The 67,548-nt window shown below is 42.2% G+C and overlaps 1 pseudogene; it reads right to left on the reverse strand.

Moving 5' to 3' along the window:
- Positions 1–13,010: 13,010 nt before the first annotated feature.
- LOC145417573 (proton channel OtopLc-like) lies at positions 13,011–44,407 on the reverse strand (annotated as a pseudogene).
- Between the last annotated feature and the right edge of the window lie 23,141 nt (positions 44,408–67,548).

The raw sequence follows: 67,548 nt of genomic DNA on the forward strand, positions 1-67,548 counted from the left end.
CTTCCCTATCTTATCTTGCTCTTCTGCCTCCCTTCCCTTCATATTCTAGCCCCATTTCCTCTTCTGCCCCTCCCCCCTTCCTCTCCTTCTCTTCTACCCCTACCCCCCCTTCCTTTCCTTCTCTTCTGCCCCTCCTCCTTCCTCTCCTTATCCTCCACCCCCCCCCCTCTTCAACCCCCCTTCCTTTCCTCTCTTCTATTCCCCCTTCCTTCCTCTTCACCCCCCCTTCCTTTCCTCTTCAACCCCCCCCCCTTTTTTTCTCTTCCTCTTCTACAACCCCTTCCTTCCTCCTCTTCTACTCCCCCTTCCTTCCTCCTCTTCTACAACCCCTTCCTTCCTCCTCTTCTACTCCCCCTTCCTTCCTCTTCAACCCCCCCTTTCCTCTTCTGTTCATATGTCCTCCCTTTCTCCCCCTCCACCATTTTCTTCCTCTTAGCCACTTTGTCCTCCTCTTCTACCCCTCTCCCCTTCGTCTACTACTCCCTCATCCTCTCCTCTATCCCCCCCCCACCTTCCTCCTCTTACACTCTCCCTTCGTCTCCTCCCTCTTCATTTTCTCATCTGCCCTCCCTCTTCAGTCCCCTAACGTCCCTTCATCATTCTCTCCTACCCCTCCCCTTTTCCACCCCTCCTTTTCCATCCCACCTCATCTACCCTCCCTCCTCTTCCACCCCCCTGTTCCTTATCTACCCCCCCCCCATTCTCTGTTCTACTCCCTGTCCATCCCTCCCTGTCGTCTTATTCCCCCCATCCTGACCTCTTTTACCCTCCTCCCTCTCCTATCGCCCTTCTTTCCTCTTGTACCTCCTCCCCTCCTTTATTGCCTAGCTCCTTCATCTGCTTTATCCTTCTCCACTTCTACCTCCTCCCCCCTCCTTTTCTAATTATCTTTAAAAATACTCTTATGTATCGCGCTCTCTGCAGAAGGAAAATAAAATGATGCGAGGCTCAATACTCTTATCTTCCATTTTATTCTTGCTAACTTCCGACGATTTTACTTAATTCTTGCTAGCTCCCGACGATTTTACTTAATTCTTGCTAGCTCCCGACGATTTTACTTAGTTCTTGCTAGCTCCCGACGATTTTACTTAATTCTTGCTAGCTCCCGACGATTTTACTTAATTCTTGCTAGCTCCCGACGATTTTACTTAATTCTTGCTAGCTCCCGACGATTTTACTTAATTCTTGCTAGCTCCCGACGACTTTACTTAATTCTTGCTAGCTCCCGACGATTTTACTTAATTCTTGCTAGCTCCCGACGATTTTACTTAATTCTTGCTAGCTCCCGACGATTTTACTTAATTCTTGCTAGCTCCCGACGATTTTACTTAATTCTTGCCGATTTTATTTTAATTCTTGCTAGCTCCCGACGATTTTACTTAATTCTTGACGATTTTATTTTAATTCTTGCTAACTCCCGACGATTTTACTTAATTCTTGATTTTATTTTAATTCTTGCTAACTCCCGACGATTTTATTTATTGCTTGCTAACTCCTGACAATTTTATTTAGGGAGTAGGAGGGGGGGGAGAGAATACGGGGAAGAGAAGAGGGAGGGGGAAGAAATAGGAAATACAGAGGGGGAGGAAGGGGGAGATAAGTGAGAAGAGGGAGATGAGGAAAAGGGAGGAGCTGAAGAAAGGATGAGATGATGAAGAGGATAAGGAGGGGAGGAGGTAGAAGAATGAGGAGGGAGAGGGGAGGAGGAAAAGGAAAGGGGAGGAAATGAAGATGAATGGGGAGGGGAGGAGGTAGAAGAATGAGGAGGGAGAGGGGAGGAGGAAAAGGAAAGGGGAGGAAATGAAGATGAATGGGGAGGGGAGGAGAGGAAGAACATGGGATGAAAGAGGATGAGGAGGAGGAAAGACGGGGAGGGGAAGAGGAAGAATAGGGAAGATAGGTGAAGAGGAAGAGGGAGGAGGAGGAGAAGGCGAGAGAGAAAGGAAACGGGAGGAGGAGGAGAAGGCGAGAGAGAAAGGAAACGGGAGGAGGAGAGGTGAAAACAAAGAGACAGGAGGGATGGAGGAAGATGGATGGGCAGAAGAGAAGGGAAGAGGGAGAAGGAGAAGGAAGGGAAGAGGGAGAAGGAGAAGGAAGGGAAGAGGGAGAAGGAGAAGGGAAGGAAGAGGGAGAAAGGGATTAGAGGAAGAGAGAGAAAGGGATTAAAGGAAGAGGTAGGTGGAGGGGGGGAGGATAGGAAGACGTAGGTGGAGGGGGGGAGGATAGGAAGACGTAGGTGGAGGGGGGGAGGATAGGAAGACGTAGGTGGAGGGGGGGAGGAGAGGAAGAGGTAGGTAGAGGGGGGAGGAGAGGAAGAGGTAGGTGGAGGATGAGGAGGGGAGGAGAGGAAGAGAAAAGGAGGGGAGGAGAGGATGAGGGAGGGGGAGGAAAGGATGAGGGATGGAGAGAAGAGGGAGGAGAAAAAGATGAGCGAGGAGGGTGGGGAGGAGAGCAGGAGGGGATGAGGAAAGAGAAGGAGTGGAGAAGAGGTGGACTGAGGAGGAGGAGGGGAAGAAAGGAAGAGGAAGGGAGGATAGGAAGAGGGAGAAGGGGAGGAAGTGCAAGGGAGAGAAGGAGGAGGAGAGGGAGTGGGAAAAGGAAGAGGGAGGAGGAGGAAGAGGGGAGAAGAGGAAGGGGGAGGAGGGGAGAAGAGGAAAGAAAATGGGAGGTGAAGGGTGGGAAGAAAAGAAGAGGGATGAAGAGACAGAGGAAGGAGGAGGAGAAGAGGGAAGAGGAGGGGAGGAGAAGTAGGGGATGAGAAAGAGGGAGGAGGAGTAGGGGATGAGAAAGAGGGGAGGAAGAGGGAAATAGAGAAAGTGGGAGGAGGAAGAGGAGAGGAGAGGAATAGGGAGGAGGAGAGAAGAGGAATGGGGAGGAGAGAAGAGGAATGGGGAGGAGGAGAGAAGAGGAATGGGGAGGAGGAGAGAAGAGGAAGGGTGAGGAGGAGGAGGGGAGGAAAGAAAATGGGAGGTGAAGGGTGGGAAGAAAAGAAGAGGGAGGAAGAAGGATGAAGAGACAGAGGAAGGAGGAGGAGGAGAAGAGGGAAGAGGAGGGGAGGAGAAGTAGGGGATGAGAAAGAGGGAGGAGGAGTAGGGGATGAGAAAGAGGGGAGGAAGAGGGAAATAGAGAAAGTGGGAGGAGGAAGAGGAGAGGAGAGGAATAGGGAGGAGGAGAGAAGAGGAATGGGGAGGAGGAGAGAAGAGGAATGGGGAGGAGGAGAGAAGAGGAAGGGTGAGGAGGAGGAGGGGAGGAAAGAAAATGGGAGGTGAAGGGTGGGAAGAAAAGAAGAGGGAGGAAGAAGGATGAAGAGACAGAGGAAGGAGGAGGAGGAGAAGAGGGAAGAGGAGGGGAGGAGAAGAGGGAAGAGGAGGGGAGGAGAAGTAGGGGATGAGAAAGAGGGAGGAGGAGTAGGGGATGAGAAAGAGGGGAGGAAGAGGGAAATAGAGAAAGTGGGAGGAGGAAGAGGAGAGGAGAGGAATAGGGAGGAGGAGAGAAGAGGAATGGGGAGGAGGAGAGAAGAGGAATGGGGAGGAGGAGAGAAGAGGAAGGGTGAGGAGGAGGAGGGGAGGAAAGAAAATGGGAGGTGAAGGGTGGGAAGAAAAGAAGAGGGAGGAAGAAGGATGAAGAGACAGAGGAAGGAGGAGGAGGAGAAGAGGGAAGAGGAGGGGAGGAGAAGAGGGAAGAGGAGGGGAGGAGAAGTAGGGGATGAGAAAGAGGGAGGAGGAGTAGGGGATGAGAAAGAGGGGAGGAAGAGGGAAATAGAGAAAGTGGGAGGAGGAAGAGGAGAGGAGAGGAATAGGGAGGAGGAGAGAAGAGGAATGGGGAGGAGGAGAGAAGAGGAATGGGGAGGAGGAGAGAAGAGGAAGGGTGAGGAGGAGGAGGGGAGGAAAGAAAATGGGAGGTGAAGGGTGGGAAGAAAAGAAGAGGGAGGAGGAGGGATGAAGAGACAGAGGAAGAAGGATGAAGAGACAGAGGAAGGAGGAGGAGGAGAAGAGGGAAGAGGAGGGGAGAAGAAGAAGGAGGGAGGAGGAGTAGGAGATGAGAAAGAGGGAGGAGTGCAAGAGGAGGAGAATGAGGGGAGGGGAAGAGAGGCAGGAGGAGGAGGAGGGAAATAGAGAAAGAGGGAGGAGGAGAGGAGAGGAATAAGGAGGAGGAGGAGAGAGGAATAAGGAGGAGGAGGAGAGAGGAATAAGGAGGAGGAGGAGGGGAGGAAAGACAATGGGAGGTGAAGGGTGGGAAGAAAATAAGAGGGAGGAGGAGGAGAAGGGATGAAGAGACAGAGGAAGGAGGAGGAGGAGAAGAGGGAAGAGGAGGGGAGAAGAAGAAGAAGGAAGAGGGAGGAGGAGTAGGGGATGAGAAAGAGGGGAGAACAGGAAGAGGGAGGAGTGCAAGAGGAGGAGGGAGTAGAGGGAGGAGTGCAAGAGGAGGAGGAAGGGAGTAGAGGGAGGAGTGCAAGAGGAGGAGGGAGTAGAGGGAGGAGTGCAAGAGGAGGAGGAAGGGAGTAGAGGGAGGAGTGCAAGAGGAGGAGGAAGGGAGTAGAGGGAGGAGTGCAAGAGGAGGAGGAAGGGAGTAGAGGGAGGAGTGCAAGAGGAGGAGGAAGGGAGTAGAGGGAGGAGTGCAAGAGGAGGAGGAAGGGAGTAGAGGGAGGAGTGCAAGAGAAGGAGGAAGGGAGTAGAGGAGAAGGAGGGGAGGGGAAGAGAGGCAGGAGGAGGAGGGGAGGGGAAGAGAGGCAGGAGGAGGAGGGGAGGGGAAGAGAGGCAGGAGGAGGAGGGGAGGGGAAGAGAGGCAGGAGGAGGAGGAGAAGGGGAAGAGAGGAAGAGGGAGGAGGAGAAGGGAAATAGAGAAAGAGGGAGGAGGAGAAGGGAAATAGAGAAAGAGGGCGGAGGAGGAGAAGGGAAATAGAGAAAGAGGAAGGAGGAGGAGAAGGGAAGTAGAGAAAGAGGGAGGAGGAGGAGAAGGGAAGTAGAGAAAGAGGGAGGAGGAGGAGAGGAGAGGAATATGCAGGAGGAGGAGAGGAGAGGAATATGCAGGAGGAGAATAGGAATAGGAAGAAGGAGGGGAGGAGAGGAATAGGAAGGAGGGGAGGAGAGGAATAGGAAGGAGGAGGTTGAGGAGGAAGAAGAGGGGAGGAGAGAAAGAGGAAGAGGAAGGAGGAGAAGGGGACCAGAGGAAGAGGAAAGAGGAGGAGGGGATGAGACGCAGAGGGAGGAGGATTAACGATAAGAGTGGAAGGGGAAAAGGTTGGGAAGAAAGGAAGAATGAGGAGGAAAGGGGAAGATGGCAAGTGTAAAAGGGGGAGAAGGAAGAGGAGGGAGGGTGAAACAGACAAAGGCATTTTAAAAGGATGGAGGAGGGAGAAAGACAAAGGCATTTTAAATATATCTAGAATTAAGTTCATACATCAAAATCAATACACAAATACCTGGGGGGAAAAAAACGTAGCAATAATGTTTACTGTTAACTACCAACCACCTGGTTGACGATAAGCACACATGCAGACAGTACAATTGCTCCACTTTTCGTTTTTACAATTATAAAACTCTCCAAAACTGCATTATTGGTACAAGAAAGCCATTGCTGAATCATTATTTACTTTAATTACATCAGTATTTATGTCTGCCTATGTACATTACAGTGCTGACAATAACAAAAGTTAATGAAAAAATTAATCACGTAAAGACATTTGGCTATCGTGGAAAGTGTGAACCATAAACTGCATTAATAAGATCCCTGTGGTACATATATCAAGACAAAAAATAACATCTACATACCAGTGTACTATACTAGTTGAAAAGATCCACTAAAACAATTTCTGTTACAAATATTTACCCACTGAGCAAGATGTTATTTTCACATTATTATTATTATATCATCATCATCTGTGTTGCCACATGAGGAGCATAGAAACCTGGGGCTAGGCAAGTTGCTCCTGACATTTGAGTGACCGGCCTCACTCATCCCTGAGTGGCATTACGTGAGCAATAAACCATGATCATCCCTTGGATATAAACCTTCACTGGCCCAATCCAGTTGGAGTGCCTTAATGACCCACTAAACCACTTGGCGTCGTAATTTGGTTATATAGTTACCACCCAGCACAGTAAATCTTTTCCTGGTGTACAGGAAACCATTTGGCTTGTCATTCAGTGTTGAGTCACCCATAGGCAAAAGGAAGAGTAAAAAATAAAGGAAAGAACGACAGAAGAGGGAGTGTAGTCACCCGTAGCCAGAAGGAAGACGAAAGAATGAAGGAAATAGAGAGGAGGAAGGAAGGAAAGAACGAAGGAAGGACATGGCAGACACCCGCGAGTAGCACTACATCGAGTGAATGATATTATGATTATTATTATTATTATTAATTATTACAGCAGTTGTAGTAGCTGTATAATTAGTCTTTATTCTATCTTGGGATAAACCCTTTAATTTGAAGGCGTTCAAATACAGCTTTGATAAAAACTTTCATAAAGACCCTTCCCTAGTTGAATAAAACAATCTTGCTGCAGCAAGAACAAACTGAAAAGGATTTTACCAAGATTCAAAAACTGACACAATGAAAAGTTAATCATTGTTACCATCCCACATTTTTTTTTTTTTTTTAAGATGAGTACAATGAGGTCCAGAAAGCAAGGAGGGAAAACAACAGTGGGAGAAATTATCAACAAAATTACCAATGAAGAGAGCCAGATACTAACATAGTCACCAAGCCCTCAAACCCCGAATTCTGCTTCATGTATATTTTTAAAAAGATGCACTTCACATTACAACAACTCATTTGGATGACTGGAAAGATTAATATGGGACATTAAACTTTTATCATATGCTCCTCCATACATCAATCACCCAAACAACTCAACCCAGTCAATTCCATAGCCCTACCATCTTCTTTACCTGTTTTTGTATACAGTACTCATTCATTATATCCATCCATATCTTGGCCTACAATACCTCCCGTCCCATCTCCAGGCAAATACCTTAAACACGTCCACATGTTACCCTACTCAAGCAACCACTCCTACTGGAAAGACCCCTAAAAATCTAAGATTAACTCGAGGCACACGACCTTTTCTCAGTACATAGAAAACATCAGTACAAAGGCATCTCATAAACTTAATGTCTTGAAAACAGTAACAGGTATTACCTTCATACAAAATGAATTAAAAAAAAAATTCATTGGAACTGACTTACACTAGCACTGGCTGAGCCCTCAATTTAACCACCACTAAAATGGAAAAGCTTAAGACAACACAAAACAAAGCATTTAGAATAATGACTGGATGCACAAAGACCACAAATTCAGACCACCTCAGTCATGAAACAAATGTACTTCCAAATAAGGATCAAATGAGAGACATAGTTCATCACTTCAGATTAACATCCTTTTCACCCCTGCAACTATACTGTATGCTGCATCACCTTCCACCACAAAGACAAAAAGGAAAACCACTAAACACTATATAAAGTGCTTCACCAACATTCCTCTTTCTCCACTCAGCACAATACTTCTCTCTCTCTCTCACACACACACACACAACCACACATTAACACATAGCCACCACAGCCATCCAACACCTTCAACCAAATAGCACCCTTCACAAACCTCCACCAGACAACACCCCTAAGAAACTACCCAGCCGAGAGAGACAAGACTACACCTAACCAGAATGCAACACAATTACTACCCTTCCCTACTACAATGCCAACACAAAATACAACTCTCGGACAGTTCAATCAGCACACACTGCACTGCAACCACTCATCAAAACACATTTTCTCATATCAGGTACCACGCTTTCACAACACAGGCAATCTTTGAACATACAACCTCAGCTAAACATCTCTGAGGATGGCTACAAAATGCATTCTATAAGTTTTCTACATTCATCTATTCCCAATTAAGGGACATTCAGTCACAGCCAACTGCATTCTGTTTCTTCCACAGGTCTGAATCATGCTCTTAGCAAACACTTCAGACTTCAAAACTGCATAGCTTACAATGTCATAACGGTCAACCTACACAAAGCCAGAAATTCAGAGTTGAAATGCTGCAAGCACTGCAAATTTAGTCCATAACACAGATAAATAATCCACACACTGCTATGCTCATGAGACTGAATTCATGGTATAACACGATATAAAAATGTATTTGAGGTGAGACAAAATATATCTGAAAAATATAACAAACAAAATACCAGACTTGTGGTATAAATAAAATATACCAAATGAAGTGATATGAGGTATAAGACAAAACATACCTGAAAAATATAACAAGCGTAATACTGGACTCGAGGTATAACAGTTAACATACCCAAATAAGCGATATGAGGTATAACAAGGCAACAAATCAGAAAATATAACAAGCAAAATACCAAACTAGTGTCATAACAGGAAATATACCAGAAGAATGTATGTGGTATAACAAGACAAAACATATCTCAAAAATATAACAAGCATAATACTGACCTTGTGGTATAACAGAAAATACCAAAAAGAAGCAATATAAGGTATAAAGAGACAAAATATTGTGCCCTGATACTGACCTATTAAAGTCCATCTCAAATATATATATACATATACAATATTATTACACTAAGCTTTGCTGCATGATGATTTTTTTTTATGAAGCTGATATGCTTTAGGATGTTACCATTATTTTAAGATGTCACCAAACCACAAAGTAATCCAAGTACCTCTTATCACTATACCTCTAAGCAATGTCACCAAACCTCTTAGTAATGTCACCAACCTCTCCACCTGTCACTAAGAACCTCTCTGTGTCACCATGCATATACTGTATTTTATTACCACCATGAATATATCCTAATGTCACCAAGCATATTGTCTGATGTCACAGATCATATACTTTAATGCCACTAAGTAACTGTGTACTGCTAGACAAAGTTCGTCAATAAATTGCAGGTTTCAGGTAAAGTGATCTTCATTCATGTGCTTCTAATAGCTCTGATATATGGTCGTGAAGAGGGACGCCTTCACGTGGTGATGCTGATATAACGGGGTGCTTCTACTGCCCACCTACACAAACATCCCTCGACTCATCTCCCAAACAGAGGTCATGGGCTGCAGGACAATTTCAACATCCCTCATCTCCCAAACAAGGGTTGTGGGATGCAGGAGGGCAATTTCAGGCTGCACTCCACAGCATTCATATTTCTAATGAACCTGGAGCCAAAGCAACAATACAGTAAAAGTCCATTAATCCGAATGGCAATGGACTGAGAATCATTCAGATTATCAGATTTTTAGGTGGGACCCCTAAGGCAATTTCACATTTAAACTGAAATTTTACCGAATGGATCACTTTTCATTCATTCATAATACAACAGGGCACATATTAACATTACTTTACGTATTACACAAATTTTGTGCTTAATAATGTATTACTGAAGACACGAACTGTAACTGGCAAATTAAGAGATGTTATGGGTTGCTTAACTTACCAGTAATGTGTAGTGTTGAAAACAGCCATTGTAGGCAGGTAAATCCAATTAGAGAAAATCCAGGGTTAATAATAATATGCACGTATTGTAAAAGCACAATACGCCATCAGACAATTCCCCGTCGTTTATTTACATATCAATTTATTTAGCAAGTACACTAGTTTTTGAATACTTGTAACTCTTCAAAGTCATTTTAAAATATACTAAGGATGTGGTAGTACCAACGGAAATTAATGACGACAGCTATAGGTGACGCTAGAATATAATTCAAAGTCAACTACAGCGAGGTAGAAACAAGTTAATTGTTGTCTAAAAGTGCAACTTATAAATGTTATCCAAAGCTTATGCTATTGAATGAACATAGACTTTGATAGATCCACCTGAAAATTAGTTACTAAAGTATCAATTAATCAATAATAAGTACACCTGGTTTATAGAATGACGGGGAATCGTCCAGGGTGTGAACTGCCCAGACAATGAGGTCTTGTTATTTTTGTTACAGCAAACTGTTCCAAAACCATCAGTGGATTTACCTCCCTGGTTGCTCATGCACTTTAGCCAGTCATGGATATCAGCCTGCCTGACAGCCTGCACATGTTTCTTGTAGAACTCGTTTCACAAGATATGGATATTGATTTCCTCAGCCCCAATGTAATGATTATTTTGTTCAATGAAATGCACCTGTTTATCAAAGTATACAGAAGCTTCCTTCCATGAAACTTCCAAGACCACATCACTCAGCACTTTGGCACCCAGTTTAAATGTTTTAATTGATTTCTTTTTACTATTGGAGTTTTTGTCAGCCTTCTTCAAATATTCGGATTATTGGGATTTTCAGATTAATGGACTTTTACTGTATATACATGAAGATCACTCTACCCAGGTCCACCATGAGGAGGTAAGCCGCTCGGACCCACACCATGCCCATCCCAACTACTCTACCACTGGACATGCTGCCATCATCACTGCATAGGCCTTGCAGTTTTACATGATAGTCTGTCTCTGTGTTGACTGACGGCAGTAAACACTTGAGTTTAGGAGAAACGTTTCAAACTGGAGGCATTAAATATAGCCTTCAATTTCTTCTTGATCATCTTGGTCTTGATATTCTTTAGAACACACCAAGAGCAGAATCTGGTGTCTGAGAGAAGGAGAACACACACCAATAGGAACTGGTGTGTGTGAGGAGGAGGAAACACACCCACAGGAACTGATGTATGTGAGAAGGAAGAAACACACCAACAGGAACTGGTGTTGTGTGAGGAGAAAACACAAGGAGAAAACACACCAATAGGAATTGGTATGTGTGTGAGAAGGAGAAAACACACCAACAGGAACTGACGTGTGTGAGAAAGAGAAAACACACCAACAGGAACTGGTGTGTGTGTGAGAAGGTGAAAACACACCAACAGGAACTGGTGTGTGTGTGAGAAGGTGAAAACACACCAACAGGAACTGGTGTGCCTGAGGAGAAAACACACCAATAGGAACTGGTGTGTGTGACAAAGAACACACACCAAGAACAGGAGCTGGTGTGCGCAGAATGGTGAGCTTATACTAAGAACAGCATCGAACACCAGCCGCAAACAAATATCCAGTCGCGCACACGGTCATGCATGTGGCACCTTCTACCCAACTAATCTACATCAAAAGAGTTCTGCGGTCTGCTAAGCAAATCAAGCCAGCCACATCACAGGCTTTGCGCAAATACTCTTGTAAGGTGTAGCTTGGTGACATTTTGGTGACATCTTACTTTTCAAACATAGAAAAGTTAGTCCAATTTGGAAACCTAATCACTTGGTGACATCCTACTAAAAAAAAAAAAAAAAAAAAAAAAAAAAAAAAAAAAAAAAATGGAGGCACCCTAGGTATATATAAACACACACACTCACAAATGCCTTTCAGCTTTCTAATAAATGATGTAGAATATTCAAGTGCTGCACGTGGACGTGGCCAAAACAGATCTGAATCACAACAGGTGGTTGGGGTTTCTTGCCTAACTGGCCAACGGTGCATAAAGACTGAGTTGTGAAATATGTATCAGCGTCCCACATGACATTCAGATAAGCACTGGTGCCCTGATTATGGGCAACACATCAGCCCAGGCTACACATATTTCAACAAGTTTGACACCACCAGTGATGACATAAGTGCTACAGATGTTGACGACCTCACAGATATGGTGCCAGACAGGGTGAAAATGGCATACAGCCTGATTGTTTGTTGTGCCCAAGGGTTATGGCCTCAAAAGCGTCCTCTCAGGTACATCCAACACCCACACGGCATATAATAAACATTTTAGATAAAAATCATAAAAATCTAAATTCCAAAGACATTATTCAATAGAAAAAATAGTAAAAAAGCAACCACGTGATTGTCACACGCAAGGGCCGAGTGCATGTGATGGCCGGAATGTCCCCCCTTTGTGACATCTCGCCGTTCACCTTAAGTGCCTGTTGTGGGTTCGCATGGTACACCCTAGGGCCAGGGCATCGCTTCCGTGACCCCACCTTAGCGACCCCCTGGTCAGATGCCCATCCCACCACCAACACACGCATGGTGGATCGACATCAAATTGACGGAAGCTGGCGGGGTGTGTGTGTGTGTGGACTATTCTAAGTACCCAGCCACCCAGACTTCACATGAAAAAGAGACAGTGAGAGAGATAAGAGGGAGGGAAGGGGGGGGACACTTACTCAATTTAGCCAGTGAAAACACCTGAAATCCAGTATGCTAAATGACATGGTAATGAACCACACCGTGCCGGGGCTTGGCAAATTTTTACGATCGGATACCCAATCCTGACACTAACTCTCCCCTATTTATCCGGGCTTGGGACCGGCACTGAGTTGAGCTGGATTCCTGACCTTGGAACAAGCGCAACTCAATGGCTGGGTTAAAATGTCATATGCTCCTTTCAATTTAACTTGGCCTAAAACTGCACTCTTACTTCCATCCAACTATAAACAGAGAAATAGGACATACTGTAATTTTGATAAACTTCAAAAAGAGTACATGAGGCAAAAAGAGGAAATGTAACATGAACTTTACGACAGAAGCGAAAGGAGGGAAGAAATCCATGGAGAGGTTATTTAAATACCTCCATCTCTATGATTCTCACCTTAATGATGCTGCTACACCAGACAAAGCGGATTTAACTTAGATGCTGACAAAGGAAGTGCACAAGCAGCAACATCTCAACAACAAATGCATGAGTGGCAACATCTCAACAATAACAACGTGATGCTTGATTGCAGGAAACAGAAGATTGATCAGACTAGTAACCAAGGAGATTCTAAAGCTTGACTGCAGAAAACAGAAGTCTGATTTGACTCATAACCATGGAGATTCTGGAGTACAACTGCAAGAAAGAGGTTTGATTTGACTAGTAACTAAGGATATTCTAAAGCTTGATTGCAAGAAATTGAGGTTTGATCTGGCTAGTAACCAAAGTGATTCTAACATTTCATGGCAGGATATATACAAACTGAAAGCCTGATATGACTAGTAACTAAGGAGATTCTAAGTGTTAACTAACTCCTCCAGTACCTTTAGCTAGTATTCATCTGTAAACAAGGAGATACTTAGTGTTAACTCCTCCAGTACCTTTAGCTAGTATTTATCTGACACTGCTTCTTTTTTCAGCTTCTCCACTTCAGTTTCACTCAACGTACTCCTCTGCCTACGAGTATATTCACCACACTCCTCTCAATTTTACAATACAAAACAGTCATATAATCAGATAAACCTCTACATCCCTCTCTCTCATTCAACAGGGACACTTTTGAATGGTAAGTTGCCAGGGCACGATAGTAACAACCTCCGAGTCGCACGCCGCGACTATAGTGAAGCAGTAGCCACACACTCAAATGTCTGGTACCACTGTGCGGGAGGGGAGAGGTTAAGGGGGGAGGAAGGCTGGGGGAGCTGACAGTTCCTATCAGTCCCTCTTCCATCCCCATCCTTCTCACACAGTTACCAGACAGATGAATGTTGGCTACTGCTTCACTAACACTTGTCTCACATTTACTATTTTGAAGTCGTGAGCAAGTGTATAACGCAGAACTTTCCTCGGCTGCACATATTGCCGTCCTTCCTCCAACTCACAAACCCCCTCTCATCTCTCTCCACTCCATTCCTCTATCCATCCAACCATCATTCAGTTCTACACTGCCCCATGAGGAGCACAGAAGCCCGGGGCTAGGCAAGTTGGTCCTGACATTTAAGAGAGTGACCAGCCTCACTCATCCCTGAGTGGCATTATGTGAGTAATAAACCCCAATCACCCTTTGGATATAAACCTACATAGGCTCAATCCGATTGGAGCACCTTAATTATCTATTAAACCACCAGGCACCATAATTTGATTATATGGTTACCACCCAGCACAGTAAATGGTCTCCTGGTGTATGGGACACCATTTGGCTTGTCACTCAGTGTAGTCACCCATTGGCAGAAGGAAGAGGAAAGAATGAAAGAAAGATCGAAGAGGGACTGTAAAGTCACCTTTATGCAGGAGGAGAAGGAAAGAATGAAGGAAAGGCAGATGAGGAAGGAAGGGAGAGAGATAAGGGCAGGCACCCATGAGCAGCACTACATCAGGTGAATGGATGGTGAATGCCCCCACCAACCACATCCATCATGGTTATAATGTAGCAATGAGTCTCCTCGGTCAATTCAACCTTCCATGATTCTCTGACTCACTAACTGAAACGCTTAAGAAAGTTATCAGGTTAAAACAAATGCTCTACAGTACTGTCCTTATATGAATAGACTTCTGCCATTCTCTAAGCTGTCACTGCCCCTCCATTACTTGGGCTCTCCAAGCAGTCAAGGCTCCTACACCCCCCATCTGACCTCTCCAAGCAGTCTCCCACCACTCCTTGAACAAGACAGACTGTCCATCTCGGAACCAGATACATTATGTCGATACTTCGGTCACTCCCACACAATCCCAGGGCTGCCATAGAAACACCCCTGCAATGATTGTAGAAATTAGTTAGTACAATTTATTTACATTTACATTAAACAGATAACATAATGGGTTATAATGGAGTGCCAGGAGAAAATGATAACGGATGCGACTAAAGGATGTGTCAGGAGAGGATGTGGTGCACTTGTAACTCATATTTCAAACCAAAATATGCACATAAATATACATGGTATAGAAGGAACGGGGATCGTGCTGAAAGAAGCCTGATTGATTACGTGCTCATAGAGAGGTCGATGATGGGAATGGTTGCTGATGTGAGGGTCATGAGAGGTCAATGTAGAGGTCTGTTTTATGATTGTGGTATGCAAGATCAAGCTGAGAGGAGTGAGGCAGATCAGGAGAGAGAGAAGCAGTCAGGGAGAAAGACTGAAAGTTGAGAAGCTGAGGATCAAAGAAATGTAAGATGATTACAGGACCAAAGTAGAGGAGTTAGAATCAATGAACTGGAGTGAAATGGATCTGGACTGCCTGCGGAATGCATTTAGGGACCGCTTAGTTAGGAATGCTAAAGCGGTGTGTGGTGTGGAAAGAGTAACAACAAAGAAAGGTACGTCATGGTGGGATGATGAGGTTGAGAGAGCAGTGGAGGAATAGAAGAAGTGGCTAAAGTGGTTACAGGACAGAGGTTCAGTTGAGGCTAAAGTAGTTACAGTACAGGGGTTCAGTTGAAATAACTGAAAATACTGAGAGCAAGAAGCATGTAAAGAGACTAGTGAGGAGGAAAAAGGTGGTAAATGATGATCTAGGAAGAAAAATGAAAGCAAACTACTCTGAAAATAGGAAGTTATTCTGGAAAGTGGTGCAGAAAAGTAGAAGTGAAAGTGGAAAGAAATGGGATGGTGTGAAGGATGTAGGTGGTAGATTATTTACCCATGGGGATGAAGTAAGGATCATATGGAAAGAATATTTTGAAAGCCTGATGAATGGGAAGAGAGAGAGCAGAGCGGTTGTAAACATGATTGGTTTGGGGGGCATGCAGAGAAGGAATGCAGTGCCAGGAGTCGTGACACTAGAACAGGTGAAGAGTGCTGTGAAGCAGCTGAAAAATGGGAAAGCAGCTGGGGTTGATGAGGTGTATGCAGAGATAAGTGTAATGGAGAGAGTGGAATGAAGTGCTTTTGGAGATATGTAAAAAGGCATGGATTAGTGAAACTGTGCCAGCAGAGTTGAAAAAGGCTGTGATTGTACCCCTGTACAAAAATAAAGATGAGCGAAATGAGTGCAAGAATTATCGTGGCATAAGTTTATTGTGTAAGGGAAGGTATATGGGAGAATTATTAACCCGCCCCGTCCCGACCACTTTTTGACCACTGGTACCCCCCAATCCCGACCATTTTTCGACCCTTTTTTTTTTTTTTTTTGCTAAAACTTTCGCTTTTGGTGAGAAACATCGAAAATTCATAGAGAAATCGCTCACCTGAGGTTTAAAATACTCATTACAGGTAGGAGAGCCTCCTTACCTTACTGGGTTTTCTATCAGGCTGGCACCAAAGAAAACGAGTTCTATGGGAGGATAACTATTTCACACCACTCATAAACGGTATTTATTTATTTACTGTTACGAATTTATATGTAGTACAAGAGTATATTGGTTTTCAAGCAGTAATATAGGCATTATAAGCAGTGTTTCACTCACTAATACCTGACCAATTTTTGCCACATTACCTGATCATCATTTCTAACTGTTTCTTCCTCTAATGCTATGTAAAGTTTGTCCTCCACATTGTCATTGATTGAGGAATCACTCTGGCCCTGAATTTCGTACCGTGGCATGACATGGCTATACTGGCCAGGTCACTGATAACAGGTGAATTGCTGAGAAAAGGGCATGCAGGGGGGGGGGGGAGTCATGCTGGGTAAGGCATTGTCTCTGCCTGGCATCTTGTTGATGAAGGTGTCCCGTGTATACGTACCAAAAATGACTCGCAAAAATTGAAAATTGTGGAAATTATGAACCTTGCAATTACAGGACGTTGAAGTACGTCCTCGGGATTAGCTGTGACAAAACGTGAGGACGTGGAAGTACGTCCTCGGGACGGTGTGGGTTAAAGAGAAAGTAAGAGAGGTATCAGAAGTCCTAGTGAGTGATGAACAGGGTGGCTTTAGGAGTGGCAGAGGATGTGTGGATCAAATATTTGCTGTGAGACAGATAGTAGAGATGGCTTGTGAGAAGGACCATTAGGTGTTTATGGCATTCATGGATCTTGAAAAAACACATGACAAAGTGGACAGGGAAGGATTGTGGAAAGTTTGGCACATGTATGGTGTAGATGGTAAGCTGCTAGGTGCCGTCGAGAGTTTTTATGATGGTAGTGAAGCATGTGTAAGGGTTAATGGGCATCTAAGTGAATGGTTCATGATCGGTGTGGGCGTGCGACAAGGTTGTGTGATGTCCCCATGGTTGTTCAATATATATATATATATGGATGGGGTGAAGTGTGAAGTAAAAACATGAGTATTAGAGAGGGGGATGGCATTGGTAATGAATGGTGATGGATGGAGTATCTCGAATTTGTTGTATGCTGGTGATGCAGTACTGCTTGCAAATACCGGACAAGAACTTGATAGGCTAGTGCTGAGTTTTGCTGATGTCTGTAAGCATCGTGCCTTGAGAGTAAATACAGAAAAGCGTAACATGATGGTTACTGACAGAGAAGGTGACTCCCAGTGCATTGTTACAGTGAATGGAGAGAGACTGGAATTGGTGAAAGAGTTCAAATACCTGGGTACAGTGATAGAGAGGAAAATGTGCAAAAGTGGAAAGCAGAGTGACACAAGGAAGAAAAGTAGCTGGTGCAATGAAGGCCTTGATAAGAAACAGAGGCTTGAGTGTTGCAGCTGCATGAAGCTTACATGAAGGAGTGCTAGTGCCAACTTTAACATATGGATGTAAGATTATGGTGTGGCATGAACATGAAAAGTCAAGAGTAGGAGTGGTGGATATGAGTCTGCCGAGGAATGTATGTGGAGTACAGAGGGTGGATAGGATACGAAATAATGTGATTCATGAAAGATGTGGAGTGAGGAAGTCGGTAGACACCAGAATCGAACAGAGTGTACTGAGATGGTGTAGTCATGTAGAGTGAATGGATAACAAAAGAGCGAATTTGAAGGAGGGAGGAGGCAAGGTAAGCCAAGGAGAATGTTGAGAGATATGGTGGATGAGTGTGTGAGGAAGAGAGGTTTGGAAGTCGGTGAGGCTAGGGAACTTACAAGAGATCGAGCTGGTTGGATGAATGTTGAGAAGTGCTTGATCAGGGATCTGGCACCCCTTTTTAATGTGAGAGCATCTGAACTGACTATTGGATATTTTTGTGTGAAGCTACAGAATGTGGTGAATGCTTTTGGCGTATCCGATAGAGCCTGGATTCCGAGGGCTTGAATGATGAGTGAAGGGAAGCATGGCCCATTGGACTGGGCAAATTTGGGCTGTCTGGACATTACTGCTCCTCACCCTGCCCTAGGGTGGGAAAGGAGGTCTGGATGATGAAGATGATGACAATACGTTAGATAGAAATTCACAGATTGTAACAGACTAGTTCTTTTACCATATACCCAATTTTCCCATGATATTGCCTTATACAGTCCATTTCACACAGTTCAGTGACAGAACAAGATAATGCTGTAACTAGGTATCCTTTCCACAGCACTTCATGATCAGCATCATTCTAGTGTTGATCTATCTATTGTTACAACTCAAAATTCAAGATACTGAAGAACTTTTAGATCCTGTTCAACTAAAAAGCATTGCTTATACATCATACTTAACTAGCTTTTGTTACAGCTAAGTATTCAAGATGGAGAGTTCTCACTTTTAAACCAAATCAAAATTTAAAAAGTTCCCATGGCATAAATTCTTTTTAACCTACCCATACTACGGTACTACGTTTAAGTGCATTTAAGGCCACGTTCAAGAATGTAAGACATCAAACAATGGCTGTCTTCACACCTAACCTTCCAACTTTCAGGATGAAAGCATGTGGTAAAGACATACAATATTACAAGAATTTAGTTTTCCTGAACACTGAGGAAAAATGATTGGTGGTTGTTGTTGTTGTTCATCAATTCCACCCTCTCTAGCCCGTCTTTTCACAGAGGGCCACCAAACCAGTTTATTTCTGTATGTTCGTTTTGTCTTTTTGGCACTGACGTACAGCACATACAGAAAATCACATTAAAAGAAGGTCAATATCTTGTCTGCAGAAAAAAAATAAAGAAATGGTAAAGATGCATCAGACTTTTCAAGGGCCACCCAACCAGGCCAGTCTTTTCACCGAAGGCCACCTAACCGGGTCAGTCTTTTCATCGAGGGGCACCTACCCTAACCTTGCTTTTCCAGCGGCCCTCAGTGAAGACTCACCATTCTGGCCGAGCAGACCCATGAACTGGTAGGCAACAGCCCCTGCAAGTTTGTCCCATGCAATGGACCGATGTTCCCTTGCAGCTGAAAGTGTCTCACTCCAACGAGGTCTGGGATATAGCGTGGAAGTTTGGCTCCTGAAGGGATGCTGTACCTGCATCTCTCCAACCTGTTAACAGGGTTGGCTATAAGTCTTGTATTTCAAAGGGGCACTCCCAAGAATCTTCTTTGAAATGAACATAACGTATTAATACGGTACCCCTGCTGCGTACCATTCTAATTTCATGGAGATAGGGTTCAGTGGGCCATGGCAAATATCCAAGGGGTAAACAAATCGGACGGCGAACTCTTACTGCATACTGTACTCACATCTCTTACCATACCGATATATTCCACATCTCAGTAAATTCACCACACTCTAATACACATATAGCAACAAGCTTACCTTTACTGACAACGTAATGACGCCGTAGATATCACAAAATCGGCTTTCACTCGCCCGCCAGGCATTCTCCACCTTCTTTTCTCAGGAGCCTCAGGAGGCCCCTGACGTCACAGACAATCAGACATTCCGCCGTCCACGTAACTAAAATATTAAATAGCCTACTACAGAAACTCCCCGAGATAAAAACGTCCGTGGATACGAACAAGGGCCCATGAACACCATTATTTTTTCGTTCTGAATTATCTACGGCCGTTCATTAGTACAAACGAAAGGGAACTAGTTCGCGGCAATCGCGGAAGAGTAACAGCGCACTGTGGCCCCCTCCCCCAGTTCCCGCCCAATGTTGAAAGTGTTGATGGACCTTTCAATACGATGATTCAAGGCCATTGCTTCCAACCCATTAACACTTTGAGAAATTCCTAAGCTGAATAAAACAATCTGGTGGTGTCACGAATAACAAAAAAAAAAGCGGAAACTGCATTTCATGTGATATAGTGATTATTCCCAAAGGTGGCTGTTTGAAGCCCCGTTCCTCATCTTAACAAAACTGCATGGGATGTGATCATGTGACTACCATCCTTGAATAAAACTACTCTGTCTTCACCTATAGTTGTGTCTATTGTTTCTGTTCACACTAAGTAGCCTGAATATGGTTGTCATGTCAAAGAGTTTCCAGGTCTGTGCAGGGTCTGATTACTTCAGTATTGTTTCGACTGGCTAATATGAATTAATAGTAGTACTGTAGTTGCAACCCCATGATCAATTAATGTGAACCGAGATGACTGGAAGCTGAAGCTGCCTCACCTGCAACTCACCATCCTCCTGGCTAAAAGGAGGATAGTGAGGGAGATGAAGTTGCCATTGTTGTTAAGTAACCTTGATCTGTCTGGCCAAGCAGACCCATCAACTGCAAACAAGCAACCACTCCTGCCAGGCTATCCCAGGCAGGGAACTGACGATCCCCTGCAGTAGTACGTGGCGAAGATTGTGGAGGTTTGGCTCCTAGATGGACACTGTATTTATGTCTCTCCACCCAGTCAACAGGGACACTAGCAAGCTCTACATCACCCCCCAAAACTGGTTATATGGTTACAACCCAGCATTGTAAATGGTTTTCTAGGTTACAGAAAACCATTCAGGTTATCACTCAGTGCAGAGCCAGCTAGTGTGAAAAGTGATAAAATGTGGGAGGAAATACGAAGAGGGCAGACACAATGATAAACGTGAAGGAAGAAGTAGGCAGCACTACATCAAGCAACTGGACGATGGGCATCCCCACCTACCACCAAGGAAAGTTTGTATAACCGGGGAGCTCCACCACCCAGCTATACAGTACACTGTTACCTCATGCCACAGCCATACAAAGGATATGAGGGCATATACAGTATGTATATCCGGCAAGCCTTTGAAACTCATTCTATATTTTAAGTACCATATCCTGAGGAGGCTCTCCATCTAGAAATCAGATAATCAGGTGTTTTTGTTGTTAAGCAACCCTGGTCTGCCTGGAAAACAGACACATCAAATGTAGACAAGCAACTGCCACCGCCGGGACATCTGTTCCCTCGTGGCAGACAGTGCCTCGCCACAGAGCTGCAGAGAAGGGAACAGTGATATGGCACCAGGATGGACACCACATTTGTCTCAATCTAGTTAACAGGAGCACTATGGTAGGCTTAACATCACTCCATTACTTGGTTATATGGTTACCACTCAGCACTGTAAATGGTTTCCTGGGTTATTGGAAACCATTAGGCTATCACTTGGTGCAAAGCCACCTGAACTGGAAAGAGTAATAAAAAATTACAAGAAGGATGGGAGAAACAGGGAAAGGAGGGCAGACACAGAAAAAGAATGATTAAGGTGAAGGAAAAAGTTGGCTGCACTACATCGAGTGGCTGATGGTCGCCACCATCTGCCACCAAATAATCAGGTGCAAATTTTTTTTAAATGATCATTCCTTTTGCTCTCTTATTCTCTTCATAGCATTGTAGTTTTTATATATTTTTCTTCATTACATCAACATCTCTAGCTACTATTCACACCAGCCAGGTGCATCATCATCATCATCAACAGCAGCAGCATCCCAACCCATATTTCCACCAAACATATTTTCCCATATTTTTGCTTCTTGAGGGGTTTCCAAAATGAACATCTCACCCACTCACGTCTTCCGTAAGTATGCAGCTGGAGTCAGGTACAGTAAAGAAATACAACACCTCCTCAGCATTAAGTTAGGGATATGCTGCAGATAATCAGGGATTTTCCATTCACTTACTTATAAAAACTGGAGAGAGAGAGAGAGAGAGAGAGAGACAGACAGACAGACAGACTTATAACCTACTTTTCAGTAACTGATTTGACAGCAGTAATACTTGAATACAGAGGACTGATGAACTCCCTTATTACCAATAATAATGTACAAAAGTTTCTGGACAAGAGTATTCAAGACTCAAAGGAAGGAGTATTAATTGGCATTCATTCCCACATTACCTCCTTTGAGATGTAGGGACCCAAGACATAACACTGACTTGGTAGTACTGCATGATAAAATTTTCCAGTCATCTCCAGTACTACTGAACTCATATACACACTGTTAGACGAATCACTCCAACTGGTGGTTTCCAAGCACTAAACCACCAGGTATCATAATCTGTACACATTAAAAATACATTGCAGGTAGTTTAATTTCTACATCCACTTCCATAATCTCGGTTATACGATGATTCTTTTATAGTTTTTCTTGCTGCAACTTAACACATTAAATACCCAATAGTTTAATTTGCACATCCACTTCCATCATCTGTGCTATATAAAGACTTTCTTTTACAACTCATTCTTGCTTCACATTCTGCTTAGCTTAGTATCCTTATCACTGCAGAATAATAGGGGCTTTATCAACTGCCTCCAGTTTGGTATGTTTCCCTTGCACTGCATTAAAACGTCTAGTGGTAGCATATAACAACAACTTATTGTACTGAATGAATTTACTAATTTGGCTACTCATTTTTATTTACTGCTTCATCCTATGTTGGCCCAATATAGGAGCACAAGGGTCTGGGGCTAGGCTGCTCATTTCAAATACATTTAAGGTAAGAGTGGCTGGCTGCTCATTCAAGTGGTAATAGAATAAACCTCAACTGTTCCTCAAATTTAAACCCTTAACGGCCACACCAACTTTAGATATAAGGATAATATGCAGCACGTGCTCTAGTATGAACATTTATATAATGCAGTAAACATGGGACTCTGATCTGGGTACTTTGCAACCTAGGACAAACATCCGGCAATACTGAATAAGTGGGAGACTACTGTGGGAGGAAGGGGAAACGGGAAAGGGGGAGGAAGAGTGGTGAGGACTGGTGGCTCTGGACTGACGATGAGTACAGAGAGATGGACGAGGAGGGGGTAGCTTCGCTGGAGAGATGAGGAGGAGGAAAGGGAGAAGCATTAGGAGAGATGGAGAAAGAAAACATTGTACCTGCACAGGAAGGAAAATGTTGATAAATGACAGGGATGACAGACAAACAGCATGACAGTAAACAGACAATGCAAAAACTTGACCCAGAAATATACAGGAGAGAGAGTGGCAGAGATGATAATGCACCAGAAAGCTACTAAGAGAAAGATGAGAAACTGGTCCACATATTAACACCCAGAACCAAGCAACATCTCAGAAAAGACGGGATAATGGCAGTGTTTTATTTTTCTTCCTTTGCATAAAAGTTTCTCCTAGAACCATTTGCACATATTTTTATACTTTTTCTTTACAGATGCTCTTGAAATTCAACAAAACCAAAGCTAAACAGTTCAAGATGTAAATAATGTGTAGATTTATAATGCAACATCCATGAACTGTTGTTGCTGTCCCACACTTTTCAGGACATGAACCCATGGACTGAAGGCTGAAGCTACCCTTCTGCAGTTATACTTGAAAAAAATCTATACTTGTAACTTTATACAATACTAACTTGTGCATAAAAATTCAAGACCCATCAAAGAAAATTCACATACTCACACAGCCTTTACTCCCTTCTATTAAGAGAGAAGTCTTTCCTAGGCAGAATAAAATCCATATTATTTTGATAGTATGATTCCTTCACATGGAGTCAGTTGACTGTCCTCATACTTATTCAGAGCAGAGCATGAGCGTGTTCAATTATTATGACAACGCCTGTTATGTACATGCCACATTATCCATAACAGGGACACTCACACTATATCTACTACATACCTGCCACAATTCAGCAAACCAATACACACCAAAAATAACCCTGTCGCACTCCCTCCATATGTACCACACACCACTACCTGCCTACCACACCTCCTTCACAACTTCTACACACCACTACACATCCCTACATACACACTACAAACCTGCCACACACCCAATAAAGCCAACCACGCCATTGCACACCTGCCACAGAACTACCACACTCATTAAATACCAACTACAAACCTACCATACCCACCACACCATTAGGCTACATACCTGCACAGGGTTTGCCTCCACCCTCTGTGTCTCAAAGGTATAAATGACCCACATGGTGGGGTTGCAGATAAGCAGGAAAGGAAAATCTGGCGGCTGGGCTTGGTGCGCTCGTGTTCAGGGAGCGACACCTGGCAGCGGTGTGTGTCCTTGATAAACACCATCTGGATGATCATCTGTGGAGAAAATAGAGGATGTGGTTAACTCCTCCAGTCCCAGAACTCTTACTACCAGCACAGTACTATCTTATTCCTGCTACAGTATTTCCAAATGATTTTTGGTGCTGGAGAGAGATGCTTTCATGTGGTGGCACTGATATGACTGGGCTGTGGAGTGGCCCAGTTATAAATATGTCCCTCCATCTCCTCCCTATCAACAAAAGCAGGAGGATGGACTGCAGCTGAAAGGCGACTTCGAAGCGCAGACCCTGGGATTCATGTTTAAACAAGCTTGAGGTTGAAACTACTACAGTACTGTACTACTACCTTATCTTGAGAGAGAGACTTTTTGAACTGGTGGGGTTCACTGTACTTCCAGCAACCTCTTCATTATCAAGTAGCAGCCTGATCAAAATGATATATATGTCACTGGACTGAAGAGGTTAAGATCAAATGCTGTTAAGGGGTGAAGATCAAATTCTTATCTATCACCTCATCCTTAACTAAGTACTTTGCAAAATACAATTCATTAATCTCTCGTATGTTATAGCTATTTTTTTTCTCCAGAGGACGCTGCATAAATATCATCATCATCATCATCCCAACCCTTACAAAAATCCCGCCTATATGAGGGAGGAATGAGAAATGTAACAAGAGGACACATAACCACCATCATTCTCACTCCTTATTCCCACCTATATACAGTGGGTGAGGGTGGATCCAGAAATAAGGAAGGAGGAGACATAAAAAGTAGGAGAACTATCAACAGCATGCCAAGTGACATGAGCCACACAATTATTCACACATCACTCAAGCCTTCAGAAACCTGGGTCCACCTTACACACATAACCATTTATATATATATATACTGTATCCAGAAAATGAAGATCAAAGTGGATAAGTAATAAAGTGAAAGGGGTTAAGATAAAGAAAGGATGGGGCTTAAACTGAGTAAGTCAAAATTAAAGTAATAAACAGACTAGAGTGTTATATAGGTGGAAGTGAAATAAAAGGAAGAGGAGTGCTTGACAGAGTGATAGGTGTGTGAGAATGTGGTAGCCTGGAGCTATTTCTGCCCCAGCCATTCTCTGTTCAGGGGTTCCTTATATGGATTAAGACATTGGAGATCATGATATATGAATCACGAAAGTACCCCAACTTAATGCTAATAACAATACAACCCACACGATATTACAGTAATATAAACACTACTTACCTACAACACTGATAGTATTCCTGTGACCATGACAAGATTTGGATCCTTGTTGTATGCAGACAATGATCCAGCCACAGTTCAGAACACAGCATAGGAGAACAGTCCAAAGGCAGACACCATCAGCAGGGTATCATCAAGCTCCTCTTCCCACTCACCATAGACCTTCAACTGGTGCACCCTGGAGTATTGTGGGTTTGGGAGTCAGGTATATTGTCCTATTCACCATTTTTTTTTTTTTCTTTCTTTTTTTAATAATGTTTTTGACTCTGGGCATAGGCTTCACAGCCTGCTCCCAAAGCCCAGTTGACATTATCACACTCTTTTTTCCACCTTAATATGAGTGATCTGTTTATACTGTACTGGACTAACTGTAGGTAGTGGCCATAAGACAATGTGACAGGAGCAACTCTGATAAAAGCAAACTTTTACATTGTTGGAAATTTTCTAGATACATCAGATGGCAATCTGAGACATGATACAGTAAAGCATGCAACCTAAAACAATGCTGTATGCAAAAATAAATAAATGATTGTTGTATGCCTGTAAATTTACTACAACAGTCTAATTAAAAAAACACACACACACACACACGTTTAAGCACTACCTACACTGTTCTTCCTTTCTATTATGGTACTGTATATCAGATGGAATCTGATGGATGAGTCGAGTTCAATACATTCAATGAATCTGGAAAAAAAGCAAAATTCCAACAGAGTTTTACCATACCAATAAACATCTACAGCACATTGAAAATTAATTTCTCATGCACCTGACAAATCTGATAAAGATGGCGATGATGCTGAAGAACAAAGCCACAGTGAGAGCAATCGGCCAGGTAAGTAGCCAGCACCCTCAGTTCACCAGCACAAAGAACAAGATGAGTCAGATGAGTGATGCCACAAGAACCAGGTGGCCACAGAACAGACCCTTGGTGGCCCCCCCACACTCCACACGTGTCACCACCATGAGATTGTTGACATTCCATCCCCAGCACACTCAGGGTCATACATGCATCTGGAGCATTGTGGGGTGTTACTGTAGTCAAATGTGGAAGACTAACATCATCATCAATATCATAATCATTATCTGGGCCTTTTTTTTTTTTACCTAAGGAGGGGGTGAGGACTTACTGAGGGAATGGAACACCAACAGTTACAGGACAAACAAATATCCATCTATCTCTATCTAGTGCCAGACGCCTCAATCCCGTTTGGGGTGGCCACAAACAAATCACCTCCACGTCGTCCTGTCCCCCACCATTTCAATGCCCTGCTCCCAACTCACACACCCCTCTCTCATATACCTCTCCACCCCATCCCTCCATCTCATCCTCAGCCTCCCCCTCCCTCTTCCCCCATCCACCTCACTCCATTCTACTACTATCTCTCCCCCATGCTTCAGGATTTCACCACACACTCCATCAATTCCTGGGGCTTTCCCCATTTTGACTTTCTTCATTGCTTCCACAACTTCTTTCACCCTCCATCCTCTCCACATGGCCAAACCACCTCAGTGTGTTCCTCATAACACTTCCTGTCACATCCACATCCACACCACAACGCTCCTTTATATCCTCATTCGTCAGCCTGTCTCTCCATGTGACTCCACAGGCTCCTCTTAAATAACTCATTTCCACTGCTCTCACTCTTGACTTGTGTCCTTCCAACAATGTCTAAGCTTCACTTCCATATGTTAGAGTTGGTATCACAATACTGTCATGTAGTAACTTTTTCACTTCCATGCTCACTTCCCTGTTACTTATCACTGCTTTCAAAGAACCAGCAACCTTTCTTCCCTGCTGTACCCTTTCAAGCACTTCACCCTCCAAACCTCCATCCTTACTCATCACACTACCCAAGTACTTAAATGCACTCACATTTTCCAATTCCTCACCATCCAACCTCGCTGTACATTCACTGACTTCACCTCTCTCAAAGACAATCACTTTATTCTTCCCTACATTCACTTTTAGATTCCGTTTCTTGCACACTCTCCCAAACTCATCCACCAAGCCTTGCAGCTCCCCTTCGTCTTCACTCAACAACACAGTATCATCTGCAAACAACAGTACAGGGAGTTTCCAAACACTATCCTCTCTCACCATGGCCACTCCAACATCCACTGCCCTACCTTGTACCTCTTTTATTACCCCATCCATGAACAGACTGAACAACCATGGAGACATGACATATCCCTGTTTCAACCCAACCTCCAAAGAGAAAAATTCACTTAGTTCACCATCCACACGCACTGCAGCCTTAGAACCATCATACATACTCTTCACAGCATTCAACAACTTCCCATCTACTCCATACATTCTTAATACTTTCCACAATCCTTGTCTATCCACCCTGTCATATGCTTTCTCCAAATCCATGAAAGCTGCATACAACTTCTTTCCCTTCTCTAGAAACTTTTCCACTAAAGATCTAAGAATAAATATCTGATCTACACAACCTCTTCCTTTCCTAAAGCCTCCTTGTTCTTCTCCAACTAATTACTCTGTTCTTTCACGAACTCTGTCAATAAGTATCCTACCATACACTTTTCCTATTATACTAAGAAGACAAATGCCCCTATGATTACCACACACTTCTTTTTCCCCTTTTCCTTTGTACAAGGGAATAATTATACCTGACTTCCAATCTTCTGGGACTCTACCTTCCTCCCAGGCCAATCTGCACATCTTCCACATCCATTCTACTACTATCTCTCCCCCATGCTTCAGGATTTCACCACACACTCCATCAATTCCTGGGGCTTTCCCCATTTTGACTTTCTTCATTGCTTCCACAACTTCTATCCTACTGATTTCTTCCTGTCTTCTCACCTCCCTCCTTCTCCCAGCCATTCCCCAGCCACTTATACTCGCATTACTTCCATCCTGTATGTTCAACAATTCCTTAAAGTGTTCTCTCCATCTGCTCACTTTTTCTCCCTTCTCCACTAGTAATCTACCATTTTTATCTTTCACTCCCCTGCTAACCTCACTTCCACCCTGTCTTACTCTCTTCACCTCTTTCCAGAACAGCTTCTTACAGTCCCCCCACTTTACACTCAAATTACTTCCAAATTCCTCATCCACTCTCTTCTTACTCTCTTACTAATAACTTTTGCTTAAAATTGCTAGTTTCACTAAAAATGTTTTATTTTAAAAATTATGGTACTAACAATTATCACTTTTTTTTTTCCTTTTTTTTTTTTTTAGTTGCTCATGAAACAAGATCTGGTCATATGCTTATCATCTGAAATCATTTCACTAAGAGCAGCATTGTGCAAGCTGTACCTGCACACTTCCGACTACCTAAAAACATTATGTGAGGAGTGACTGTATGTTGTGGGACACAGCAACAACACATAAAACTAAGAACTACCTTTATATTTAAATATGATACCTGTAAGACGAAATACTACAAAATACAAATTCACTCTCTCTCTCTCACTTACCTTGGGTTGCACTCTGTATGCTTCCACACACTGTACAGCACAGATGCCCCAATCAGTGAGTACTCCAAAATGAAATGGTACAGGTACGGGGCTGAATCAGACACAATCGACCCCATGATCTCCATTTGCTCGCAGGTTCAGTTCAACATATCCTCTTCATTCATCAACCCAACTCCTAGGTATTGAATGCTTGGTTACTGGGATGGATTTTGAAGTTCCTCACTACAAAAGGTAAATTTATCATCATCACCATCATTATCATCCAGCCCTTTTTCCCATCTAATGATGGGTTGAGGTAGAATCCAGTAACAAGAAGAACAAAAATGGGAGGGCTATGAACAGAAAGGCCAGTAAAATGGGTCACACAATCATTCAAGCTTCCAAAATCCTGGCCTCATCTAAAAAAAATCAGACATCGCATTACTCTGCCTTCTGCTCTCAGTATCATCATTATCACCCTAGCTGTTTTTTCCCACCTTAGTATAAGGTAAGGTGAGATCCAGAAAAAAAGGAGAAAGTATGAATGTGGGAGAAATATCAACAATATGTACAGTGATATGGATCGTACAATCATTTGCAGTTCATTTCAGTTTTTGGAATCCTGGTAAGCGACATACAATAATGTAAACAGACCAGGAAATGTAGGTGCATAGATGCACAAAAAGAATAAATGATCACAACCAACACAGAGCAATTAGTATTAGTATAGCTGAAATGGTCATGCAGTCACATAATGCAACTGAATCAGACATATAAGTCATTCATCTGTATATGACATTAAATATTTTCATGCTTGAGGCTGCCTCATAACAACCTTGAGTGTTTTTCTCTTTGTCTGGCAAACACATGCACACACACATATATATATATACCATACAGTACAATAAGTCATCAGTATGAATATTTTCAATGTCCCATTTGCTATTTATATAAAAAAAAAAAAAAAAAAAAAAAAAAAAAAAAAAAAAAAAAATTCATTTCATTGCCCCCCATGAAGTCGACTTGCCACCTTCCACCAATTTAAGGATGTGGTGGTCTAGAAAAATTATGATATCTGAAACACATCACTTATTTACAATGAGGACTTTCTGTATTTCTTCCAGATTTATACTACAGTACGGTATATACAATACTGCACGTACAAATCACTCGCAGGTTATTATCCGTTTCATTTAAATCTCTACAGCACTGGACAAATAAGTAACTCCTAATGCATGATATCCAAGAACAAACACTGCACTGATACTCACAAGGAGATGAAACACAAACTTACCAAAATCTTGCATGTAAGAAAATGCGAATATACAACTTCTTGGGAAGTTAACGTTTCTAATTCCTGATTCATATCAGTACACCTACATTATACCTTATTGTTTTTATGTTCTTCACAACCAAATATATTTGCAAAAGACTTAACAACATACAGACAGAAACACCTACCATAAAGTACAAATGAAAATAACCGTAATTGAAATGATATATATATAAACAGAGCAAATCAAGGAAAATCTTTGGCAATATTTCTTCTAATAAGTAATGAACCTAAAAGCACTGTAATTCTAAATCATACCACTTCATAAGGAGTTCTGAAAAAAATACCACACTCATAAATAATAAGGAATGAGGTATCCAAGGATGCCACAATATAAATTTCAATGAAGCAATTAATACAAGGTTACTGACATCTACCAAAAGTATATGAAGTTCATCTAAACAATCATGAGAATCAAATTACTAAACACTGTACAGTAATCAAATGAGGCTGAACTCTAGTGTATAATGTTAAAGTTTCATCATTATCCTGATTTCTTTTCCCCTCACTAAAAGATTTCTCCTTCCTTGCATTCTAGACCCTAACCCACCCCATCTTTTAGTGGGAAAAAGTGGTGAGGATGAAGAAGCATTAGATGAAGGATGAAAACGTATTCTCAATTGCTACAAAGTTTCCATAAAGGGCAAAACAATCACAATAAACCCCCCAGTTAGTTTGGGGTCATACAAATCTGATGCATTAAACACTGCATGATAAATAAAAAAAAGGAAAGAAAAAAAGTGCAATTAAAAAAAACAGGTGAAACTGAAAACTAACTCAAACAGTACAAGCTGGCAACTCGAGAAAAAAAAAAAAAAAAAAAAAAAAAATGGAGATACCAAATACAAAAATCAAGCAGTGAAAATGAATCAGTTTCAAAATAAACAAGTGGTGGGGTGCTGTGACATCTTGCATCCTGGAATGAAGTGAACGCAAATTCCTTCTCCAGCTGTAATGCAATAAAATCTATAAATGCACCAGAATATACTGTTAGTCCTCAATTAAAGCTATTTCACTTATATATGTTTGACTATTAAGTTGATAATGAGACATGAGCTATTTTTTACTTATTGTTACTATTAATCCATTGTAAAGTGCTCTCATCCTAGACTTTAAATGGGGACTGACAGTAATGCAGCGATATAGAGTAAACTCTATGAGGATGCAATACAGTAAGACGTCACCATAACGGACTAATTGGGGCCCAAACCATTCTGGAAAATGTGAAATTCCGATAAAAGCGATATTGGGACTTCCCCGTTAATCCGGCTTTTTTTCCTATACTGTATATCAGACATTAGTTCGGATTGCACGAACGGTCTTTAAACTGTTTTGACTACCATTGCAGTACTGTACTGTGTTATAACTTCACTACATTAATCAAATGGTATAGCTAATATATATAATAATACTGTACTGTACACTGATAAACTGTCTTTTATTTACCTTATTGTGGTGAACATAGCTGAGGTGGTCAGGATGTCTGGACTGCTTCTGGCTTTATTGGACTTTTTCCAATATAGCTATAGGAATTTAGTCCGGTAGCTCCTCGAGTTCGATAAAGGTGAATTCTGTTCTACTGAAGTCTGTTATTTCGAGGTTTTACTGTATATATCAAGTGTGTTCAGATCATATTGAAGCTGTTCATGGTTTCGTTAATCTCCTCCATCTCTAAGAAATCATTGTGGTTATAGAGGCGTACCTGCTGGGCTGCATGAGACTGTGATTCTGGAGGGCGTGGCAAATTCATCTGGGGGTCGAGGAAAGAAAACCGGAGGTGTGAGAACTTAAAAAAAAAATATTAAACTTTTTGGGCCATATTCTTGTCAAATTTTCTAGTACCTCTTCCTTACTATTTTTCTTTTACCTATGAAAAATTGATATTCTTCTGCATGTTACTTATGCAACTATGTCAGTGCTTAATTATTTACAATATACTGTACAGTTTTATAAAGATCTTGGTTATGGTAGCATGTTTACACTGTGATCACTCAATGTCTGCTCTCCAGGCTACTTGATCTTTTGCAGTATTTCTGGTTGATCTCTTTACCATGAGGTCTTTATGAGTGACCTCACTCCATGCCTTCTTGGGTCTGACCCTTAGCACTCAGTATACAACTTTTATACTGTATATCCATAATTCTCCTTAACTTGCTAAGTTCAAATGTAAGAAAATATTCAGGTATATTATGGACAATGAATTAATAACAGAGTTGTTATGGAGCCTTCCAAGTTGACAGGTATATGGGACCCAGTCATATCATAGGAAGGAATTATGTGTACATGGAGTACAAGAAGTCCTCGAGGGGTGGTGATATGAGCTCTGAAAGATATCTCTGTTAGGAAGGAAAGTGAATATGAGGAATACTGGTATTATCTTGGAACCTAAAGTAGTTTTTAGAAATTTTCATTCTATACTTCAGCAGGGAAGCAGACTGAGAGTAACATTTCTTTTGACTGTTCTCCCATAACCTGCACTGGGGACTTACAGAGTTACAGTATTAACTTACAAAATACTAGCAGCAAAACAATCCTGCCACCTTTCCTGCCTCTCTCTCCATGGACTCTAAAAACCAGTCTGGAGAATCTGCAGCAAGAGAAACTGATCATTTTATTTGGCCACAGATCTTCATAGAGAAAGAATCAGGAGAGGAGACAAGACTTAGACTTCTGCTGCCTGACATGTTGAGTCACACCTACCTATAAACTACACTGTATGCATAGGCCTACTTTGTTTTACCCTACATACAGTATTATGCACCACCTTCAACCTGCATAATGGAGTTTTACAATATGAAGGATGTACACACAACAAAAAAACTATCGTTACACCTTCTGCGCGATATAAAATGACACTACGAATGAAGGTTTTTGATAACAGCCTCCTCCATTGGTATCCCTGCATGTGTTTGTTGCATATTTATTATACGCTATATCCATTGCTTCTCCCATGCATATTTCTACCTCGTCCTATTTGGCAACTCACCCACTGTCAGGCTTACCAACCCTAGCGAGACAGCCAGGTTGTTCAGTATGAAACACATCGGACCCCCCCTGTAATGATAGTTTTTTTGCTGTGTGTACATGTATCTCTGTAATTTTACTTTATAACTCTTAACACTGCACTTCTACTAACATTTTGAAATTAATGCAATGTTGGTACTGTGATATCAAAGTAATTTTGATGGCTGCATATGAAACCATGGAAGGATATTGTATCAACATTAAATAATAACAAAAAGAGGTGCACAGAAAGAAAGAAAAGAATGCAGAAACAGAAGAGATAGTGGTAAAATTACAAGGAAATGAAAACAAATAAACTTCAGAGAATTTGACATGGAGAATCAACATAATTGAATGCAGAAAGACATGGGAAAAAAAAAAGGACTGAATGAAGAGAAAAAATCTAAATGAGAAAAGGAGAGAAAGATGTATAAAAAAAAAAAAAAAGGACTGGAAAAAAAACATTAAGAATACAGAGGGAGAGAAAGGATGGAATGAATAAAGAGAACACCAAGACAGAAAAAGGTTGATAGTATTATAAAGAAAAAAAAAAGGGGGGGGGAGGAAAAAGGGGGGGAATGTATAAAAAAAAAAAAAAAAAAAAAAAAAAAAAAGGATGAGAAAGTAACAGGAAGAATAAATATAAAACAGGGAAATAAGGTAAAAAAAAAAAAAAAGGGAGATGATGATAATGAAAAAATAACAATGACAGAAGAAAGAGAGGGAGATGGTGTGGGACTTTAAAATAATACAAAGAGGAGGAAGGAACTATCTATCTATCTATTGCCAGACGCCTCAATCCCGTTTGGGGTGGCCACAAACAAATCGCCTCCAAGTCGCCCTGTCCCCCGCCATTTCACTACCCTGCTCCCAACTCACACCCCCCTCTCTCATATACCTCTCCACCCCATCCCTCCATCTCATCCTCGGTCTCCCCCTCCCTCTTCCACCCTCCACCTCACTCACATACACTCTCTTCGTCAGTCTTTCACCCTCCATCCTCTCCACATGGCCAAACCACCTCAGTGTGTTCCTCACAACGCTTCCTATCACATCCACATCAACACCACAACGCTCCTTTATATCCTCATTTGTCAGCCTGTCTCTCCACGTGACTCCACAGGCTCCTCTTAAATAACTCATTTCCACTGCTCTCACTCTTGACTTGTGTCCTTCCAACAACGTCCAAGCTTCACTTCCGTACGTTAGAGTTGGTATCCCAATACTGTCATGTAGTAACTTTTTTACTTCCATGCTCACTTCCCTGTTTCTTATCACTGCTTTCAAGGAACCAGCAACCTTTCTTCCCTGCTGTACCCTTTCAAGCACTTCACCCTCCAAACCTCCATCCTTACTCATCACACTACCCAAATACTTAAACGTACTCACATTTTCCAATTCCTCACCATCCAACCTCGCTATACATTCACTGACTTCACCTCTCAAAGACCATCACTTTACTCTTCCCTACATTCACCTTTAGGTTCCGTTTCTTACACACTCTCTCAAACTCATCCACCAAGCCTTGCAGCTCCCCTTCATCTTCACTCAACAACACAGTATCATCTGCAAACAACAGTACAGGGAGTTTCCAAACACTATCCTCTCTCACCAGGGCCACTCCAACATCCACTACCCTACCTTGTACCTCTTTTATTACCCCATCCATGTACAGATTGAACAACCATGGAGACATGACACATCCCTGTTTCAACCCAACTTTCAAAGAGAAAAATTCACTTAGTTCACCATCCACACGCACTGCAGCCTTCGCACCATCGTACATACTCTTCACAGCATTCAACAACTTCCCATCTACTCCATATATTCTTAACACTTTCCACAATCCTTGTCTATCCACCCTGTCATATGCTTTCTCCAAATCCATGAAAGCCGCATACAACTTCTTTCCCTTCTCTAGAAACTTTTCCACTAAAGATCTAAGAATGAATATCTGATCTACACAACCTCTTCCCTTCCTAAAGCCTCCCTGTTCTTCTCCAACTAATTTCTCTGTTCTTTCTCTAACTCTGTCTATAAGTATCCTACCATACACTTTTCCTATTATACTAAGAAGACAAATGCCCCTATGATTACCACACACTTCTTTTTCCCCTTTTCCTTTGTACAAGGGAATAATTTTATCTAACTTCCAATCCTCCAGGATTATACCTTCATACCAGGCCAATCTGCACATCTGCCATATCCATTCTACTACTCTCTCTCCCCCATGCTTCAGCATCTTACCACACACGCCATCAATTCCTGGGGCTTTCCCCCGATTTAACTTTCTTCATTGCTTCCACAACCTCTATCCTACTGATTACTACCTGTCTTCTCACCTCCCTCCTTCTCCCAGCCATTCCCCAGCCACTTATACTCGCATTACTTCCATCCTCTACGTTCAACAATTCCTTAAAGTGTTCTCTCCATCTGCTCACTTTTTCTCCCTTCTCCACTAGTAATCTACCATGTTTATCTTTCACTCCCCTGCTAACTTCACTTCCACCCTGTCTTACTCTTTTCACTTCTCTCCAGAACATTTTCTTACAGTCCCTCCACTTTACACTCAAATTCCTTCCAAATTCCTCATCCACTCTCTTCTTACTCTCTCTTACTAATCTTTTCACCTCTCTCTTCCTTTCCACATATAACTCTCTCTTCTGCCTCTCAACTTCTTCCACGCCCCTATTTCTCATCCATTCATTGTATGCTTTCTTCTTTTGTGCCACAGCCCTGTTTCACCTCTTCAGTCCACCACGCTGTTCCTTGCACCCCCTCCGTCTTCTCGTCTTTCCACACACCACATCACATGCTGCACATATTTCTTCTGTAAATATCTTACACACCTTCCACGTCTCCCATCTGCTCCAATTCATATTTGCCCAATCGTTCCTCCACTTCTCTCTTATACTCTGCCTTTTTCTCATCCTCTTGTAACCTTTCCACTCTCCTTGCAACTACTCCTTCCTCTCGTCTTTCCCTTCTTCTATTCCTCCATCTTACTTGCATCCTAATTCTGGCCACCACCAAGTAGTGGTCAGAAAGTCCACTCCCCCAACCTCTATACACTCTTGCATCCTTTACACATCTTCGCATCCTTTCATCCACACACACATAATCAATCATTGCCTTCCTTTCATTCAGTTCACCACCCACCCTTCTCATCACTCGCCATGTATACCTGTGGATCATTTTATGCCTGAAGAGGGTATTGGCTATTACCAACCCCCTCCCAGCACAAATGTCCACTAACGCACTCCCATTCTCATCTATCTCAGCAGGCACACCCCACTCACCAACAAATATACAACCAGCAAAATAACATCTCTAAATTACACTACCAAAACCCATTAGCCTTACTTTTAATTATACTGCAAATAAGCTGCTAATTTACAACCTAGCCATACAGATGTATATTGAGGGACTTCAAAATAATACAAAGAGGAGGAAGGAACTGATTATATGAATACAAATAATGGAAGGAGATACAAATATACAACCAGCAAAATAACAACTCTACCTTAAAAACCCATTGGCCTTACTTTTAATTATACTTCAAATAAGCTACTAATTTACAACCTAGCCATACAGAAGTGCATTATTAAGCTACTAATGTACATTTTCTACACATAACAGTATCAAATGGTGAACATACAGTTATCATGAGCGTAGAAAAAATAAGGTCATGACACTGTATTATGACTTAATACTTACACATAACCAAACTCAGTCTTACCTTACTACAAGAACCAGAGGTGCTATGAATACATTATTAAATGTTTTGAGAAGATAATGGAAGCTATAAAATCTGACTTGGTACTGATAACATGAGACACCTAGTGCCCAGGTGACAACATGTGAAGATGTGTGGTGCCATCTTGCTGCAAGTAAGAGGATTGCTGGGTCTAAGAGAATGGATTTCTATATACAAAAGTCACAATAATGACTATACAGTACAGATGGAAAAATGCATACAGTATGAACTTCAGAACTGAAGTACATGAAAACCAACATCAAAGGAAAAAAATACAGTCCAAATGCTGTAATCACTGTTGATCAGGAATATAAAAACAGGAACATGAAAGAACTAAAACAGAGGTCTGAAGGTTATGAGTTCAGACTACCCACTAAGTATTATGTAATCTAGCCCTACCCCCTGTGGGTTAGGCTATTGGGACTTTGCAAAACAGTAATATGGAGAGAATACTGAGAAACAAAAACAGGAGCTCAGTTTGGAGGCTGCTGACCCACATTACTTACTATCATGAAATCCTCCCCCCTGTGACTGTAATACAACTTCAACATCAGAACATGGAGAGAATACAAGAGTACCAAAACAGCAGCTCAAAAGCTGTGGGCCTGAACTACCACAGAGTATCATATACAGTAGTTTTCTCCTTTGAGTCGCTAAAATCAGATGTATAGGGGTCTGGGCCTAGGCTATTCAAATTGCAAAACATGAACCTGCAGCATATATTAAAAAACAAAAAAAGACAACTTGAAAGATGCATGCTGAGACTACCTACCAGGTCTCATGTAGTCCTCCCCTTTCTGTCTCTGGGTGACCCTAAATTCACTGATCTTCTTGAGGCTCTCCCGGACCTGTGTGCGCACCCACACACACAGGTTGGTGGCCACAATGTGCATCAGCCCAAACCGTGCCAAGAACTTGAACTTATGGCTGTTCAGCTAATGAGGAAAATGGGAACCAGTCAAATGTGTCACTCTTCATCTATCATTTAATTCTTTACTGACCCACCAGGTGTATATGGGCCTACAGCTAGGCTACTTAGTTTAGGCATTCAGAGTGAGAGTGACTACGTACTTTTTTCTGAGTGGTAGTATGTAAGCAATTAACCCCAACCACCATATGATGTCTTAAAAGAGTCATCAGGGCCACATCCGGTTGGGAACTTTAATCCACTAAACCACCAATTAGCCATTTCTCGGCTAAATATAAAGATCTAATACTGCATGTCAACAAAACAAACACAGTAATGGATATTCAGTGTTTCACCCAGGCACTCATGAAAATAAAATGCAGCTCCATAGGCAGCTGCAAACAAACACAATAGCTATCAAAGGAAATTAAAGCAAATCTTCAGAAGAGTATTCATGAAGATACAGTCTAGTTACCTTCATTTATAAAACTCACAAACTATAGTAGTATATGTAGTACTGTATCAGATGTAGCCAAAGTCTATCTGAAATGTGAATCCAGCAGACTGCAGGCTATAGCTGTCCTCTTGCACTCCATCGTCTTTCACTTTGGGGGATAGGGGGAGAGATGAGGTACTGTACATTTGTATGACTGGGCAGTGGAACCACTCTAGTAAATCTATGCCACCACACAGAGGCATCCCTCTTCTGCGCCACTCACAAACAGTAACAAAGCAAGGTAAAAATCAGCATCTCACTGGAGCATTCATGAAGTACACCTGCATGAATGTCAAGACCAGCTGGAGGAGTGGATTGACGCCCCACAGGATCTGGTAGCATGGGGTCAACACCGGTTTCTCAAAGAACACCAAACTCCAGCCCATTGTAGACCATGGTACCCAAGCCAAATGCTGTGTGGGAAGTGAGGGGAATAACCAAATCTTACAAATATATTACGCTGGGAACTGAAAGGGAATTATCTTACGAGTATATTAAACGGGGAACTGACAGAGAACTGTCTTATAAGTACATGTATGTACGTATATGTGAATAGTGACATTACAATGATGACAGAATTAGGGTGGGAGCTCAAATTAATATTAAACCAAACATAAAAATCTTGGGTTCCCAGGCAACTGCTGCCGAGAATTTATCTTACATGTATATAGTAAATATATTTCAGATGTAGCATTACAGTGAAGGCCAAATAAAATGTTTGTATTGTATTTTGTGCTGATGATGATACATAGATGAGTGAACTGATGAACATACTACAGTCTGACAAAATGAACTTGCAACTCTTTGGGAAGGAGAGTTTCTGTGGGAGGTTCTTGGAGAATACTGTATGGGTGAATATTTTGGATAGCTTTAGTGTCTATGGATCAAAATAGGAGCAATAAAAAATGACAAACTAGCAATATAAAAGTACACACTAACAGGGAAACTTTGATAAAGTAAACATGTTGCAAACATGTCATTGAGGCCTAAGAACAAAAAGAATTAGCAATACTGACTACTGACCTCATAAACAGCATTAAGTCCTTTCCCTAACAGAAATCTCACCTAAAACATGTAAAATAATCTGCCTAACAGTCAGAATAATAAACAGAAGTCCCCGATTATCACTAACTCCTTCAGTCCGATTACTTGTTTTACTGATGCTACCTCCTGATGTATTTAGAGAGACTGTACCCTGAAAGGATTACACATTGCATTTCTTAACCCCTCCTGTATCAGATGGTTATCCTAATCAAACAAAATCGTCTGGCTGTAGCAAGAAAAAAAATGTCATCGGCCTGAAGATTAAAATGACCTTGAAGCCTTTTTTTTTTTTTTTTTTTTTTTTTTTTTTTTTACGTGTCCGACTCTGGGCAAAGCCTCAGGGCCTATTTCTTGGGGGCAGTGGCCCATCCCAAGGCCCAGTAGTTCTCCTACACCTCCACATGTCACCACTTCGGCGCTAACACCCACCGTTCATATAGAATACATGCTAGGGCTGTCTCATACATGACTAGTGTACTGGTATTAGCGAGGGTACTTTTATGACATGTCGGCGGGTCATCTGGTAGATCAGGAAAGTCTGCTTTTAGGAAATTCAAATCCTTAAACTGTTCCCTGCCCCAGCCGGGATTCGATGTTGGGTCCATTAGGACTGCAAGCCGCCTCTCTACCGATTCAGCCACACCTCCCCCGTTTGTCTGGTATTCATTTTTACAGATGCTATGAAGATGTGAAACTGGGGATGGTATTATGAAGTGGCTTCGCAGATTTCGTAACCCCTACCTTGGCGAGTTATTTTGCACATTATCCTCAACATCCCCCCTCCCCCTTCTCTCTGCTAAGTGCGTCGCTATCATGATGAACCTAAAACATACTAGAGAATGTCGAGATGTAAAATACAGTTACAAGAGGTGCTACTTCCTACGTCACTTGGAATGCATGCCTCGGTAGCCAATGAGGGACAGGCTGGGAACAGGGGGGCGCGGCTTACACATCAAACTCACCCGTGCACATTCCCAACACTTCCATCACATTTCCATTCCGCCTCTCTATCTTGCAGAAGTACCGAATTTTCTCCTTCAATGTACTTACATTTATCTGAAATCAGACGACGTAATTTATATCACTATTTCCTGACGACTATACTTAAATATGAAAAAAATCTCTAGGCGAGGGGGTTTGAAAAAATTCTATTAAATTCTCCCAATATCAAGTCCTCTCACAGCAAAATAGTCAGGTGGTGAAAAAACACGAAAAAACGTCACCGTACTGGATGATTTAAGAAGTCAACGGAAAAGAAAACTGGAGATGGAAATTAAGAGACTCATGGAGGACTTCGAGTGGCTGCTACTCCTGCTCCATTCACTAGCTCGTAAGTCTTATCATCGCCCGCCTATAGCATGGCGGAGCGATAGAATGTTTTTGCCAGTGTGTGTGTGTGTGTGTGTGTGTGTGTGTGTGTGTGTGTGTGTGTTCTCAACATATCCTGAAATGTTGGGGACGAATTTTCACCAGACCTTCGTACGTGGATGTGCAGAAGCCTATTACTTTTGGTGTGGATTTGATTAATGACGGGGAAGTGCCAGCCGCCATGTTTTTTAATATGGACTGAGTATGCGAAGCGCAGACTGAATTCTGTAGAGTTCTGTGAATTTTCTTCTAATTTATTTTGTAGGTAATTTGTACCTTATCCAACGACATATTTTGGTGGGCTATTAGAATTAGGCCCCCGAATCTTTCGTTTCATTAATTCTCCTTTTACCCTCTCATGGTCGGGACAACTCTTGCTATTCTATTTTAGGTAAAGCCAGACGATATTATTTATCTGAGAGGGAGTCATAGGAGCCTGGAACACACAAACGCACTTAAGATCAACTTCCCTGTCGTAACTCTGGTTTTAACTTCCAGGTAGGACAAGGAGACTATCGAATTTTTCCTGTCTCCTGTAAACCTAAATCTTTATTGTGAGACGAAAATTACTGCAGATTATTATTAGTTGTTGCTGTTATTATTACTGCAGGACCATCAGGAAAAGAAGTGCAAATTCTTCTCGACTAGTTCTTCCTGTAAAAACATCTCACGACAGGGAATCACTCGTAAATGCCTGAGAATCTCACCCCTCCTGGCGTAAGTACGGGTAGCAATAACCCTCTCTCGGTTCCGATAGCTCATTTTCCGTTTCAGCCTACGCCAGAATGTATTATATGACAGTAAGTAAAACTGTTTACATTATGCTCTGTTATTCTGTACTTAATTCTGGTCCTCAAGTCCGTGAGAGAAGTCCGTATAAGAAGAGTGTGTGTCCATATTATTTCACTTGACACGGGCATATCATCCAACCTACAACACCCACACTAACTGGGTGTACTGCCCACGTCCTGTTCCACTACCAATAATTAAAAACTCTGGCATATGACTTCACAAACGTGCTGTACTGACCAAAATCAATCCGACCCTACAATGACCTGAAATTACCTAAAAGACCTGGATTGTCGTTACCTTGACAACCATGCCCCATTTAGCCTGATTACTGGCACACGCTTCCATGGTCAAGGTGGGCCCACTTCCTGTTGACCTGGATCGATATGACAGACCATACACACACACACACACACACACACACACACACACAAACGAGAGAGAGAGAGAGAGATCCCTCAACCGACTTCCAGCACAAAAACGTCCCATCAATTTCACCAAACGCTGTCACACCACTCCCATACAGACCCCGACCTTCTCTTATACACCTATACAGATAATTGCTAAGACATGTGTGGTGTATTGAGTGTATTCCAGTTTAGAGCTCACTGTGTACTTTCCTTTCAGGGGTATACTGTATTGCCATCTAACTCGGTATTGGTGTAACTGGTGTACTACTGGTGTTAGATATGGGTAGACAAATGCTGATGGTGTGCTGAGTGATAATGGTGTGTGTATCGTGGTAAATGAGGGCAGGGGGGGAAAGGGAGATTGATGGCTGAATGCTCTGAGGACTGAATGCTGCTTTCTTTTTTTATCTACTGTTACTTATCACCTTTACTGCCACTACTACCATTACCGTGCTGAAGCAACCCTTTACTACTGCTATTACTACTACTACTATAAATAATAATAAAAAAAAACTATTACTCTTACTACTGCTGTTATTACTACTGCTGCTACTACTATTACTACTACTAGTACTAATAATAATAATCATCATCATCATCATCATAATATAATACAATCAACGAGAAACCGGGAGGTATATAAACCATTACATTCGAAGAGACCAGGCACAGAAATAGTATTTACAAAAATGCAAACTTCAGTATCACACGAGGAGAAGTTGAAATGAGCCTTCGAGTCACAAATAACAGATGAGGATAAGAAAATAACTTAATCCTTTCCCGAGATGCTTCCCCTCTGATCAATAAACTCCTCTGGTGTTAGCTGAAATCCTCAAGTGTTACACAATGATAAGGGTTAAAAAAGAAGTTACATTAACGATCATAGACTCAGGCCTAACTTTTCTCTCTCTCTCTCTCTCTCTCTCTCTACCAGTTTCCTTCTGCATGACACGTTAGTATTCTTCGTGTTATTTATACAAACTATGCAGATACTGAAACGATATACATAACGTACTCTGTATATGTGTGATGTCGTCGGCTATTTATACCGACCATGTTAATGTTGTTATATACAAAAATACAAGAGTACTGTATTAATCTTTAGTGTGGGAAATAAATAGCTAAGGAAGAAGTGTTAAAATACTTCCTAACCCGACGAGCATAAAACTACAAATATCACAAATTGTTTTTCATCATCATACAAACTGTTCACCATCATCAAGAGTCATCACCATCATCATCTTAGGAGTATTGTTCACCACCACCACTATCATCTTCATCATCCATCATACAATTGTTCATCATCATCATCGTTGCCTCCAGACTGCTACGGGTGCGAGGAGGGCGAGGTGCACAATGACCTGGACTGTGGGGGGTACTGGCAGTGTCAAGGAGGGGTCTGGCTCCAATACACCTGCCCACCGATGACCTATTTCACCCTGGCGGTACACACCTGTCCCCCCAAGGACTGTCCTGGTGAGTGGCTTTTTTTTTTTTTTTTTTTTTTTTTTTTTTTACTCGAGTATAGACGATTTTTTTTTTTTTTTGGGGGGGGGGGGACCCGAGTAGTAGATTTCTTTTTTCGCTGTAGTTACAGGATTTTTTTTTTTTTTTTTTTTGGTTCGAGTTGTAGATTTTTTTTTTTTTTTTTTGCTCGAGTAATTTTTTTTTCTTTTCTTTTGGGGGGGAGGGGACTCGAGCATTTTTTTTTCAGGCTCGATAAGTAGTTGACGGATTCTGGGGGTTCTTGAGTAACGATTAAGTTTCTTTTTCTCTCCTCGAGTAGTTTTTTTGTTTTTTTTGCTCGAGTACTAGTTACAGGATTTTTTTTGGGGGGGTGGGGGCGGGGGCTCAAGTAGTAGAGGATTTTTTTTTTTTTTTTTTTGGGGGGAAGGCCCGAGTAGTAATCTTTTTGGGGGAGGGGACTAGAGTGATATATATATATATATATATATATATATATATATATATATATATATATATATATATATATATATATATATATATATTTTGGGGGCTTAGTTGTAATAGGCACTCTGTTGATAATTCTCATGCCTTCAATCTTTCCCATTCTTATTTCCCGATCCTGTACGCACCCCATTTATTTTATTATTAGCAAGATTAGGATGATGGTAATGTAAATGGATCAAGATACATCCCCTCTGCTTGCACTACATCATCATCAACCTCATCATCATCATAAGTGACCTCTCGTTAATCAATGGGTAGGGTAAGAGTCAGAAAATATGAGTATGAAACAATACAACAATGATGTATTCAGTGGGGTCTACATCACATTTCAACCAGTCCTGTGACTTATTCTACCTACTTGCTGCGAGACGTCCCCATAGCTACATAATTATAGTCAGGCAACAGTAAGGCCAGGGGAGGATTTAACATTAGACATCAATCCTCCTCTATTAACTTTAGCTTGGCCTACAGCTGCCACCTCTCCATCTTAAATGCTCGTTCAGATTAACACCAGAATATGATGCTACCTACAAAGAGATGCCACAGAGAGGATGTAGAGCTGCAGTACTGTTTTATTCTGCCACTGAGCTACACGAAATAGTCCTCAAGAGGCCAGAGCACTGAGCTAAGGCGAAGGAACAATACCTGTTTGTGCTTCAGATGTGGTGTGCACGGCGGGGGAGCTGCGTTCAGAGCCAGGCAATTGCAATGCGTACTGGATGTGCTCTCGCGAGGGACGGTGGACATATAGTAGCTGCAGTGTGGGATATTTCGATCCCGCCACCATGTCCTGCAATACAGAGGACCGGTGTTCTGGTAAGTGGGTTTAGATAGAAGGAAAGTACGAGTCCATGAAAGCACCGGGTAATACGAACTAAACTGTGCAGACTTACCTATGCCTGTCACTCCACCACTAGATCCTGCAATAATGAAAACCAGTGTTCGGCCATGGGCAAAAATACATGATACCCAAGGAAAATCCAGGCTAAACAAATCTGATCTATCTGAATTAGTGCAATAAACTTTAACCTCCCTCCCTGTCCTGCTGCAAATATTACTAATGTTCGGGTATGTGTTTGGGTAAGAAGGAAATCAAGGGAACTAAAAGAAGCCACATGAATTATATATAACAAAAATTGTATATACAGTATATATATATATATATATATATATATATATACTGTACAACAAATCCGCAGAACACACTAACTTCACACCCATCACCACCCCTACTACAGCTACAACTTCCATCACCAGTCCTACCACAGCCTCCACCATCCCTATCCTAGATCAGCTACAAATATCACCAATCCTTCCTCCATATAACTTCAAACACTACCAACACTATTAAAACCACAACCACCATATCTAACTCCACTCCTACCACAACTACCATCATCACCAGAACATCAGCTACCACTCCTACCACAACTACCATCATCACCTCGGCATCAGCTATCACTCCTGCCACAACTGAAAGCACCTCTACCCCTCACTCCTGGCACAACAACCACCCCTAACCCTACCCTTCCTCTTACCACAATCCAATCACCCCTACCCTTCCTTCTACCACAACTTCAATCACCCCTTTCCCTTCTCCAGCCCCAGTCGTCATGTGCACAACCCCGTGGGAGGTAATGCCGTCCCCAGACAACCCCCAGAGATACATCATATGCTCAGGGCAGGGGACGTGGGGGGTGGGGCAGTGTCCTGGGGTGTCGGTGTACTTGGGGGAGCAACAGTCCTGCGTCCCACCCCAGACAACGCCTGGGACAAGTGAGTTTCTCTCTCTCTCTCTCTCTCCAAGTTGCTCATAATAAGTCCCAAGTTAATTATATTGTAACTGCTCCATGAAACAGGCTCTCTTAGTTATATTCTTGTTATGATATCTCTCTCTCTCTCTCTCTCCATGTTGCTCATCTTAAATCTGTTACTTGTATTCTAGCTGCTTCCTGAAATAAGTTCCCTGAGTTACTTGTTACGTTCATTCCGGTATTCTATGAGCCTTGGTCAGTTCAATCACATTTTGAGTCAATGTCTTTAGTTAGTTAATTACTGACCAAGCATTCAGTCCATCCAACTATGGTTAAGTCAGTGAGCTCCTTATTCCAATCACATTTCATTTTACGCGGCCTTTTGTAATATTGTCAACCTCACATCGCCATCCAGAAACAATCAAGCCATCCCATAAGTTATTATGTTGGTGAAAATACAGGTAAAAATGCAACCAGCCAATTCCATATCAAAAATTAACCTCCGAGATTCCATTAGTCACGTGAGGCACAGGCGTCTCAAACAACTGGACCACGTGGCGTCCTAATGATGGGGCTGTGGCAGGTGCTGGGGAGGAAAAAATAACTAAATAAATAAATAAATGTCTCTAGCCTCTGACGGTTCATCTAATCCCGTCTTAGCATTAAAGTAGCATGACTCTGTTTCGCCAAAATAAATGGATTATTATGTACAGTAGAAAACTCATGTTTTTCCCTGTATTTCACCAGGTAAAACTACAACTTCCACGTCACCAAGTGCAACAACAACAACAACCACAACACCAGCAACCACAACACCAATAACCACAACACCACCAACAACCACAACACCAACAACTACAACACTAACAACCACTACATCATCAACACCAACACCTACAACCACAACACCAGCAACCACAACACTAACAACCACTACACCAGCAACCACTACACCAACAACCACAACACCAACAACCACAACACCAAAAACCACAACACCAGCAACCACAACACCAGCAACCACAACACCAGCAACAACCACAACACCACCACTAACAACAACAACACTAACAACCACAACACCATCAACCACAACAACAACCACAACACCAACAACCACAACAACAACCACAACACCAACAACCACAACAACACCAGCAATCACAACACCAGCAACCACAACAACACCAACAACCACAACACCAGCAACCACAGCACCAGCAACCACAACACCAACAACCACAACACCAACAACCACAACAACACCAACAACCACAACAACACCAACAACCACAACAACACCAACAACCACAACAACACCAACAACCACAACAACACCAACAACCACAACAACACCAACAACCACAACAACACCAACAACCACAACAACACCAACAACCACAACAACACCAACAACCACAACACCACCAACAACCACAACACCAACAACCACAACACCACCAACAACCACAACACCAACAACCACAACACCAACAACCACAACAACACCAACAACCACAACACCAACAACCACAACAACACCAACAACCACAACAACACCAACAACCACAACACCAACAACCACAACAACACCAACAACCACAACACCAACAACCACAACAACACCAGCACCAACAACCACAACACCAGCAACCACAACACCAACAACCACAACACCAGCAACCACAACACCAGCAACCACAACAACACCAACAACCACAACACCAGCAACCACAACAACACCAACAGCCACAACAACACCAACAACCACAACAACACCAACAACCACAACAACACCAACAACCACAACAACACCAACAACCACAACAACACCAACAACCACAACACCAGCAACCACAACATCAACAACCAAAACACCAGCAACCACAACAACACCAGCAACCACAACACCAACAACCACAACACCAACAACCACAACACCAACAACCACAACACCAACAACCACAACACCAGCAACCACAACACCAACAACCACAACAACACTAATAACCACAACACCAGCAACCACAACACCACCAACCAAAACACCAACAACAACTACAACACCAGCAACAACAACAGATCCAACCACAACACCAACAACCACAACACCAGCAACCACAACACCAGCAACCACAACACCAACAACCACAACACCACCAACAACCACAACACCAACAACTACAACACTAACAACCACTACATCATCAACACCAACACCTACAACCACAACACCAGCAACCACAACACTAACAACCACTACACCAGCAACCACTACACCAACAACCACAACACCAACAACCACAACACCAAAAACCACAACACCAGCAACCACAACACCAGCAACCACAACACCAGCAACAACCACAACACCACCACTAACTACAACACTAACAACCACAACACCATCAACCACAACAACAACCACAACACCAACAACCACAACAACACCAGCAATCACAACACCAGCAACCACAACAACACCAACAACCACAACACCAGCAACCACAGCACCAGCAACCACAACACCAACAACCACAACACCAGCAACCACAACACCAACAACCACAACAACACCAACAACCACAACAACACCAACAACCACAACACCAACAACCACAACAACACCAACAACCACAACAACACCAACAACCACAACAACACCAACAACCACAACAACACCAACAACCACAACACCACCAACAACCACAACAACACCAACAACCACAACACCAACAACCACAACAACACCAACAACCACAACACCAACAACCACAACACCAAAAACCACAACACCACCAACAACCACAACACCAACAACCACAACACCAACAACCACAACACCAACAACCACAACAACACCAACAACCACAACACCAACAACCACAACAACACCAACAACCACAACAACACCAACAACCACAACACCAACAACCACAACAACACCAACAACCACAACACCAACAACCACAACAACACCAGCACCAACAACCACAACACCAGCAACCACAACACCAACAACCACAACACCAACAACCACAACACCAACAACCACAACACCAGCAACCACAACACCAGCAACCACAACAACACCAACAACCACAACAACACCAACAACCACAACAACACCAACAACCACAACAACACCAACAACCACAACAACACCAACAACCACAACAACACCAACAACCACAACACCAGCAACCACAACATCAACAACCAAAACACCAGCAACCACAACAACACCAGCAACCATAACACCAACAACCACAACAACACCAGCAACCACAACACCAGCAACCACAACACCAACAACCACAACACCAACAACCACAACACCAGCAACCACAACACCAGCAACCACAACACCAACAACCACAACACCAACAACCACAACACCAGCAACCACAACTACACTAACAACCACAACACCAACAACCACAACACCAGCAACCACAACACCAACAACCACAACACCAACAACCACGACAACACCAGCAACCACGACAACACCAGCAACCACAACACCAACAACCACAACACCAGCAACCACAACAACACCAGCAACCACAACAACACCAGCAACCACAACACCAGCAACCACAACACCTCCAGCAACCACAACACCACCAGCAACCACAACACCACCAGCAACCACAACACCAGCAACCACAACACCACCAGGAACCACAACACCACCAGCAACCACAACACCACCAGCAACCATAACACCAACAACCACAACACCAGCAACCACAAGAACACCAGCAACCACAACAATATCAACAACCACAACACCAGCAACCACAACAACAACAACCACAACACCAGCAACCACAACACCAGCAACCACAACACCAACAACCACAACACCAGCAACCACAACAACACCAACAACCACAACAACACCAGCAACCACAACACCAACAACCAAAACAACACCAGCAACCACAACAACATCAGCAACCACAACACCAGCAACCACAACAACACCAGCAACCACAACAACACCAGCAACCACAACAACACCAGCAACCACAACATCAGCAACCACAACAACACCAGCAACCACAACAACACCAACAACCACAACAACACCAACAACCACAACACCAACAACCACAACACCAGCAACCACAACAACACCAGCAACCACAACAGCACCAACAACCACAACAACACCAGCAACCACAACAACACCAGCAACCACAACACCAGCAACCACAACAACACCAACAACCAAAACAACACCAACAACACCAACAACCACAACACCAACAACCACAACACCAGCAACCACAACACCAACAACCACAACACCAGCAACCACAACAACACCAGCAACCACAACAACACCAGCAACCACAACAGCACCAGCAACCACAACAGCACCAACAACCACAACAGCACCAACAACCACAACACCAGCAACCACAACAACACCAGCAACCACAACACCAGCAACCACAACACCAACAACCACAACAACACCAGCAACCACAACACCAACAACCACAACACCAGCAACCACAACACCAGCAACCACAACACCAGCAACCACAACAACACTAATAACCACAACACCAACAACCACAACATCAGCAACCACAACACCAACAACCACAACACCAACAACCACAACACCAACAACCACAACACCAGCAACCACAACACCACCAGCAACCACAACAACACCAGCAACCACAACACCACCAGCAACCACAACACCACCAGCAACCATAACAACACCAGCAATCACAACACCAGCAACCACAATAACACCAACAACCCAAACAACAGCAACCACAACACCAACAACCACAATAACACCAACAACCACACCACCACCAGCAACCACACCACCACCAGCAACCACAACACCAACAACCACAACACTAGCAACAACCACAACACTAACAACCACTACATCATCAACAACACCAACACCTACAACCACAATACCAGCAACCACAACACTAACAACCACTACACCAGCAACCACTACACCAACAACCACAACACCAACAACAACCACAACACTACCAGCAACCACACCACCACCAGCAACCACAACACCAACAACCACAACAACCACAACACCAACAACCACAACACCAACAACCACAACAACACCAGCAACCACAACACCAACAACCACAACACCAACAACCACAACACCAGCAACCACAACAACACCAACAACCACAACAACACCAACAACCACAACACCAGCAACCACAACAACACCAGCAACCACAACAACACCAACAACCACAACACCAGCAACCACAACAACACCAGCAACCACAACACCAACAACCACAACACCAACAACCACAACACCAACAACCACAACACCAGCAACCACAACAACACCAGCAACCACAACAACACCAGCAACCACAACAACACCAACAACCACAACACCAGCAACCACAACAACACCAACAACCACAACACCAGCAACCACAACACCAACAACAACCACAACACCAACAACAACCACAACACCAACAACAACCACAACACCAACAACAACCACAACACCAGCAACCACAAAAGCACCAACAACCACAACAACAACAACCACAACACCAGCAACCACAACAACACCAACCACAACAACACCAGCAACCACAACAACAACCACAACACCACCAACAACCACAACACCACCAGCAACCACAACACCACCAGCAACCACAACACCACCAACAACCACAACAACAACAACCACAACACCAACAACAACCACAACACCAACAACCACAACAACACCAGCAACCACAACAACACCAGCAACCACAACAACACCAGCAACCACAACAACACCAGCAACCACAACACCACCAGCTACCTTAACAACACCAGCAATCACAACACCAGCAACCACAATAACACCAACAACCACAACACCAGCAACCACAACAACACCAGCAACCACAACAACACCAGCAACCACAACACCACCAGCAACCATAACAACACCAGCAATCACAACACCAGCAACCACAATAACACCAACAACCACAACACCAACAACCCAAACAACAGCAACCACAACACCAACAACCACAATAACACCAACAACCACAACACCAGCAACCACAACACCACCAGCAACCACACCACCACCAGCAACCACAACAACACCAAAAACCACAACAACACCAACAACCACAACACCAACAACCACAACAACACCAACAACCACAACACCAACAACCACAACACCAACAACCACAACAACAATAACAACAAGAACGCCAGCTACCACAACACCACCCGCAACCACACCACCACCAACAACTAGAGCACCACCAGAGACCGCACCACCACCAGCAACCAGAACTACAACACCAGCCACTAAAACAACCACGAAATCTACAGCACTAACCACAAACACCACATCAAGCTCTTCAAAAACCACTGACACGACAACTACAACACCAACTACAACTACAGCTGCCGCCACACCAACAACTGCACAGAAGACAACTACAACAATAACAGCTACAACTACACCAACATATACAACCCCAAGATCAAGTGCAACAAATACAGCCATCACAACTACAAACACAGACTCAGCAACTACACTACCAAAAAATACAAATACAACTACACAAATAATTTCAACCACAACCACAACGCTTCCTACACTTACAACATCAATGACCACACTAGCTACATCAACAACCACAACCACAACTGCATCAACAACCACATCACTACCAACATCAACGCAGCTCAAATTATCTGAGGCTGCAACAAGAGGTTTATCATCATCATCAATAACACGTAAGATAATTGGTCCTTTTTTAAATTACCGGTACATCAAATCTTATTAAAAGTAATGTTTTTTTTTTTTATTCAGTACTATAATCTAAATCTTCGCCAGGTCGAATAATCTGATTCTCTGTGCTCTTCTCTTAAAAAAAAAAAAAAAAAAAAAAAATCTTGCATGCATTTCTATCTATCTATATACCTAGGCTGCTTCCCCCATGGAAAGGGAGGTAGCCGAGACAGGACGACACACTCCCCATTTACTCATCCATTCAAACACAGTCATTCGCATCTTAGCCCCAAAGAATGAGAGAACACATATAAATAACATGAAATTTTAATATGAATTTGTATGTATATTATATGGGCAGGTTAGTAAATCTACCTACCTACCTATCACTCTCTACCAATCTACAGTATATATCTACTTATCTATATACGTGTAAAAACCCTTATTAATACATGTTTATCATCCCTCAGCAACCCACCGTACATACTACTATACTGTATACCTTACATCTCCTATCTTCTTCCTGTCTTCAGTGTGTGTGTATTTTTTTCGCCTCTTTCTGTATGCAGGTGTTGACAGTAAAAGCAAATATCACATGAGTACTGTACGCCAAGACTGTGTGTGTGTGTGTGTGTGTGTGTGTGTGTGTGTGTTCTTATACATGCTGAAATAAAGACCTGTTGCATCTTAATTGATGTTTTAATTGCACTTTCCTTTTTGTATCAGACATTTCCACATTTCATGTACGGTAACACATTGTTTCCTTCCACTTCAAGCCTGCGATACAAATAGGCTAATTCTAAACATTTGTCAAAGTTATAGCTACCTGCATACGAAGTTCAATAAGCAGTCAGAATTATTATCCACTGTAAAAGATAACATGTACAGAAAAAAGGGGGAAGGGGCTTCTTTCCCCATAAAAGATTAAACTATGATTAGAAGTTATAAATCTGGCCTACAATCAATGTCCATATGACCATAGACCTATTCTCTGCTTTTTAGATTGGAATAAACTTAAAAACAAGAGCAAATTATGCTATGTCAGCACGGCAGCTGTAACCATACTAACTTAGGGTACTTAAAATGTCTGAATACAGTCGTATTAGCGTGAGTAATAAACATCTGCATTTTCAATTTAAAAAAAAAAAAAAAACGAACAATATTCAAGACCTGTACAACCCGTACAAAATTAAGCAAGACAGATCTAAATCTGGACTCTGAGAACTCTTATGAAATGGGGGCGACACTGAAACATCTAACTACTAATAATTATGGTACACAGATGCGCACCAAGCTACTATTCCGTCAAGACGATTCGAGACCATTACCACTTAATACGTCAGCGCCAACTCCAGTTTTATTGGCTCGTGGCCCGTTTACTTTAGGCTGACCCTGCACACGGTGATCTCTGAGAGTTAGCCCGGGGTGGAGGAAACCAATGGGAAGGCCACGTAGCTCAAGGTTGGTGCAGGTTGATCATTGGCACGCGCGCACTGACGGTGGGGCCCAGGCCGAGATACTTAGAGAGGGAAGAGGCGCTGCCTGGAGGACTCTTGTGGGTGAAGTGAGACTATGCTCCCCCAAGATGATGATGATGATGGGGGTACACCAAGGTATGGCATCGCGATGAAACTAATGTAGAAGTCTCTAGGATTCCTATTTTCTCTGCTAGTTTTGGTGAGCCAAAGAAAACGAAGAAATTCATGGCGGAACTAAAGACTGACTAAAATTAAAAGCGCAGATTACATTCATTGTAACTTGTTTTTTTACAGATCATTTGTTAACACTGTTAACAAAGGCTCTAACTATCCGAAACACATGGAAATGAGAAAAAAAAAAATCACAAAATTATTCATCCTCTTCCATATATTATTCATTATCTAAAACCCAGGCCACGGTGACGAAGACTGAAACGTAGTCACCCATAGGCAACTCAGCACCACGCCACCTTCCATGACAGCTTTTCAGTGCTGCATGGTGGTCCTTCTCACTATTTCCTGTCGGTTTCGGATGGAGTGTTTGGTGGGTGAGGACTGTGGGGGGGGGGAGGTGGAGACCTGCTTTTCTATCCTTGACAAACTGATAAAATAGTTTTCTTGCTTGTACCCATCCCTATACCAAACAGCTGCGAAAGGACCAACAGGTTTGTTGCTGTGTGATTTTCTTTGAACACCACCACCATTGCTTTAACTCCCCCTCCACCTTCCCAGCAAACCACCCTTCACCTCCCTCACCCGCATCCCCTTCATTACCACCACTACAATAACCCCCTCCACAACTCCCACAAACAACCCTCCACTCCACCACCACTACAATAATCCCCTCCACCTATCGCACAAACAACCCTCCTCTCCGCCACCACCACTGCAATAACTCTCCCTCCACCTACCCACAGACCCTCCACTCCCCCCCCCCAGCAAGCACCCCATTCAACACCAACAATGCTTTCACGCTTCAATGGTATGATAAATTACTGCCTAAGTTCACACCCAGTATGAATACAGATACTGCCAAGTTAAAGGCACATTTAAAGAAAGCTCACAGTACTCTATCAAATGTTCTCAATTGTTATATATCATGAAAAGTTCACAATCCTCTAAAAAAATATATCACCAAAGTTCACAATCTTGGGTATAATGTTTGGGTTGCTAAATCAAATGAAATTTTACGATGTTCTGTTCAACATTTTCAATAAATCGCTGAATCTGTCATCAAAACGTGCCTAATTCCCGAAAACATCAATTATCGAAAAGCAAAGTTTTGTTGCTTACTTATTTCAAATTAGTTATTTTACTTTTATCTTGAAACACTAGTTACACCAGTGCAATTCGTCGTCTTGTTCGGCTTGTGAAGGAACTAACAGACTAGACTTATTTCACTTAAAGCTGGCCTACAACTGCCATTTCTCCACCTTCAATACCAAACAATACAGTAGATTTAGCACAAGATTTAAGATGTTCGTCACGAAAGAATGCTAAGGAAGGAAAAGACGTGGAGCCGCAACATGTATTTTTCAGCCACTACACTACGTCAAATATGCTGTAAAGGACAAAAATGTGGGCCAAGTTAAGGTGGAGATGCATACCGATGGCCTCGTTAACTGTAAGGGTTACAAACGACTGCTATTACCCCCTTCAGTATATTAATCTCCCTCTGACTGAATATTACTACTGCTACTACTACCATTACCACTGCCAATGCTACTACTACCACCACTATAGTACTACTACTGCTGCTGCTACTACTACTACTAATAATAATAATAATGATAATAATAATAATGAGACATTAATGCATGATCGTGCTGAAGGGGTTATCCTGGGAAATGATGAGCAAGATAAAAGCTAACACGTCCGAGTAGAGAAAGTGTTGGAGCAGAGTGAATACCGTAGACTTATTACTGGTTGAAACTATATTGTGGTTTCCGTATATAACACTAATAAACAAAGACTGGAAAAAAGGGGAAAAATAAGAATATAACTGCCTTACTATAGTATCGGAGACTACAGGGATTATGCCACAAACGACACTTTCTCACAACGTCACGGTCCGCAAACTGGCTTCATTGCTTTCATACGAGGCACTCACCATAGCACTACTATCCGCCCTTAATATATTCTGCCCATTGATGAAGTTTTTTATCTTAATCTTCATATCACCAGGCGATTAAGTTCAGCAGTCTTCTCGTTGCAACAGGAGTTAGGGGAGTCTGCTTTTAATCCCTCCACTGTCAGCCATCACTCCGGAAGTTAAAAAAAAAAAAAAAAAAAAAAATTTACTCTTCCATCAACACCAGGGTCAATCCGTTCACTAACCCTATATTTTCTGTTGCTCTAACCACTCCGATCACCTTTACTCACTTGTGTGGATTTCCAACTATTGTCTATCTGCCGCTGCTCTCAATCTGACCTCACTGCATCAGGATATCTATTCATCTCACAGTCTACTCTCAGCATCACTCCAATGTTCACCCAATGAGCTCTCGTAGGAAACTGAAGGAGTGAGGGTTCTTCGTTGCATTCGGATACTGCGTCATAATTCATTATTCTGCTGTTTCGTGTTTCATTTCGTTTTATTCACTTGATCGGTATTTTTTTGAACCAGGATGCACAAACGCACTAAACGATTAATTCCCTGTCGTAACTTTTGAATTGCAGGAGGGACAAGGAGGCTGTCGAATCTTCCTCGGTCCTCTGTTCTAAATTCACAAATAAATCTTAGTTGCGAGACGAAAATTACTGCAGCTTTAAGTAATTTCTGCAGGACGGTCAGGGATAGGAATGCAAAATCTTCCCTTGTAAAGTTCTTTCTAAAAAAAAAAAAAAAAAAATGCAAGTTACTACAGGGAATCGATCATAATTTGAGATACCTCGGCCTTCAATAATTGTAGGTTCACTTCTGTTCTTTGAAATTTACTGCATATAACTCAAGATTTCTCTGTGTGTGTGTGTGTGTGTGTGTGTAGGGGAAGAAGTCCCTGTCCAGAAGTTGAAATCTTGAGTTTCCCCCATCAATGAACTTTAGAAAATTCCGCAACAATAACATACAATTAAAAATAAATAAGTAAAATACAAAAAAATGTCATCTAAGTGAATAGGTTAATCGAGGCGCTATAGCGAACCCCCTCCATCACCTTTGGGGTTAAAAAATAAGAGGCGCAATAATCGGGGCGGCAGTTACGTTACGTCGCTGTAGAGAAAAAACCGTTAACGTATCGACGCATTTTTCAACGGCGCGGAATGAAAACCGGGCAGCTGGGCGAAACGAGTGAAAAATAGTGGATAAAAGGCTTCATAAGTTTTTTTTTTTTTTTTTCCTATTTCTGGCACAATGACGAATTGACCTGGCGTATGGTGGTGGAGTGGCTTCAAAATTAAAAACTATTAACTTTTTCATTAGTGATTTTTTTATATATATACTTTTGGTTATAATGACAGATGAGACTGAAAAATTGTATGGTTAAAAGAGGTAGAAAAATACTTTTTTTTTTTTTTTTTTAAATTCTGCATAATGGAATGATATACAAAAAACTAATGGGACTGGATGCTAAAAAGAACTGAAGTAAATGAAGACGATGATGATGATGTAGCTTATGAAAAGTGCCAGAACGGCTGCATCAGGAATATTTGTATTTCTGACGTAATAATGACAGTATATAGAAGCAAGATGGTACGAAACGGGGGAAAAAAAAAATGCTTAACATTTATTATGTCTTCTTCCATGAAAATAATACAGGTATATAAATCCCTCATCAAACTCATTAGAAAAAAAACGTGAATGGTACAGTCAGATGTATTTGGAGGCGTTCTCTTCCTCCCATGACCATGCAGCTTATTATATTTACGGCGGCATAATCCACAGAAAAAATGAGAGAGAGAGAGAGAGAGAGAGAGAGAGAGAGAGAGAGAGAGAGAGAGAGAGAGAGAGAATTTCCTCCATCCATGTAGATATAATTGAGTCACCTCCAGGCAACATCCGTGCCCTAGATACCAACGAAATACATTCCATTCCAGACTTCTTTGACGGAGGCAGGGAGTCACTTACCCATGCCCCCCCCACGCCCGCAGGATCGTTTCACACACACACACACACACACACACACACACAAAGCCTAATCTTGCGCTAAGCCAGTCCGGTGCATAAACTCCCTCTCGGCGCAGGAAGTCAGCTAATAACTCTCTCTTATAAATTTTCTTTTTCCCTGCTACTAACGTAATATACTTAAGATCATTAGTAGTTCGGTACACAGCGCGAATTTCCGCGCCAAACAAGTGACTCGGGCACATAAATTCCCCACATCCTCGGCGCGCGGGAAGTTGCTTAATATTTCTTTCGCTTTTAATCTTTCTTCTCCCGCTGCTTTTTATTTTTATTTTTCCTCGGGCTTTGGAAACTGCGTGCCGTGACTTGTGGTGTCGCGCTCTGCTTAAACGGCACTCGGTTCCCAGAAAGTTTAATTACGAAGTGGGTCGCTGAGGGACGAGGCGCCGTAACTCTCGCCTGCCGAAAACTCCCATCTGGTTCCCCCCCCTCCCCCCCTTTGCGCGCATTACTTCATCTCCCCTCGTTTTCTTTTTTGTTGTTTTTTGCGGAATTTTTGCCTTGCTCTCGTTTTCTTCGTTCTCGTAATTTTTTTCTTAATCTCGTTTCTTTCTCGCTTCTTCATAAAATTTACCTTACTCTCGTTTTCTTTTTCGGTTCTTCGTAATTTTTGCCTTACCCTCGTTTTCTTCTTCGTTCTCTCGAAATTTTTGTCTTAATTTCGTTTTCTTCCCCGCTTTTCATATCTTTGGTCTCTTCCTCCTCCTCCTCTCCCTCCCTGGCTTTTGAAGTGAGATGCTGCTTTCATTTCTGAGTGTGTTTTTGGATGATGGTAAGTCGTGTGGGCGGGTCTTATATACTTTAATCAGGGAGCTTCCAGTGGTTGGGTGAGTAGCGTGTGCGTCTGCCAATTCTTTTAAACGAGGTTCAATCCCATCCGAGGGTGGCCATTTAAGAGGGTGCGATAATACGTTTCTTCATATGATTTCACGCGTTCGCACCCTGCTGAGGTTCTGTGGATAACGAATTTTCACACACAAAATAACACAAATCTTCTTTCCAAAGATAACAAATTCTCATCCACAATATAACATTAATTCTTCACTCACAAGATAACAAATTTTCACTCGATCAATTTTCACAATATAATTTTTGTTTTTCTCATAAACAGCCACTAGAGGTCTACAAAAATAAAACTATCCACATGCATTTTTTCCCCTGCCCTCCACAAGGCCTGTCACGCCTGTACCAATGAGTGAAGCATCGGGTGGGGTGGGTCACTTCCCCAATGACAAGAGTGGTGTTCCTCGACCCTATTGATCAGTTGCTCTTCATAACCAGCAAACATGGCCTGAACGTGTAAAGATGAACTCCTTCCTCCCTCCCCCAATGTAGGCCGTGTCTATGTCGGCTGCTACATACATAATGTACAATATATATACATATATATACATACATGTTTACATGAATACCCATACATAAATATACACATGTATACATACATGCCCACAAATATACACATTTATATATACATACCCACAAATATACACATTTATACATACAAACACACATACACATGAATACATACATACATGCATATCCATACATATATACATACCTGACATACATAAACACCCCCCCATATATATATATATATATATATATATATATATATATATATATATATATATATATATATATATATACCACAATGTTATTACAGGACGAGGTTTCAGCAGTGTCCCTTTTTCCACTGCAGATTCTCTCTCGCAGTAACCCTGATAATATATTTCACTACCACTACAATTCGAACATTTTTCTCGACTTGCAAAATCCCAGCCGAAAGTAAACGTCCAATAAAGCAGAACTCAGAAAATAAAATAAAAGTCACAGAAAATGTATCAAGGACAAAGCTGAGTAAAGTTCAACATTGATTGTAGTTTCATTCAAGCCTTAACTATTTTCAAATTTGCAGACCCATAACCGTTAGAGAAAAAAAAAAATCGTTCATATTTGAATTTGAAACGTAAACATAACTGACACGACTGACGTTAAATCAAAATCATTTCCACGTTTTTCGTTCCGTTGGAGGTAACTATACTATTTAAGGATCGTTTTATGAGTGGTTTTGGAGATGTCAAACACCACTTTCTTTGCGATTTGTTTTGCACATTACACCTTCATATCCCTCTGTATGTTACTGATAAACTATGTCTATATTTAAAGGATGTAACATACGAGAATGGTGAGGAAGAGGTGCTAGCAAGCCTCCTATGCCACTTAGAGTACGGATCTATATCATCCTATCTATCTACCTATATCTATCTTCCTATCTATCAATCTTCCTAATCCCAGAGCTGATCCAGGGCCGCCGCGACAAATAAGCCACCAAGCAACTACTCGATCACCACTCATCACTAGCCTCTCTTAGCCAAGCCACCCTCTCTCACGTACTCCACTTTATTTTTCCACCTTGCTGACTGTCATCCCCACAATCATAAATTTCGCTACACTCTTTGGTACAGTATCCTTCCACTCTGCCTCCTTCAAAATATAATATCCAGTTCAATACTTTTATCCTATCTACATCTATTACGACCACGAAATGACGTAAAGTTTGCAACAAAAATATTACAAATTTATAATCGACCCAACCCTGCATTAGTGGAAACAAAAAAGTTGGGATAATTTTTATATTTTCTTCTGTTTTCCTTTTCTTCGACTGCGGGAGGCATGGAATTTGATATGTTTTGCAGGCCGTGACATTTTTCCAAACTTTTATCCAATTAGACCGCAAATTTGAAGGGCGGTAATCCAGTAACTTGCCCTCCCTCCCTCTCTCTCTCTCTCACACACACACAGTTTTACCGCTTTTTATTTCGTATTACCATTCTTCCTACATTTACACCCCTCCCTCCCTGCCCACACATACACAACAAAACAGTGTATATATGTAATATATACACTATATGTACAATATATATATATATATATATATATATATATATATATATACAGTATATATACACACTATTTCTTTCTGTTGATCGTCTCTCACCATGTTCCTTGCTCATATCCTTTCCCCTCCTTCAACTTTCCCTCACCCCTTCCTCCCTCTCCCTCTCAGCCAGCCTGGGCCATAATTAACTGGATGTCAGTTAGTCTAATATATTCAGCTGCAACCAACTTTGACCCCAGCCAGAGTGCTGGGCTGCCCCCTCCTCCATTCACCCCAATCTTGTTTTCGTTCGCCCTCTTGTTTATTTACTCGCAGGGAGGAAGGAATGTATCAGACTCTCTCCCTCTCTAGCAAGGAAGGCAGAAAAGAAAATATTCAGGTCGCAAATAATTTAGATAGCAAAGTTTTGAAAGCGAAGTTTGAGAGAGAGAGAGAGAGAGAGAGAGAGAGAGAGAGAGAGAGAGAGAGAGAAAGTATTACCGCAAAAACGAAAGATTAAAGAAATTCATCCAATCACAAGGAAGGATGGAAAGAAAACAGGAAGGAAGGGGGATGGATAGAAGGGAGGATGGATGGATAGAAGGGAAGAAGGAAGTAAGGAAGGAAGGAAGGGGTATACAAGTATCAATGTCTTAACACTATGAGAGGCAAACTATTAAGTCCAGATTTTTCTAAGATTTTACATCCCAGTTCCTCACCCTCACTCCACACTTGCTTTCCTCGGCCCAGCTCTCTCCTCTCTCTCTCTCTCTCTCTCTCTCTCTCTCTCTCTCTCTCTCAAGGACGTAAGCAACAATTTATCAGGGTGTGGAACTTTTGAAGGTGATGTTTTAGCAGACTTCGCACCGACCATGATAAGATTTATGGGGATATTACTTGGGTTGTTTATGAATATGACTCCCTTGCCACACCCCCAGTTACTGTGCGAAGCAGGACTTGGATGATGATACTACTACTACTACTACTATCATCATCACCGTTTCTTATCCCTGACACATAGCCACCACTATCTCTGAGGAGTGGATACATATAAAGCACTACCCATTTATTCCCAATGTCGTAGTGGCTGACTGTAGAAGCGAAAGTGGAGCGCAATCCCTCCTGCAAGTGGTGGTGTTGGGAGATGGCACTGACCTTCCCCCCCCCCCATACCCTTCCCAAACCAAACGCTCGGCTCGCAAGCACCGCTGTCGACACAGATGGTAAAATTTACTACTACTTTCCCCTCCCCTGATTTATATCCCGTAAAAATTAAGTCACTGCTCATCCAATAACCTAATCCCAAGTGTTGGCTAGATTGAGTTACACAAAGTCAGAATGAAAACAGCCTCGCTACGAAATCGCTAATAATTATTACAGTTATTACAGTACGTCAACTACTAAACCAGAAACATCACCAATAACTGTGGTCAGAGAACCTAGCCCGTCACACTCTCCAACCAGATAATATCACAACCATCCACGTTACTACCGCACTCTACCATTACCACAACTACCACCACAATTACTCACTTGCAGCCTGTGTTTCATCACCTCGCCTGCAACTTATCACTGTAATCCAGCGAGAAATTATCCACATACATAACTTACTCCTTTGTTTACATGTGAGCAAGGTGGTCGCCGGTGACGTCACGCTGACATGCGAACCTGATTGGCTGGCGATCCACACCTCACTTTTCACTTCATATGCTGATATTTCTGCCTTCCTACTGTTGGGGTAATACTATCTCCGTCCGTCGCTTCGATAATGCGAAATTGGCAACACCAGTCACGTTAAAAGGGGAGAGGGAAAGGGAGATCACGCCTAATATGCATCCTAGTGACTCGTCGCCCTCTCTCACCTGACATTCCTTGCAGTTTAATTAAATTTGCCTTCCACTCCCTTTCCTACCCACCTGACTGACGCCAAGGCACGTCAAGGGAAGGATGAACTTTTCTATTTTCGTGGCGGGGGAAGCCGGGAGGGTAGGTATATGTGTGTGTGTGTGTGTGTGTGTGTGTGTGTGTGTGTGTGTGTGTGTGTGTATATACATATATATATAGATAGATAGATAGATAGATAGATAGATATATCCCGATACGGCACACACAAAAAAAAAAAAAACTTGCAACTGCGCATGCCATCACTCAACGCAGCTGCGAGTGGCTGGAAAAATTGGATTGCCGTCACACATAAAGGTCTTAACAGTAAAATATGACGGTGAAGCACAAATTTAACGTATATATATTGTGGGAGAGCACAAATAGGCCTGGCAATGATTCAATTCGCAATATTTATTGATCATTAAGCTTGAGAGTGCTTAATTTAACGAGCAACACGCTGATTATTGCTTAACCATTACTGTAGTTCGCTCATCTTGATTTAGCCAAGATTTTCCTTTTGCAGCTAGTTTTACGTAGTTCACTGGCAAAAAAAAAAAAAAAAAAAAAAAAATGCTGGTCTACATCCTTTCCACACGGCCGTTGACTAGCACAATGTTTTGACGTCAGTCAATTGCTACAACTTAGCATTCTAGATGGAGCTATGGCAATTTTAGACCAATGTAAAGTAAGAAGAGTACAGGTTTGGGATTGTATAAGGTAACAGATCAGGTCTGGAAATGTTCAGTGTTCAAATTCAACAAAGGGTCCGAAACCGTTGATCAAAGCGCACCATGCTTGGAATTACGTACCGACCACTACATATTGAACAAGTGCTTGGGAACGCTTAACGTGGTGTATGTAATCAGTGCGTATAACGACTTCAGAAATACGACAATCAACTACTGGTCATTCACTTTATACTAGTCACGGAGACAGAGTGAAGAAACTGGAAGGAAAAAGGAAACTGGGGGGAAAAGAAAACGAGAATAACAATCCCACAGGAACGATAAATTCGAGATGATACTTGGACTCATAAAACGTAACGTCCTGTATCGTATTAATATATAACTTAGTGTTGACATTACTGATAGTATGCATAACTGGCGTGAAGCACAAAGGGAAACAAAGGCACGGCAGAGAGAGAGAGAGAGAGGAGAAATGTAGGAGAGGGAAAGAGGAGGGCGACGCGCAGGGGACGAGGGAAAAAGGAAATGCGAAGGGAAGAAAACACGGGAGCCAAGGTGTGCAAATACGGATACAGACATTCAGAGGAAAGGGATAACACTAAAACGAAGCCACACATGAAGGAAATGCTCCCAGGTTTGTATTTTTTAAATCAAAGAAAATAAATTTCACACAAATGAGAAGAGGGGAATAAAATTTTGCCAACAGGAGCAGTAAAATGCTAGTGTTGCCAAACTGACGCGCGGAAATAAATTGTTGCCAATACGACGGAGAAAGCCATTTACTGCTGCCAATATTACAGATATGAAATAGTTGCAAACTGAAAATCAAAGGACTGAAATGTAGCCACTAGACGCAATGGCCTGTAATGATGTTAGTATGGGAGATGAGTTGAAATGTTGCCAATATGTGGTACAAAGGACGAAAATGTTGCCAAAAAGTTACAAAGAGCTGAAATGTTGCCAACATGAAGTACAAAGGACCGAAATATTGTCAAAAGAGGAATACAAAACTCAAATGTGGCGAGGGGATAAATAAAAGTCAGAGATATTTTCCCACACGAATTAAAAAAAAAAGGACAAAAGGAATAAATATACTGCCAGTGTGAGAATAAAAAGAATTAATATTACACCAAAGCAAAAATTACCTAAGTGTTGCCAAAATGAACAGAAAACGGAAACAAGAGGAGGAACAGCAAACCAGGGACTGTTTGTGTGGTGTAGCGGATGAGACGAAGCGGAGAATGCTGCCTGGTTGTGTTTGTGTGAGAAAGGGAGGGATATTTCACGAGACAGAGAGAGAGAGAGGCTTGGGTGAGGGAGGGAGGAATATTTTACAGGAGAGGGGAGGGGAGGGTGCGACGTTTGGTAACTTGTCTCATACATGCTGACACTACGGGCGATCTTCATAAGCGAAGGTGCGGGCCCCTCCTCTCTCTCTCTCTAAGTCCTAAAGCTGAAGGAGTCTACGAGTGATTTTTCTTCGTCGTCAATGATGGGAAATATATCGTCTGAAGCCATAAAAAACACGAAACATATCTAGATTTTTTTAAATATTTGTAATTTTCTTGCGCTTTATGGGCCTAGTGAGCGTGACATGATTTCTTGCTGTTGCCATTAATCTTGTTTTTGTTCTTATTGTTATTACTGTTCTTGTTGCTGTTATTGTTGTTCTAGTTCCTGTTGTTGTTGTCCTTGCTGCTGTTGTTGCTGCTGAGCTTAAAGTGGTGGTGATGATGATACAAGTGTTTGGAGTTTAATCTCAGTCACCAATATACACGCATCATTAATCTAGAATGAGGAATTGGTGTGTGTGTGTGTGTGTGTGTGTGTGTGTGTGTGTGTGTGTGTGTGTGTGTGTGCGAGAGAGAGAGAGAGAGAGAGAGAGAGAGATCCAGCCTGCACAAAGTCTCCTACTCTCCCGCACGGTTGGAGCTAATAATTACAGCCAACATTCTATTACAAGCGCGTCCGCAGTCCACTCGCCGGATTCGTTGTCAAAATCATAATCCATTTCGCTTTTATTGGCCTTTCGTTTTCAATACTGCCTTCTCATAACTTTTCGCTCACTCACTATTATTTATTCACATTTATTATCCGCTCATTCATCTCGATTTATTTCATCATTTGCTTTACTCTTCAAATTCGTTCACTTTACCGTGTTTTCATTCTCGTTCGTTCATTCCACTTTCATGCATTTATTAATTTTTCACTTCTTCCTACGGCCACTTATTCATCCCCTTCCCTTTTCATTTATTCACTCTCTTCATCATCATCATCATCACTGGCAGGGGCAAGGAACTCTTTTTGCCTACATTATTATTTTTTTATTCATTTTTCTTTTCATCCCTTCATTTATTATTCATCCCCTTCTCTTATTTCCATCCATTCACTCCATCATTACTGAATTTCGTCCTTTTGAAGTTAACTGGGGAGATCTGAATGGAAGTGTATAATGAAGAAGGGATTGGAAGGGGAGGAAGAGGGACACCTAGAACGGGGCGTAGGGTCCGTGTAGGGGAGTGTATGAAGAAGGGTGGTGTGTCAAGGGAGGCGGTGATCGTTGCTGCGTAGGCACGTGGAGAGAGAGAGAGAGAGAGAGAGAGAGAGAGAGAGAGAGAGAGAATTTCCGTAAATAGTATTCCACGAAACAACAGATTGCTTTGTGCACTTAAGTTCTCTCTCTCTCTCTCTCTCACACACACACACACACACACACACACACACTTAACAGAAAATAAAAAATACTTTGAAAAATGGAAATCTGCCTATCAATGTGCGACTTTTCCCGTGAGACAGAGAGATACAGAGAGAGAGAGAGAGAGAGAGAACAGAGAGGGAGAGAATCTTTATTTCCATAAATCGTACTCCACGAAGTAGCAACCGATTGCTTTGTGCACTTAAAAAATCTCTCTCTCTCTCTCTCTCTCTCTCTCTCTCACACACACACACACACACACACACACACACACACACCTAACAGAAAGTAAAAAACACTTTGAAAAACGATATGGAAATCTGCCTTTCAATATGCGACTTTTGCCGTGAGAGAGAGAGAGAGAGAGAGAGAGAATGATAAAGTGGTAAGGGAGAAAATGAGTAAGCGACGGAGTGAATGAGAAATGTGAGTGAGAGAGGAAAAGATACGGAGAATTAAAGAAAGTAAGAGAGAGAGGAGGTCATCATACAGAGGTAACAACGAGAGGAAAGGGGAGACGGGTAGGAAAGTGGGGTAGAGTAGGAGAGAAAGAGGGAAGGTAGGGGGCAGGATAGGAAAAATGAGATGGATGGGAAGGAAAGTGATGGGAAGAGAGAGAGAGAGAGAGAGAGAGAGAGAGAGAGAGAGAGAGAGAGAGAGAGAGAGAGAGAGAGAGAGGAGGGAAAGAAAAACAAGAAGAGGAAGATGGGGCAGTAAATCCAGAAGGGGAAGGAAAAGGGGGGTGGCGTTCCCTAGCAGATATATACACAACATGCAGACAGGCGGACAAGGGAGAGGGAAGAAAAAGAAGGGAAAGAGATAGGGGAAGGAAGGAAGGAAGGAGAAGTAGATATATATATATTCATTCATTCATTGCCAGACGCCATGTATCCCAAACGGGGTGGACAAGGGCTTAGAGTTAATTGTTTTACAGGGAGGGGCACTAATCCTCCACCAACCCCACTTGACACGTAGGGATGCCAACAGCATAATATATATATATATATATATATATATATATATATATATGTATGTATATATAATATATATATAATACATATATACAATATATATGTATATATAATATATATATATTATATATATATGTATATTTATATTTATATATATACAATATATATATGTATATATAACATTATATATATATAAATATATAATATATATATCTATATAATACATATATACAATATATATATATATATATATATATATATATATATATATATATATATATATATATGCAGACAGGACAAGGGAGAGGGGATAAAAAAGGAGGGAAGAAGAGAGAGGGGAAGGAAGGAAAAATATTATATATATATATATATACTACACACACAGAAACACACATGCACACAGGCGGACAAGGGAGAGAAAAAAGAAGGGAAAAAGAGAGTGCAAGGAAGGAGAAATATACAGAGAGAGAGAGAGAGAGAGAGAGAGAGAGAGAGAGAGAGAGAGAAACTGACGGTAGAAGGGACTTACTTGGGAAGATAAAATGGCTGAGACTGGAGGAAAGCTGGAGGGATCAAAAGGAAATAGGAAAACGAGAGAGAGAGAGAGAGAGAGAGAGAGAGAGGGCAAAACAGTATCACAAACTACGGTATTACCTCTGCTGT

This window comes from Coenobita brevimanus, chromosome 110 (genome assembly GCF_032717465.1).
Source record: "Coenobita brevimanus isolate Jiangsu-jjx chromosome 110, ASM3271746v2, whole genome shotgun sequence".
Classification (NCBI taxonomy): domain Eukaryota; kingdom Metazoa; phylum Arthropoda; class Malacostraca; order Decapoda; family Coenobitidae; genus Coenobita; species Coenobita brevimanus.